The sequence below is a fragment of the Lactuca sativa genome, chromosome 5 (genome assembly GCF_002870075.4).
Source record: "Lactuca sativa cultivar Salinas chromosome 5, Lsat_Salinas_v11, whole genome shotgun sequence".
Classification (NCBI taxonomy): Eukaryota; Viridiplantae; Streptophyta; class Magnoliopsida; order Asterales; family Asteraceae; genus Lactuca; species Lactuca sativa.
Window position 1 is genome coordinate 262,906,646 of NC_056627.2, and position 72,089 is coordinate 262,978,734.

General features: G+C 37.7%; 1 protein-coding gene, 1 non-coding gene and 1 pseudogene across 2 annotated transcripts; 1 reads left to right on the forward strand and 2 right to left on the reverse strand.

The window, feature by feature from the left end:
- Positions 1–4,086: 4,086 nt before the first annotated feature.
- TRNAD-GUC (transfer RNA aspartic acid (anticodon GUC)) lies at positions 4,087–4,158 on the reverse strand. Its single transcript has one exon. It is a non-coding gene; the product is annotated as a tRNA-Asp (tRNA).
- A 655-nt stretch (positions 4,159–4,813) lies between these two features.
- LOC111878489 (wax ester synthase/diacylglycerol acyltransferase 11) lies at positions 4,814–11,269 on the reverse strand. Its single transcript, XM_023874997.2, has 6 exons — positions 10,405–11,269; positions 6,322–6,394; positions 6,170–6,237; positions 5,805–6,014; positions 5,420–5,557; positions 4,814–5,170 (listed from the first exon to the last, which is right to left on the reverse strand). The coding sequence occupies exons 1-6, from the start codon at positions 11,140–11,142 to the stop codon at positions 4,979–4,981; spliced, it is 1,419 nt and encodes a 472-aa protein (XP_023730765.2). The 5' UTR covers positions 11,143–11,269; the 3' UTR covers positions 4,814–4,978.
- Positions 11,270–18,189: 6,920 nt separating this feature from the next.
- On the forward strand, positions 18,190–55,524 carry LOC128126009 (uncharacterized; annotated as a pseudogene).
- The last annotated feature ends 16,565 nt before the right edge of the window (positions 55,525–72,089 follow it).

Here is a 72,089-nt window from a genome sequence, read left to right on the forward strand (position 1 = left end):
GGACCTCCCCTGGCCCCCTGCTTTTCAAGTTTCTAATACCTATTTATAAACATGTTCATATATTTAGATTGCCTAATTAGTAGAGAATCATTTTAAAGGAGCTAGGGCACAACGAAAATACAAAAGAACTTTTTACAAAACCTAAAATTTCTATTTTGAAGAAAAACTGATATTCCAATAAAAATTCTTAGTACCTAACGTTCCTAATTCGGAGGAAACTTTATCCACAAAGAATAAATGTTTAAATTTTTAACTATTTTTAATAACATGATGAAGAAGAAAAAGAACTAAAAAGCCTTCAACATGAATTTGAAAACATTGCCCTTAACCATCGTGCTTAACACCCTTTTTCTCGTTCTCTCCATCACTGGGTTTCTTCTGCGGTATAAACATCTTCTACATCCTTCTCAAGTATCACATCTTCTTGTTATTTATAAGTCCAAACTACCTATTTTTTGTATATTATAGTATCATAAAGAAGAGTACATGACAATGTGATATCATGAATCATGGTGGTCAGTGTGTTTATTGCTTTTTTTTTTATCAAAGATAGTACACTATGTTGCAGACTACAAACTAGCTTTTGACTTTTTTTTTTGCCTAAATAATAGTACCATATAAAAATAATTTCTTGTAAATTTGTTATTAGGAGACAATTTTTTTGCTAGTTATTTTAATGCGTCTTTGTGCTAGAACTTAAAGAGATGTCATATTCTTTTAAATTTTGTAATTCTACTTACCTTAGTTGTATAAAGGTTTTGAGAAGATAAATAGGTATGTTGTTAAAATTATGTTTGGAAAAGTATGACAAAAAATCATGCGTACCTTTAGATCACACATACTCGTTAATTGATAGTTAGTTTAGATTTTAGTAAATAAATGTAAAAAAAATGGACTCATAAACCAAAAGTATTAGAATTATTGATATGTTATAGCTACCAATCAAATTTTAGTTTCGGTTTCGGCCCCCCTAACATTAATGGCCGTGTTCCGCCCCTGACTATTAGTACTCCGTCGCTATACTCTTTATCGATGGAATTGTAACAGACCAAAATCAATCGGTATATTCTTGTCGCTAATTGTTTGTAACGGATTTCCGACGGCTATGACAAATTTTAGCGAAAGATTTTTCTGTCGGTAATTAGTAACAGATCACCAACTAGAATATTTTTTGCAACGGAATACAAATAGAATGTGTTTGCAACAGCTTACCACCGACATAATTATTCACTAACGGATTACCGACGGAATCTCGGAATAACTCACTAACGGATTTACCAACATATTTTTTGTGATAGATTTTCGACAAATTTTGGCAGTATAATAAAATTTATAAATTCATGAAAAAGTTCAAAATAATTATATACTCAACACAAGAAATTTTTAAAACATACATCAAATCCATATTTTAAAACCAACAAATATAAAATTAAAAAAGTTTCAATATTCAATATACACTAAATCCATAAATTTCAATCCATATTCCACATTTAAAAAGGCATCAAATTAAAAGTTTCATCTATAATTATCTATAATTCTCATGACCTCAAAAACCGATTGAGAGTGTCCTTCTTGATTAGCTCGTGGATTCCACACATGTCATTGAGAGTTGTTAGCTAGAGAGATATTTATATATTGTCAAATACCATAAATGTCCTTTAATGTTGACAATATATAAATATCTTTACGATCTGGCTCATCGAACTTTCTCATTAGAAAAGAGACGTGTTCGCCCCTTTGGATTTCTAACAAGTTGGTTACCATTTCTAATACATAAATACCTACCAATCATAAGATTGATCATACCTGATACCTTACAACTTTCTATGCCTAATCATATCTAAAAAAACCAATAATAATAATAATAATAATAATAATAATAATAATAATAATAATAATGGCCGATCAGCAATCTCTTTGGGACGTAAGACCTCCTCATCTCTTTTTTGAACTCCTGGAAGTTGAAGGTTCCTCATCTGCATCTAGGGGTGCAAACGAGCCAAGCTACTCGTGAGCTACTCGAGATCAGATCGTTAAAAGCTCGACTCGCAATCGATTTTAAACGAGCCCGAGCCGAGCTCGAGCTTAATATTAAGCTCATTTATTAAACGAGCTCGAGCTCAAGCCTATGTCATTAAGCTTGATTAGGCTCGCGAGCCTAAACGAGCCTTTATATAATATAATTTAATATTATTTAAATATATTACAATAAAAACATATTAGGGAAATTATGGATTTAGGATATTAGTAAACGAGCTTCTTAACGAGCTTGAGTCGAGCTTAAGCTTATTTAGACACGTAAGATAAAAACGAGTCGAGTCCAAGCCCGCGCCGAGCTTGTATAATTCTTTACGAGCTCGAGCCGAGCACAGTACAAGGAAGATCGAATCAAGCCGAGCTCGAGCTCGAGCCTTATATAACTTAAACGAGCCCGAGCCGAGCCTGGCCAAGCTCAAACTCGGCCCGGCTCGGCTCGGCTCGTTTGCACCCCTATCTGCATCTGCTGCTGCATATGATATGGTTAAGATGGAATGAAATAAGGTTAATAATCTCTGATGTTAATACTACTTTTATTGAAATATTTTGATAGCTTATTTTATTTCCTTAGTTTTATTAGTTTATTTTAGATTTTTAGATCTTTTTATCATTAATGCATCGTATTTTATTTATTTTTTCTTTAATATGGATCGTACCGGGTGCTTGTTATGTTGCATGAGATATTTTGTAGGTTTTTCGGTGCTTGTTGCGGTTGCGGGTTGATTGGAGACGGGCTTAGTGGGCTCCCGAGGCATTATTGGGCTTGGTGGAATCAAAGAAGACGAATTGGGCTTTGAAAGTTATTGGCTTGGATTATTTGGGCTTGTGAAGATTGATCATAAATTTCTAATTTTGGGCTTGGAGCATCCATTTGGTGGCTAAATGATGATTGGTGCATTTCAAATTACATGGACAATGGGGGACCAAAGGAATCTTTGGTAGTGGAATGGTGGAGTGGTGGAAGGAAGGACCAATAGCATTACAGCAACATTTGCGCGGGTGGAATTTTCGTCGCGCGGGTACCCGTGCAACTGCCCAGTTTGGGCATTTTGGTCATTTGGCTTACAATAACCTAGGGGGATCAGATCTAGAAGTTCATTCACGATTTTCCACCATTGGAGACCTGCAAGAGGCGATTTTGGGAGCTAGAAACCATTTCCTTTCATCTTTCCAAATCTTAGGTAGTTTCTTTATGCAATTAGATTATTGTTCTTGTTACTTTGTTGCCATGAATGGCTAATACTCTTATTTGGTTGACTTTGGCTGAAAACCAATGAATGTTTGTGGGTTTTGAAGGATTTGTGTTGATTATCAATTTATTCCATGTTTATGATTCTAGTTTGCAGTTCTTATGCTTATTTGATGCTTTGATCATGAGCTTAGTATTTGATTGAGCAATGGTTGATTTATTTCATTGATTTTGCATTGGATCATTGAATTTATCTAAAACAAAGGCTTTATGATGGTAGAAATCATCTCTAGCTTATAAATCATAACTCCTTTATGGATGTGTAAGCATTTGACATCCTCTAGGAATTGGGGATTCCTTCATTCTTAAGGCTAATTGATTTCTTGAGATTAATTGCTTCAATTGACCCTTGATCTTAATTAAGAATGTGTGTTGTGGGCTTCCCCAACCTCCATACTACCTATGAGGAATCTTGGCATATCATGCTTCATGATTGCTATAACCAATTTGGGATGAAGGATAAGCTTTGTATTAGATCCTAATGATAAACACACAAATGTTCATTGTGTTGAATTGCCTTAGTTAACCAATTATTCCAATTCTTTGAGCATCTCATCAACTTGCTTAATTGCAAGGTTTTTAGTTATTCAAGTATTTTAGTTTTCAAGTAATTAAACACCCCCCTTTTAGTTTAATTGTAGTTAATTAGTTTAATTTCACTAGTTCTATTGAATTGCATTAGTGATTGAATACAACCATTTCCCCGAGGTTCGATACCCGTTTTTACCATTATATTACGTTTATTTAGCAATCAAATTGTGTAATTTGCTTGGTGGGCTTGACATTCCACCAAGTTTTGGCGCCGTTGCCGGGGATCGAACCCGGGTCACCCGCATGACAGGCGGGAATACTTACCACTATACTACAACGACCATATTTTATCACCGTTCTTCATTAGGTTAGAATAGATTGAATTGCGAAGTCTAACAACGGTAAACGATTTGGAAGCCTAATTATATTTTATCTTCCTAATCTACCGTCGTTTATGAGAAAAACATATGTTTTTTCTTAACTAATCTTCATTTAATCTCAACAATGCCACCAGTTCTTTTTTTTCTAATCAGATCAGTCGATGTAATTGATTGCACAACTACTAGTCAATTTTCTAGTTCCCTACATTTTGTGAAGGAACTTGAATGTATCGTAGACATAGCATTTTGTCATTTGATAAGCTAAAGTGATGATTTTTTTTTTACAGAATTCCACCTTAAGGTTGAAGTTTGTGTAATGTGAATATATAAACACTCCCTTTTTGGAGTGTTTATCCCTAAATGATCACCACTAGCTAGCCAACCTTGGTGATTGTTTAAACGATGTTGGTGATTAGTTGATTTACCTCCCATTCTAGATCTAAGGCATACTAGACTTAAGATTTGCAATTAATATGTAATAACCAGATATTATCATTACAGTGTATGAAATTCATCCTATTTGTATGATCACCAAATAGCTTTATGATCATACCGCGTAACCCATATAATTAAACAAACTAAGGACAACAACAAATCACCAATTTATATGGAACAATAGAGGAAAACTTCGAGATAGTTCATATAAAACTTCACATATAAGTTGAATCAGAACATTGCCCCTCCACAAATAACTTCACACAAAATCAAACCAAAGAAAAAGAAGTTTAAAATGACAAATGAATAATTCCAAACTCAAAATGGCTTTTGTGATTATTATCTTTTATATTTTATCAGTTTGTTCCTCTTTACTTGGTTTCTTATTTTTAATCGTGGCCACCGCAGCATCTTTCATTTCAAGCAATGCATCTTCCAAGCATTTGGCTAATACTTGAGGGTCATGTACAAGATCTTTTGCCACTAGAAGCTGCATGTAAGCCGTTCCTGCATAGCTCACCATGTGCATTGTAATCCCCTGTCAACATAATATTAATGAAGAAAACGGGTCAAACTTTCAGGCTTATGAATACATGTAGTGTAGTTAACTGGGGTCTATCGTGTAGGACAAAGCATACATTTTTTATAAAAGAATTTCTTTTTTACTAGAATATCGGGTAGGGTCCATTTCTAAATGGGGTTCATACATGATACATGCACCCCACTTTTAACATAGTAAATCCGCCATGGAAGCACATATGGATAAGGTAGAGTTGAAGAAGTATACATGTGGTAAACTTGTTGAAGTCGTTTTCATGTAGTCCACCGGATGGTCGGCAAACATAACTTTCTCTTTTGGACCAACCATGTTCGAAATTGTGAACGTCGTGTTACATAGAATTTTGTAATTTAGTAGACTTGCATACTGAAAAAATAAAGTACAAACACAAATATGTTATAAGAAAAATGTTAAGCAAAATAGTTTGGCATAGGTACATGTCTTAAAGCAAATATATTACTACATATTCTATATAAAAGAATATTTGATTTATATCTATCATATTACGGTATTACCTGATCCAAAAGTGAATAAGTGTCTATCTTTTATATATAAGTTAAATTTAAGATAACAAATTTTTGTAATATTAATACAAAATCTGAAAAGAAATCACCTTTGCACCCATGATGGACATGATCAAGTACCCAAATTTGTAGGAAAAGAAACTCTCTAAAGAAGACTTTTTCTGGTCAATCATGGTTTTTGCCCTCCTCAAATACTCCAATGGATCCGATCTACTACTATAGTAGTATGCGGGTAACAACAACATTCCGAATTTGTTCCCCCATCCCATCGATTTATCTTGCATCATTTTAATTAGATCCTATAGAAAAATGTTTTACTCATGTTAATTTAAAGTAATGTACATATATCCATATATATTATATTTCATTCATTATGGATCTAACAAGTAAATTAAAGTTTAAAAATAGTAAGCTGAAATGAAATAATCCAAAAAACAAGGTTAAGAGGATTAACCTGATGTCCTGCTTGAGGTCGTAAATTGACCATGGCTAATCCGGTCATTCGCAAACCTTCATGCAAAGCTATAATATATATGGTTTAAATTATGATCATCTTTACGTCTTCTTTAAAGCATGATTAAACATATGCAAGTCAAAGATACTTACGTTTTGGTGATCGCGTGTCCAGGTATTTTGATAGCCCAAATGATATTACCCCGAACAAAACGTCGTTTATTGTCTGCGTGATTGTATTATGTGTATAAAAACATTATAAAAATTATTAACATGTTTAGAATTGATATGCTAAAGATATGTTTTAGACTATGTTTATCATAAAAAAATTACATAATTTGTTCTAATGGTTCAAAAAAATACAAGATATAGTCCTTATGACTTATGAGTTTTTTTTACACAAATACTCATTGTGGTTTTAAAAAACATGCACAGTTGGTCCCTTTTAGTTTTGATGAACACCAATATAAATAGGGGTTAAGTTTTTCTGAATTGGCCAAACTACCCTTCTTTTAGTTTATTTTATTTATTGATTTTGTTTTTAACCGACAAACTTAATCTACTTCTAATTACACCTATGTACAGACCTTCAGCCTTGAATAGGAAAGGCAATATCTTCCTTGTTAATACATATTTCCAGGTCCAATTAAATATGCTCCTCTTATGCTATCTATACATTATTTATATAGTCTTTTAACTCTAATAATAATTAACACAAACATATTAACTATCATATAATCACTCACACATAGACCTGACAATTCGTGTATTAATATTCGTGTCATAAAAACGTGTCAGCCACGAATTTGACATGATACGATTACACGATGAGAAATAAGCTTTATCTCAATTTTTAAGATGTATTCGTGTCGTGTCGTGTCTCTCACAGATTCGTGTCTTCGTATCTGAAATTGTGAGGTCTACTCACACATACAACACACTGATGAACCTTGAAACATCCATGGCCACCCTTAGAACTCCATGTATTGTGACCCTTCCTCTCCAACCCACTTTACCTCATCGGAAAACCCAACTAACTCCTCTACAATTCTTATTGACTTGTAATGCGAAACAAACATAAAGAAATTAATATATAGTTCATTGGGAGTGTTTTACATTGTTTACTAGATGGATTCGATGGATGTGGTCTGACCCAACACTGAACATCCATACTTCAAGTGCGTATCAACCCACTGTCACTATGATGAAGACTTATGCAGCATCATCGTAAGTTATATCCAGAGCCTCACAAAACAACACTCCTCCAATTTTCTTCAACAATGGAAGCATAACATTAGATCCATATAAAGACCATCTAATATCCTCACCAAACTAAGGGTGTGATGATGACATGGTAGGCACGAAAGATTTCAACATCGGGCGTAGAAGGTGTTTGACACGGTGTGTCCTAGGTAGAGCTACGACTAACCAGACCTCTCTTTTCTTTTGTTTCTCATTGTCTCTCTCCTTCTATTGCTCATTGTTTCTCTCCCCCCAAGACACCGCCTTTCCAAGGTCATGGTGGAGTTGACCTGTTTATATAACGTCTCTACATTGTCGCCAACATACTGTATAGTCTAACGATCATCAATGTCTATTTCATGTCAAATGTTGGAAAAATGAAGACAAATATATGCTTTCAAAAATTAGAGATCGATTTCAAACTCTTTGAACTACATTCTAACTAGATCATAATTCAAGATCGTTTTCAAACTATTTAATATGCTTTGCCTCCCCTACCATCTTTTTATTTACTTATCTCATACCTCACTATCTCATGTATCTTGATTTCGCCTCTAAAATTAGGTGTAAGTTCAAGACATAGAGTTCAACTGTTGACCTCACCAGACATAGAGTTGAACACTGGTGACCTTACCAAAACCTTTCCATGGGAAATATTAAAATATCTTATAATTGTAGAATATTTTAATTAGTTTATAAATGCGAGTATCATCCTCGTTGGGTAGAGTAACCGAAAAAAGGAAGTTGCGGGGGCTAAAGTTGTTTACTATTTGGATAAAATCAAATTGAACAATCGGACATTTTGGTCCAAATATTTGGATTAGTTTTAAAAAAACAAACTATTATTTTGGATTAAGAATTAATTTTGGTTTATAAATTAAAAATCAAATAGTTCAAAAACCGAAAAATAATTAATTATTTGTTTGTTTATATTATTTTTTTGATATATTAATGAGTTCCAATAAATTCAATACATCAATATATACTTCTTATCAAAAGTTTTTTTTTTATCTACGAAATATTGAACTATAATATATTTTAGTAGTTGTCTAAAAAATTTAATTCACAACTAAACAATTTTTTTAAATTCTTTTATAAATTTAACTAATATAATAATAATCAAGTTACCAAAAAGCCTTTAGCCTAACGGTATCAAGAATTGACGGATAAATGTCTATCAACTAAAAGTTGAGGGCTTTAGTCATGTCTTTGACAAAAGTTGTAGACTTAGGAGTAGCGTAGTGTGTAAGCCTTTCTAAAAAATAATAATAAAGTTATATATTTTTTTAAAATGTCTTTCCTTTTGAAAACCGAGTTGTAAAAACCATTACAACCTATTTGGAATTTAGTTAGATCGCATTTGAATTTAGTTTAGACTAGTTCGATTCATGTATTAAAAAACTAAAATCAATTTAAATTCAAGAACTGGATCAAAAAATCTATTGCTTTTTGAAACCGATTCATTTGATTTGTAATTTTGTTGAATCAAATCTGAATTTAGTTTAGACTATATCGATTCATGTATTAAAAAATAATAATCAATTTAAATTTTATTGGTTGGATCGTATCGAACCATTCTGGCTAAACATTTTTGGTTATCACGGTATAACTATGTTTGATGCCTATTTGGGGATGGGCTAGTTACCCTTGGATTAAATAAATAACAACTTAAAAATTACAAGAAATATATAAAATAAAAGTATCAAAATAGATAAAACAAAATATTTTTGTTTAATTTTCTAATAAAGTTAGTCCTAACGAGAAATCGAAACTATAAAGGTTGTTTGTATCAAAAATAGTATAATTGAGGACCTTTCATTGTACTTTTTGAAAATGACAATTTATCTAATTTTGTCTTTGTTATATTTATCGTTTTGTATTTCTAAAACTACACAAGTACATGAAGAGCAAAGTTTTTGAATAATAAAAGGGAAACCAAAAATCGATTAAACATGTTATACATTTGCAAATTGTCAAACTTTTGTCAACCTTAAACTACTGCCTTGCCTTCTTATGTATATAAAAAAAAGTTCTACTGATATATAATTTAACAGCATTTTTTATATATATTAGTAGTTAAGTATTTTTAAATACTATTAATGGGATAGAATTTAAACTTTTCACAGACTTCGACTATTTACCTTATAGTTTGTAATCCTCATGACAAATCCTATATATATATATATATATATATATATATATATATATATATATATATATATATATATATATATATATATATATATATATATATATATATATATATATATATATATATATATATATATATATATATATATATATATATATATATATATATATATATATATATATATATATATATATATATATATATAAAAGTAAATATATGACTGTTATGTATGTAATATTATGTATAAAAACATCAAAATTAACTTCATTTTGATTAAAGAACACAATTTTTTCTCATTGTTAGCTTCTTTCTATTGATTTTAAGCTTATATTATTTCTGATTTCATAATTTATCCCCAACATCTATGTATTTTGAATCTGTTGTTTATATTAGACCTCTATATGCTTTATAACTTTCTTTGACACCTAATATATATATATATATATATATATATATATATATATATATATATATATATATATATATATTCATGGTTCTTTTTGATATGTTATGAGAATACATTTATTGGGTTTTTAATGAATAATTTTAATTTTTTACTATAGTTTTCTATATTAAATTTGAATATGAAGATTTATAGTTAGTTGATAATGTATTCTTATATATGGTTTGTGGTGTGAAATTAAATATTTAAAATTCCATAAAAATATGTACAAAACCTATCATCTAGTCAAATTAAGGATACAAGAAAAATGGTAGAGAGATTTGATTGTATTTTGTTAAAGCTATATAGTTTTTGATGGTTTTATACATAATATTAGGTACATAACAGTCATATATAAACAATGAAGAAACACACTAAAAACTTCATGTAGCCAACTTACTGTTTTAGGTATGGATTTCTTGACGACTTTCATATCATCAATCAAAAATTTTGCAGTCACCAATTTCCTTGGCCATAGCTCTACCCCAGCTCCGCCATTGATCACCGTTGTCTCATCTCGAACCCACAAAACTCTTGCTATGAAATCAAAAACAAACACCAACGTGAACCATACCACCTTCATCAACCTCCACAATATCCATCCAATGGCTTCTTCCCCGCTACGCTTGTTTCTTGGGTCAACAACAGAATTCATATCGGGCATTGTCTCTGGATCATCTGCTTTCCGACACATTGCCATAAAAAACGATAACATGGAGATCCCATCTCCGAGCGCGTGATGAGCACGAACCACAGCGCATTTATGAGAAGTCAATAGATGGACTTCCCATAAAGGCTTGTCAGTGGCAAGTGGGGTTGACACTGCAAGATCAGCCATGTAGAGATTTGCTGCATCCTCGTCGTCAGTGGCTTCTTCAATGGGGTCATGACGGACTACGACGTGACGATCCAAGTCGATCTCTGTTTTTCTCCAGTATTCTCGGCCATTTTTGTCGATGATCAAGACACTAGATAACCTTGGGTGTTTCACTAACATTGAATCTGCTATCACCGATTTTATGGCCTCTATTCGAAGTGGTTGTTTAGTTCCTAAGCAGCACAGGACGACTATGTTCGTTTCCGGCTGGATAAACAACCGGCCGGCCGGCGTCAATGGCTCGTCTATCTCCATGATCATTTTAGTAGCTTGACTTTCTTTATTGCTTCAAACTTTGTATCCTTTATAAAGATTTTAAATGTGAATGAGCATATTAGTTACAACCACCCACCTTCTTGTTTGAATTAATTGCAGTCAATACCTTCAAGTTCAGATATTTCATCTTTTTGATACCTGTTCATCGTTTATAGTTATTCACTTAACTATTAATATTTCAAAGAAAAAAAGAACATACGTACGATCAATCATCAATGCACACACCAACTTTGTATCTTTTAAAGTATAGACTAAATTATATTTTTAGTATACTTGATTGTGTAATATATTTTGAAAACTTAACTTTGTCATTTAGGTTAACAATCTAAGTGTTTTGTAAAATAACCCTTTATACATTGACCGAAACTATAAAGCTTTTTTTGTATAAATTAAATATTATACTGAGGACCTTTCATTGTACTTTTTGAAAATGACAATTTATCTAATTTTGTCTTTATTATATTTATCGTTTGTATTTCTAAAATTACATAAGCTTATTAAGAGCAAATATTTCGAATATTGATATGAAAGGATTTTCTAATATGTGCTTAAGGGCACATATAAGAAGTATTAATTAATCATAATTGTTATCATAATTAAATTTGAAATGCATTAATTATGGAGATTATTAATGAATTTTATATTTAATTATGGTAATATTTCTTATAATTAATGTGTTTCACATTTAATTATCATAATAATTATGATTAATTAATACTTCTTATATGAGCTCTTAGGACATATATTAGAAAATCCTTAATATGAAAACCAAAAATGGATTCAACATATCATACATTTGAAAAGTGACAAACTTTTGACAACCTTAAACAACTGCCTTGCCTTCTTATGTATCAAAAAATAAAGTTTTGCTGATACAATTAAATTTTTTTTATTAAGTGTTAATAGTTAAGTTTTTCAAATACTATTTAATGAGATACACTTTAAAATTTTCATACACTTCAACTATTTACCTTATAGTTTGTAATGCTCACTATCTCATAAATATATAACTTAGTAACTATTATTTTCCAATAAATATTTAAGATAAGATATATAATGTACTTTTATGAGATTATGTTAAAATTTTTGGTAAATTATCAATATATATATATATATATATATATATATATATATATATATATATATATATATATATATATAGGTGTGAGATCCATGTATTACATGAGTTTATTTAAAAAAAACTAAATACAAAATTCTAAACATTTGAAAAGTAAGAAATATATTGAATTTTAAAAATTACATTTTTTTCTCTTTTAAATTTAAACAAATAAATTAGATAAATACATAAAGAAAATTAATGAATCTTTAATTTGATAATTTTGAAATTAAAAGGAAAGTTTATTAATGAAATTGATATACATTTGTTATTGAATATAAATATTATCTACAACTTAATAAAATGAAAAAAATCATAAAATATAGAATAAAAATTAATTTAAAATAACCACCAAAGTTACATATGGCAAAATAAGTGAGAATGTGACATGTGCCAAAAGGATCTTTATTTATTAGGGAGGATATATATATATATATATATATATATATATATATATATATATATATATATAAATATATATATATATATATATATATATATATATATATATATATATATATATATATATATGTGGTTCAGACAATTATCATCTTCCCAAATCTCTTGGAACAAGCTTTCCTAATGAAGATGATGTCCCGTGGTTGGCTCATGGAAATCATTCTTCTCTTCCTCCACCTCCAATTATTCTCCCTATCCCACAAGTTCTTGAATAAGCTCAAGGTCACTCAAGCCCTATTGGCAAGCAAGGTTTATGTGTGTGCTCACATCTTGGAGATGAAGTCACATATTGACAGGCCGGGAGAGTTGGGTGTCCAAGTCTTGAGAAAGTTGGTTGTTCAATCACTTTCTAAGTCACATATGGAGTTTCCTTTGGGACTGCTATGAAATAGACTATGACATGACCCTTAATGATCTTATCTATTTGTTTGGTGCTGCTGAATCAACAACGATTTGGAGCTCTGGTAAAGCAAATTTGATTAGTAGATCAACTTCCCAAACTACTATGGACATTGACAATGGTAACATTGGATATCTAGAAAATATTTTTCATCCCAATGGAAAGGGATTTGTCATAGTCAACTCAATTGACCAAATGGTAAAGAGAAAGGCTAAGTCTGAGATAGTCCTGTGTGCCATTCCCAAAGGGTCCATATGTTTATGTTGCCAAAGGAAGGGGCATTGGTTGCGAAGCTGCCCTAACTACCTGAAAGACCTGAGAGAAGGTCAAGTCAAAAAGTTTGACTCTGCTTCAGGTAAGTCCACTATCTAACTCACTTAAGTTCCTATTTGAAGATTCTTAATACATTTTTAATGTATGGTAGGATTAAGCAAAGGGAAGGGAACTTAAAGAAAGAGTATGATGAATCTGATCGCGAAAATGGATTTCAATCACATGGTTCGATGATCGGATTCTTGAGCTACTACTTAGAGAGTTATGATAGATTGCTAGGAAATATGTAATAGCATAGTTTCCATTTAAAGTTTCATTGTAAGGAAAAAGATTTTTTCTGCATCTTATAAATAAATAAAATTTTTGTTTTATTTTATTTTATCTCCTTGCAATGGCATTTATGGAAAATTGATGTTTATATGTTTCTAGCAATAATGGAAATATGAATTTGATTCTTTCATTTGTTGTAGTGTCTAAATTTACCAAATAAGGAAAGATTCTCATCACCCAAATTTCAATTGGACCGAAACTTGGAATCATGCAAGTTGTATAGTATGATGAATGAAAATCTTCATCTTTGGAAAATTAAGACTAATTTCTTGTTCACATGTATATGTGAGTCAAGTGAAGGACTAAGGGATCGAGTACACATTCTTGTGCACTGGTCAAGTCCACCACAAAAGATTGATAAGACTATTCGTCATGATTTACTAAAGTTTAGTAAATATGGTTATACTTACAAGTTTAAGTATAGTTCGGAAACATTGGAAAAGTTTCGATGTCTGGCAGAATGAATGAGAAGAATCAAATTAGGCAGAAAGATAAAAGTTTCTCAAATCTGAAAAGATGGGTGAGTACTTTAGTATCATGTTTTATGATCATCTTAATGATTTGGACACCATATCACAAGGACATCTTAGTGCATTCTAATGGATAAGAAGAGGAGTCATGAATTGTTGAAATGGTTAAATCAAGAAGATGAGTCATACTTCGTTCCAAAACAAAGTCTTAGAGTCATACTCCAAGATTGTAATTTGAGTGACCATCTTGAAGAAGGATTATTAACACTAGTCAAATGTAAGAGTAAAATGTGTCCTATTATTGTACATTTGAAATGGGTAAGTTGTGATGTTTTGGATAAAACAGAGACCAACTTAGGCAAATTGTGTGAAGTGTTTGTCTTGATAAGAATCCGCACTATCTCTTAAATATTTGTTTGTCAAAGAATGGGTCTTGGCAAGAGAGTCTTATATGTTAAGAGGACAATGGGAGTCTTAAAGATCCTGAAAGAATTTCAAGATTTAATCAAGAATGAAACATGTAGTTATCACGAGCACACGACGTGAGGTTTATAACCTATCGTGTTGACATATTCCTATTTTTGTGCCCATTCCAGTTAAATTTGGCTTTGCATATAAGTTCTGAGAGTTCTTAATTGGTTGCATAACAACTTGGAAGCAATGGCAGGCCCTTGTGCTGCCAGGTGGCAAGAAGTTAAGATTGCACAAGTTTAATCCATATGAGTTTGGATTTGTCACTAACCTTTTCTTGTGATTATGGTTTTGACAAATTCACATGGATAGGAACACATAAACCATAAAATCTAAGTGTCATAAGGTTTCTCTTCGATTCATGAAAATGATGGTGAAGAAACGCTTTCACTAAGTAGATTTTAGGTAGATAGCAAGTGTGATATTTGCATTCTCAAAGTCGTTAGTGGAGCATGTGTGGTTAACCAGCACACTAACATGGACTTGTGAGGAATGGCAAAGGTCTAAAACAATTGAGACTATGATTACAACAACCCTTTTCATAGTTCTGAAATTTATTAGACACACATGTGTGCTATCTAAGGAAAGGTGTATGATTTTGATAAGGTTTTTATCAAAGCATCTCGTATCAGAAGTCTGAACTTTGGTAAGAAAGTCAATAAAGTATTGATTTCTAGAAGACCAGCTGATTTTTGAGTACCTGTCAAAGCTAGTGAGAGCATAAGTGTTATGCTAATAATAATCATGTTAATGGGAGCATGATAATTATGATAAGTGTTGCAAGTTAGGAATGTTAATTATAGAAAACAAACGGTTTCACTTGGGAAAAAGTTGTTTTTCTGTAATTAAGGGAGAGGAAATTATACTTCATTTCAAATCTAAAAGCTTAGATCGTGAGATTTTAATCAAATTTAGTCAACTATATATATGAATGTTATGTTGGAATGATTTAACATAAGGAAATTCTATATATGTGGGAACATTAGTTGCTTTCTAAAATTAGATCGTGATTACGGCATCCTTTTTCATAATCTGAATTATGAGAACATGGCAAATAGAAATAGAAATATTATAGCAAAAGACTGGTCTAGAATCATGTCTTTATGTGAGACATCATGAATTGTGTCCTATATGCTTCGAATATAGGATCGATTGCATGTGCTATAATATTCATATGTTCTAAATTTTTCCAAATTCCTAGTGCATTAAGAGGGAAAAAAGTACTAGAACTAGATATGACTAATTTGATTAAGCAATTATCGAGGACAATCTAAGGTTTATCACAGATTGGTTGCTCAGGGACAGTTGGAAGTATAGCGTTAATTTTGCAAGGACCATATTCACATATTCTGAAAAGAGGCAACTCCTGTTCAGGAGTGATAGTCAAAATGGGAATACGGAAATGTTCCCATAGGTGGAAGTTATTGATTAAATCTGTGTAAGATTAGGAAACTTACTACAAGAAGGATGTTCAAAGCAATGTACTTCGAATTTGAGACTTCGTTTCCATGGAATGATCTCCATTGGAATACTTTGTAATGTCTGTTGGCAAGTCTTTGTGGCTTTGTGCATAATCATTACAAGAGGATCAATGCATATAAGTTTAGTATCTAACAAATTTAGGTAAATGGCAGGAATTTGGAATTCTTGCATTTGCGGTAAGGATTTAGGATTGTGAAATGAGAATCATTGGAATTATGTTCAATCGATCTATTTCATAAAGTAAAGATCATAGACAAACTTAGTGTACATACTTGGTGTATGTCATAACTAATGTTTGGAAAAACATAGTATGCATAGTTAGTGTATGGCATGACTAGTGTTTAGAAAACATAGTTTACATGCTTGGAGCATGGGACAACTATTATTTTAATTCAAGTATAAAGCTGATAATATGAAACAGTATGCAATGAATAATGTGTAATCAATATGGTGATAAATAAAAGGTGTTCGATTTATATTCATAAGTTCTGAGACCATATTGGATTCGATTATTCTTTTATTTCACTTTGCATGTTTTGACTTCCAGAATAACTAGGTCGTTCTTCCTGAATGACTAAGTTATTCAAACCATCCACAGTCGGTCATATGTTGGAAGTAGATATGAATTAAGACTGTCATGAAGCTAGTTTGTAGATGTCCAAGGTAATGGACATAGCAAGAGTTGTTGCAACATTCATGAGTGCTCATAAGTTCTGAGTATTGGATTAAACCCACGCTCATTTGACTCACTTCATGGATTTTATCACGAGTGATCATGAGACAATAGTATCTTATATTCTTCAAAACTAGAGATATGAGTTTTTGCCTATGAGTTGGTTATACATTGATTGTACGAAAACGTATTGGTAACTCAATGCTATAAAACGTGCCTTTGTGTATGATTCAACAAGTAGTAGAAAAAGCATGTGAGTCGAAGTTTATCCATTCTTTTTACCCTTAAAGGGATAAAAGCGATATATGTGGGCCCCTCGATGATTTAGTGATGACACCCCAAAGTGCTTGGCCAAGCCTGGACTTATTTGATTTGTTCATTTAGTCGGTCGTCCTAAATTGGAAATTGAGAAACAACAAATGGACAGAGAGATTGATTATAATCTATGTCTCAGTCCATATGATATCTTGAATGGAGGAATATATGATCGCTTATCTAATGGACGCGTCATTGATTTGTTTAGAGTTCGACAGTAGCCTTTAAGAGCTACGATTGCTAGTCGAGTTTTGAAGTCATACACAATAATAGTTTTAGACTTATCCAAGTGGGATACTGTTGGATTAGTGTCTAAGTCCATAACTATAATTGGTATGTACTTGACCCGATTGGCATGGTCCATTTGGGTTGCATGGCATCGGAACAATTTGGATAGACTTTTGTGAGAAAATGATATTTATGATTTGTTAATATATTATAAGTTCTAATATATTAATATGAAATCATATTATTTATTAGTATTGATCAAAAATTAATTTGGAATTAATATTGTGATCAAAAGGAGACTAATTAAATATATGGGGATTGATTGTGTAAATCATTCATTCTTATATATGTAGGCTTATGATCCATAGTTCTTCATGTTGGGATAAACCCATGGATACTCCATGGAGCTTTTAACCCATGGAGCATGAAGAATATGGAAACACATGAGTTACATGGTGTAACCCTAATAGCCACCATATATAAGGACCCCATGGCTCCAGAAATTGGCACTAGTGTGTGTACACATGAGGGCTAGCCGATTTGAGCAGAGGAACCTTTTCTCTCAAGTTATTCCAAGTTGTTGGTGATGTTGTGTGAACCATTTGAGGTGTCACACTTGAGGCACTAGGCTCTTAAGCTCCATGGAATCAAGGTACATGAAAAGGTATGTTTTCTAACTTTTTTATATTACCCAAGTATCAACGAATGTATGCTAGTTAGGGTAATACCTTGGAAAGTTCAAGTTTGCATGTATAATAGAGAAAACATAGATCCAAGGTACTTAGGGTTGCATGTACACCATAGGAGTGTTAGAATGCTGAAAACCCTTCAGGAGATTGATCTGGATATGGAGAGGAAGAGGAAGTCGAATGAGGTTCAGACATCCAGCAGTTCGGGCAAGAGGCCCAAGGTATCAGATTCTAGATAAGTAGGTCATTAGGGCCGAAGCCGTTGTGGCAAGTGCGGCAGGATGCACGAGGGACCATACAGGGATGGTGGTTCTGTTTGCTTCAAGTTCGGCCAGACTTTTCATTATAGTAGGGATTGTACTGCTACCACCACCCAAGGATCAGATCTAATTTGCTTCTATTTAAATCAGAGGGGCTACAAGAAACCTCATTATCCGATTTTGGCAGCAGCAGGACCGATGTCAGCACCCGCTCCTGCCACTCTTCAGATTATTGACGGCCGCTAGGGCCGGGCAGACGCGCCTGTGGCGAAGAGCTGATCCTTCCAACTGACTACAGAGGAGGCACATGCAGCTCCCAGTGTTGTGACAAGTATGTATCTTTTCCTTATCACTTCGTTTATACTGAATTGTTTGCTTGTGTTCATATGTTTTGTTTTAGGATCGTTCCTTGTGAACGATATTTCTGCATTGGTACTTTTTGATTCAGGTGCTACCTGTAACGCCCGCAGATCCAAGCTAGTCAATTTAGAGGCAATAAGTGTCGAAAACGACTTTTCGGCAAAATATTATTTATAATAAATAGTCTTAACCTAGTTGTAGAATATGTCTCAAGGTTTCCGTACATATAAAGAATGCCGAAATCTAAGTTATAACGAAGAAGTTATGGTCCGTCGAAGTTTTACGGCAAAACCGACACGACACCGGGAAGCGTAAATAGTAAATTTACGATGGAGTGACTTTTAGACTTAGCAATCTAAATGAAGTTGTAGTATATTTTAAACCGAGAACATACAAAAAAAGAAAGCCCAAATCTGACTTTGTATGAGGAAGTTATGAATTTTCTAAGATTTGGCTTAGCAGTGTACAGTCCGAAACTCGAATTTTAGTTCAAGCGGTTTTTGGCTTACGTGACTAAATGAGAGTTGAAGATGTCATTAATAGGAACTCAACGGTAAAAAGATAGACGAAAACGGATTCCGTATGAAGGAGTTACGAATTCTTCGCAGTCATTTAACAGTCTAAACGCCTCCTACTGTTAAATTTGAGATCGTTTAAGAATTAGCCAACGGAGTCTAAATGAAAGTTGTAGATCTTGATTTTAGCTATGTGTTGAATAAAGGAACATCGAAAACGGAGCTCGTATGCAAGATTTATGATTCTTCTAAGTCAGGAGGCTGATACACGATATTGGGTGACGTGGCGCGATCACAACCATTGCTTTCTCTCCAAAGAAAGCAATCAGATGATGAAACGTGGCACCAAATCGACGAGTAGGTCCTCCTACTCGGCGATTCCATCAAGATTTCACACTATAAATAGAAGTGTCGGGTTCCATTCATTCTCAAACCTTTCCTCTTCCACTTTCTCTCTCTAAACTCTCTCTCTAGCCCCCCCCCCCCCCTTAAACCCCCTAGCACCCGAAGGAAGCCCCAAGGCTCCCGGATTTCCGAGAAAAGAGCCTTTTGGCTCGGGAACACTGCTCCAGCGAAGCCCGGTTTTGCGAAAAAACCCACTGTAAGTGAGCTACGCCTACGCTATTTTTAATATAGCTTCTAATTAATTATAGTAACATTATTAGGACCTTAAAATAATTATTTAGGCTATTATTATGAGTTATATTGAGTGTTATTTAACGCTTATATAATAATAATAATAATAATAATAATAATAATAATAATAATAATAATAATAATAATAATAATAATAGTCAGACTATTAATTTGTCGCGATTATCGTTAGACTAAACCCTAGTGGTATTGATACTAGGTTTTATCAAAGGAAATTGTTTTGAGAGTATCGAAGCGTTGTCCGAGTGTTGAGTCACCACCTTTCAAGTGAGTGCATGGTCCCTTTCATTTTACACATAGATATGAAGTATTTTACATAAATTACGTGCTATGTGTGCATATTATCTGAATACTTGTTGTCTATGTTGGATGAATAATTTTATACATGTTTTAAATGATTTAAATTGTATATTTATTTTATATCTACAAATATGTTGGGATAAAACATGGGTAGATGAAATAGTTGGTGTGTGATGAAATAAAATAATGAGAGATAGGTGATGATAATTAGGTGAGGATAGATAGGTGATGATGAATCGGTGATGTAGGATACTACAACCTTGTCCGACAATTTAGAGATGTCACTACTAGAAAAAAGGCCTTTAATGACACGCAATTTATGACGTGCACGAATTTACGATACGCAAAACTGTGTGAGGTCAAAATAATGTCATCTCTCCAAAATTTTGAAGGAATGAGGGCGCGCATTTTTACGTGCCGTGTAAGTATGTCAGTTTATAATTCTTGAACGCGCCTCCGGACTATTTATAAAAACACGGAGGGCACCCATCATAAAAGGCGTGTCTTGTAAGTATGTCAGTTTATAATTCTTGAACGTGCCTCCGGACTATTTATTTTATTAAAAAAATCGAAGGGGTCATTCTAGGGTTCTTTTCAAGATGGGAGTGCTCTCTGCAACGTTCGCTACCTTGGCTCACCTCATCTATCAACAATCTCGACTCATCACTTTTTGCCGACGAGCTTGGGATAACCTTACCTCGACGGAGACCGCCACAGATGCTCAATTTTACAAGCCCTAGGTCTGGTTTAATGACCATCAAATCTTCTTTGTGATCTGTCTCGCACAACAAGCCTCCCTCTCAATAACGTTATCTTCCTTGTGTTGATCAGAAGTCGCAGGGCTTGATTCCCAGAGTTCAAAGACCATTAGATCTTATTTCACCCCTCTCTCTGCGCATTCTGTAAATTCCTCTCTGAATCCTCTCTTTGATGTCGATATCTCTGTCTAGCCAAGAGAACAAAGGAGAAACATAACTGACTTTTTTTGTTGCGCCTTCTGTAATTTCACCCCTCTCTCTGCGCCTTCTGTAAATTCCTCTCTGAATCCTTTCTTTGATGTCGATATCTCTATCTAGCCGAGAGAACAAAGGAGAAACATAACTGATTTTTTTGTTGCTCTTCACTGCAGGCAATCAGGTTAATTGTCAAAGCTGACACAGACCCTCTCAAAAGACCGTTTACTCGTCCGTCCATCCTGTTTGATGCCAAAGAAGTAGGTGATATTGACCTTGATACTCTCTTTAACCTTGCCCTTTCAGGTACTGATATGAATAAATGGGTATTCAGTGCATACCAACTGTTTGATCTTTTGCCTCTTAGAACAAATATACTGAAATTGTTCAGCTTGGTGTTTCCATTATTGAAGGTTGCAATCAGGTGCTTCAACCAGTGGTTTGTCGTTTTCTCAACTATTGCTAGTGAGAAGATCATGTGGCCAAGAACATAAGAGGAACCGAAACGTCATAAACTGTGGTTTTGTGGCTTTTATGAATCGTGCAGATGGACAAGCTGCAAAAGATGAAATGCAAGGTTAAACAAAGTAAACCCTTTTAACTCTTCGTTTGTTTATATTTATACTTATATTAAGAAAATTAATGATGTTATTTATTGTTGCAGGGGTGATTGTTTATGATTATGAATTGAATATTGGGTGGGGAAAATTGGTTTCCCTCCCTTCTCAATCACTCCATGCTTCTCCTCCAGGACAAATGGCCATCAGGAGTAAAGAGGTATGCAATGTTTTTATATTTTATAAATTTAGTATTAGTGTAAAATGTAAATACATGTTTTAATGGTTGAAAACAGTATCTGATTAGAATATTCTTTTTGTTTTTGGTTTTGTTTTGCAGGGTGCCACTGTAATCTTGTCTGCTCCATCTGGTCCTCTTGTTACTTCTGTCCCAAGTCAAAATTCTGAGTTGGTAGGTTGACTTTTATATGTTTTTGTCATTTTTTCATCCTGTGTTTATGTATTGACATTTTTAACCTTGGTGCTTAGGTTCTTACTCCCAATGTACAAGATGATAAAGGTCTTACTGGAAGTAGCTCAGATTTGGGATACTGTAACGCCTATGTTTCTGGGCTTGCCATTTTTAGCAATGTAATAGTCTAGGTTAACCTTTGTAACCCGTTTTGAAATAATAAGAGTGTATTATTTGAGTATTATGTGTTTTGTGCTTAATTGCTTAATTATGTGGTTTGATTAATTAAGAATAAAAATAAGCATCAAAATTAAAGTGTGAGATAAGTCCGATATCTTTTCATAAAGTTGTAGTGGTCTAAACAAGGATTCCGGAGATACAAGGAATGCCGAAATCCGAGTTATAACGAAGAAGTTATGACATGTCGAAGTTTCGCGACACAACCGACCCGACCCAGCGCGACCCAGCGTGACGTAAATAGTGAATTTAAGGTAGATAGATATCTATCCTTAGTGATCTAAATGAGAATTGAAGATCTCATCGATAGTAGTGCAACGACGGAAAGACGGACGGAATCGGAGTTCAGATGAAGGAGTTATGAATTTCGAACGGAGTTTTCCTGTCCCGGCCTACTAAAGATAATATATAAGTAATATACTTATAATATATTAAAAATAAATTCAAAATTAGCCAATGGAGTCTAAACGAGAGTTGTAGAGCATAATCTCACCTTCGCGGCGATATAAAGAACGTCGAAAACAGAGTTCGTATGCGAAAGTTATGAATTTCTGAAGTTCGGGGCGCGAAACCCCAAAACTGTCAGAGACCACGACGTGGCAAGTGTCCTGACACCTCTCGGAGGCCCCCAGATGCAACTTGGGATAACGCATGCAGTGACGACCAAGCCCACGACGTGCAAAAAGGTTGCCACGACGTGGCAAGGGCCAAATTTGCCCTATAAATAGATTTGAAGGGCCAACCGTTTAGGGTTGCTATTTTCTCTCTTCTCTCTCCCGTTTTGCATCGATTTGTATGCCATAAGTACCCCGAAGCCCCGGTAACATTCCCGAGTCCCGAAGCAAGTCCCGAGATCCCAAAGATCTCGAGAAGTGCGGTTCCCGAGCCGAAGCTCTGCCCGCGAGAAGTTCGATTTTTGTAGAGATCTTCCAGATCTGCTGAGGATTACTACTTCTACAAGTCGTAGTGCTGTCCGATCATCTTCTGATCATGTTAGTGTATACTACCTTTCATAAACACGATAATAATACAAGTATGGTTTGAGTGTATTAAGTATATTGTTGTTTATATGTGTGAATGTGTATTCACTTTCTTCTAACTCATAGATATGATTTATTCTCTATGAGATACGTGTTATGTGTGTGTGTGCCTCATCTGTTATGTGAAATATGTGTTGATTAAAGCATGCTATACAGGTTTTTAAACTATGTATAAAATGTATATTTTTATCTACTAATATGTTAGGTAGAACATGGGTAGATAGTTGGTGTGTAATAAACAGATGAGAGGCCTCGTTGTTGTTTGATTTAGTCATCTAGCGGAGTTTAGATGACGACCACATATTTTTCTAGATAGTCTTGTGGAACATTAGTAGGTTCGCCACCTGTAGGTGTTAATGAACTTGGGTGTTCATTCGCTGTACTCCATCCCCCTCATGGTTGCCTTATTTGACTTATATTGCTGAGGTACCCCCGAAGCATGTGTTGTCGCCCCGATGAAATATTCTTAGACGAGGTCCCTTATGTTAGTTGTCTTAGGGACATAAAGTGAGAATAACGGGAATGGGTAATTGGGTTATTGTTGGTTGGTGGAAATTAAATATAAGTATTGTGGGTTGAAAACCCTATATGCTCACCAGGCTCCCAAGCCTGACCCACTCAGTTTTATTTGTATTAGAGGAAGTGGCGCAAGGGCATAAGATGGATGAACCATCAAGTTGTTTTGTTTACAAGTCTGTATATGTATATATTTGTTGAATGACTTGTAATGTTATCGTTTATGCTTATTGGTCTTGTAACAACGCAAATTTTCAAACAAAATTTTCATTTTAAAAATAAAGCACTTTCATTCAAAACAAGGCGTAAATAATTTAAGTGTCATGTCAAATACAAATTGTCTAAATCCCAAGATCATAAAAACATCCTTCAGTGTGTACAGATCACGCCGGCGCCTTCCCACGGTCCTCGCTAGTACCTGAAACACATACATAACAACTGTAAGCATAAATGCTTAGTGAGTTCCCCATTATACAACTTACGCACATACGCCTTTCCAGGCCCTGACCTTCCGGTCCATGTGTCTCAGGGGACTTCCGTCCCTGCTGGGTAAACCTTTCGGCCCTACCCACGCCGACCTTCCGGTCCATCACACAACATATTGCCTTCCGGCCCATAATATAATCGCCTTCCGGTCCATGACATACATAGCACATATAACAAATAACTTACCATATATAGCATACATATCACATATCATATCTGACCTTCCGGTCACACAGTCAACCCTTCCGGGTACAATATAATGAAAAGACTCACCTCGTAAATGTCGAAAGCTAACAAATCCCGAAGTCACTCGTGCTCGATCCGCCGAGCTACAACCTCCCTATAACATCATATATCTCTTATTAACACTTTTATCTTCTAAGTTTAACTGCCCCTAAGAAGTCACACATAGGTCAACTCTGGTCAACGGTCAACTTGACCGGACTCGGCGAGTGCCATGGCGACTCGGTGAGTCTAGACGTCCTCCAATTCTCTAAGATTCCCCTTCTACTCGTCGAGTATCCTCCTTGACCCGACGAGTTACTCCTGGAAGAATCGCGGGGCCACCCCGACTCAACTCACCGAGTCTGAAGAACAACTCGACGAGTTCCAGTTAATCTTCAAGCTACTCGCCGAGTCTGTTCATCGGACTCGGCGAGTCCATGCCATGCAACCGCTCAAACTACTTTCTAAGGTCAGAACTGCTCCGACCATTCATAGGTCTGGCCTTCCTAGACTGATCCATCACGTAAGGTCCTCATTTCGGTGCTCATGATACAGCCCAAGACTTATAAAATACATATTGACCTAAGGTATAAGGATTCCAATCCAAAACCTTCATCAATTCCCGAAATGCATAGGCATGGGACATTCTGGACCTCCAAAGGTCCCAATACAGGGGTACAATCGTTTGGGGGACTAGGGTAACATTCAATCTAGTCACAAAAGGGTTCCATAAACCCTAATTCCATAAACACATCAACATAGCAGAGTATACTCGAATTCTTACCTGGATGATGTACTCTCTGTGTCCCCAATCCTCTGAACGTGACTCCCTTGCTGTTCCTTTAGCCAAGCCCTTCTCTTCCTTGCACAACAACTCCTTCAAAATCACCAATGGCCTTTAACCTTGCTCCAGATGCACACAATCGATTTAGGGTTTCTCTCAGAAGGCTAAAATGAACAATGACGGCCAATAAGTCCCTTTTATACGTCCCAAACCTAAACGGTTAGGGTTTTCTCTAAACAGCGCAGACTCGCCGAGTCCATATCCGGACTCGTCGAGTCCAGTCGCGAACCCGCGACCAGGTCTGCGATCCTACTCGGCGAGTCTAGGCTCCAACTCGCCGAGTCCCCTCTTAAAACACCCCAAAAACATAATTTTAACCATACCTGAGATTCCGGGCTGTTACAATTCTCCCCCACTAGGATTAGACTTCGCCCTCGAAGTCTCACTCTGAAAATAGTTCCGAATGCTGCTCCCGCATCTCACGTTCCGGCTCCCAAGTCATTTCCGATCCCATCCGGTGTTGCCACTGAACCAACAACAGAGGTACCTCCTTGTTCCTCAGAACCTTGATCTTCCGATCCCTAATGGCCACTGGTCTCTCAGCATAATTCAGGCTCGCATCCACCTGAATATCCTCTAATGGAACCACTGCCGACTCATCGGCTTTGCACTTCCTCAATTGCGACACATGAAAAGTGTCGTGGATTTGCCCCAACTCCGCTGGCAACTCCAAACGATAGGCTACCCGGCCTATCCTTGCAATCACACGAAATGGCCCAATATACCGGGGCCCCAACTTGCCCGTCTTCCTGAATCGAATCACCTCTTTCCTAGGAGAGACCTTCAGGAGAACGAAGTCGCCGACTTGAAACTCAAGCTTGGATCGGCGCCTGTCTGCATAACTCTTCTGTCGGCTCTGGGCGGTCAATAACCTCTGTCTAACTTGCTGAATCTGCTCTGTCGTCTGGAGCACGATCTCCGTGCTGCCCATCACTTTCTGTCCCACTTCTCCCCAGCAAATGGGGGTCCGACACCTCCTACCATACAACAGCTCAAAAGGTGGCATACCAATGCTCGAATGATAGCTGTTGTTGTAGGAAAACTCTGCCAAGGGTAAATACGCATCCCAGCTACCCCCGAAGTCTAACACACACGCTCGAAGCATGTCCTCCAGCGTCTGAATCGTCTGCTCGCTCTGACCGTCTGTCTGGGGATGGTATGCGGTACTAAAATGCAATCTAGTACCCAGCTCCTCATGGAATTTCTTCCAGAATCTGGAAGTGAAGCGCACATCACGGTCCGAAACAATCGAGATTGGCACCCCATGCCGAGATACCACTTCTCTCACATATATCTCCGCCAACTTCTCCGCTGAAGAACTCTCACTGATGGCAAGGAAGTGTGCACTCTTCGTCAACCTATCCACAATCACCCAAATGGCATCGACTCCTCTGGCAGTCCTCGGTAATTTGGTGATGAAATCCATAGTGATCTGTTCCCACTTCCACTCGGGAACCTCCAATGGCTGCAACTTACCATGCGGTCTCTGGTGCTCGGCCTTAACTCTACGGTAGGTCAAACACCTTTCAACGAACCATGCGACGTCCCTCTTCATACAGGGCCACCAATACTCTTTCCTCAAATCCAAATACATCTTCGTAGCCCCAGGATGGATCGAGAATTTCGATCGATGAGCCTCTTCCATTAAAGTAATATGCGTACCACCCACGAACGGTACCCAAATCCGACCCTAAAACGTCAGAAGCCCTCGTCCATCCTTAACGAACTCTGAAATTAGCCCAACGACCCGCTCTTTCTTCTGCATCTTTGGTCGCACAGCCTCGACCTGTGCCCCACGAATAGCATCCAATACTGGAGTCATCATAGTCAATCTCAAACATACATCTCGCAATGGAGTGCTTTCCGCCCTGCGGCTCAATGCATCGGCTACCACATTAGCCTTGCCTGGGTGGTACAGGATCTCACAATCATAATCCTTGACCACATCCAACCAACTCCTCTGACGCATATTTAGGTTGGGCTGATCCATCAAGTACTTCAAGCTCTTATGGTCCGTGTATATCGTACATCGAACCCCATACAAGTAGTGACGCCAAATCTTGAGAGCGAACACTACTGCCCCCAACTCTAAATCATGCGTGGGATATCTCGCCTCATGAGGCTTCAGCTGCCTCGACGCATAAGCTATCACATGACCCCTCTGCATCAACACTGCACCCAGTCCCGATATCGATGCATCGCAATATACAACAAAATCTTCCATCCCTTCCGGGAGAGCTAATACCGGGGCTTCGCACAGTCTCTGGTGAAGTGTCTCAAAGGAAGTCTGCTGCTCGGGTCCCCATGAGAGTGCAACACCCTTCCGGGTCAATCTGGTGAGCGGCACTGCGATCTTGGAGAAATCCTTAATGAATCTCCGATAATACCCTGCCAACCCAAGGAAGCTCCTGATCTCAGAGGGTGACTTCGGCACCTCCCAACTCATCACCGCCTCAACCTTGGCCGGATCGACCAATATCCCCTCCTGATTAACAACATGTCCTAGAAATTGGACCTCCCGCAACCAGAAGTCACATTTGGAGAACTTTGCATAAAGCTTCTCCAATCTCAAAACCCCAAAGACCTCCCTCAAATGTTCTTCATGCTGCTCGCTAGATCTCGAATATACTAGAATATCGTCGATAAGTACAATCACTGACCGATCCAACATCGGCCTGCAAACCCTGTTCATGAGATCCATGAACACAGCCGGGGCATTGGTGAGCCCGAAAGGCATCACCACAAACTCATAATGCCCATATCGCGTCCTAAACGTTGTCTTCTGGACGTCCTCATCCCGCACTCTCACCTGATGGTACCCTGACCTCAGATCGATCTTGGAAAACCAAGATGCTCCCTGCAACTGATCGAATAAATCATCGATCCTCGGTAACGGGTAACGGTTCTTGACCGTCAACTTGTTCAACTCCCGGTAATCAATGCACATTCGGTGTGAACCATCCTTCTTCTTGACGAACAGAATAGGTGCTCCCCATGGCGAGCTGCTCGGCCGAATGAATCCCTTCCCCAGCAACTCCTGGAGCTGCGAGGACAACTCTTGCATCTCTGGAGGTGCAAGACGATAAGGCACCTTAGCAATAGGCGCGGCCCCCGGAACCAGGTCGATACCAAACTCTACTTGCCTCACAGGAGGTACTCTCGGCAGCTCCTCGGGGAAAACATATGGAAACTCCCGCACCACTGGGACCTCCTCAACTGACCTCGGTCTCTCGGAAACCTCCCGCGTATCCATCACATACGCCACAAAACCCTTACAGCCCTGCTGTAGACACTGCCTCGCTCTAGCGGCCGAACAAAAAGCTGATCCCGAACGGGTACCCTCGCCGTACACCGAAAGGACTCCCCCACTATGGTCTCGAATAGTCACCAGCTGATGCTCACAGTCGATGACAGCGCCGAATCGGCTCAACCAGTCCATGCCCACGATGACACAGACGTCACCCATCGCAATAGGAATCAGGTCAATCGGGAACTCAACCCCGAAAATCCCTAGCACGCATCCCCGAAGAACCTCCGTGGCACAAATCACTCTCTCGTCAGCTATAGAAACTCTCAAAGGTCGGCTCAACGACTCACGACTAACGCTGATATGCTGACTAAAGGCTAAAGATACGAAGGACCTACTCGCACCCGAGTCAAATAACACTAAGGCAGGCACAGATTTCACAAGGAAAGTACCTACACGTATAATAACATAAGCATAACATCTCGACATTAAAATAATTACATGAATTACAGCATACCTGCCACAACATCGGGCGCAGCGCGGACCTCCTCCGCAGTCAGCTGAAAGGCTCTTCCCCGAGCCCTCGGGGCCTCGGCCTTCACCGGTCGAGTCGCAGTAGGTCTGGCAGCAGGTGCAGATCCCTGAAGAAGCTGAGGGCACTCGGCCTTCCGATGTCCTGTCTGGTTGCAATGAAAGCAAACCGTAAACCCCTTGGGGCACTCCCTAGCAATGTGCCCCTCCTTGCCACACTTGTAGCAAGCACCAGATCGACATGCCCCATCATGACCCTTGCCGCACTTTCCGCAAGTGCGGCCCTTCGAACCTCCTGTCCTCGAATCGGCGGACTTTATCCGCTTGGCTGCCGGCTGGGACTGAGCCGGTCGCCGGTCCACCCGCTGAGACTCGGCCTCCTCCCTGGCCTGGGTCTCCAACTCGATCTCGCGCTTCCTGGCATTCGCCTGAAGCTCAACAAAAGTATGGTAGGTGGAGTTTGACACAAACTCCCGGATATCCCTCCTCAACACACCCAAGTACCGGCTCATCCGAGCCTAATCAGTGGACACCATCTCGGGGCAGAACATCGCCCTCTTATGAAACTTTCGCGTGATCACCGCAACAGAATCAGTACCCTGCTTGAGGGTTAAGAACTCCTGAACCAATCGTTCCCTCTCTACCAGGGGAACGTACTCGTCCCTGAACATAGCAGTAAACCCTGCCCAAGTCACTGCTGTAATCTCTGCCAAAGTGAAGTTCGCCGTCACGAACTTCCACCAATCCTTCGCTCCCAGACGGAGCTGGTTCAAAGCGAACCGTACCCTCAGGTGCTCCGGGCATGAACAAGTGTAGAAGCACCCCTCTATATCCGCGATCCACCTCATCGCAGCAATCGGATCCTGCGTCTCATCGAACTCAGGTGGCTTCGTGTTGCTGAACTCCCGGAACAGCAACGAGTCACCCCCCTGTGGCCTGGCAGCGGCTGCAGCTTCAGTCAATGCGGCGTACCGCTCCTCAAACGTCTCCATCAGGGTGGTCTTAATAGACCCAAACATCTCCGGGATCTCAGCCCGGATCGCTGCAGCTACCTCCTCGTGAATCATCTGACGAATCTCCTCGTCACTCACACCGCTCGAACTCGCTCCGTGGCGTGGTCAAACCATGATGTCTCTGAAATACAACATAGAACTATCAGAGACTCCATCGAGTATAATCGCACTCGATAACGCAACCCTACTCAGTCTCCGATATTCAGGGATTCTTACTTGGGTCTCCCACTGACCCGGTGTCTTCGGTAGTACGGGCCCAATACTACCGACCACACCGCATCAGCATTCATCCCAAGTCTTCCTCCCCAAACCCCGGATAGTGAGTACTCTACTTCTGTTATGCACTATCTACTCGTACACTAGCAAAGCATCTCATATCGGCAAACTTCCCTAGACTAAGGTATCACAATTCAGGCCACTCTAGTCCTATCATGAATACCTAGTCTTCTAGCATGCATAACAATTCATATCATATAATATTGTAAGGTATTTTGGGGATCTTTACCGTTCGGGCGCTGACTGATCGTACACACTGCTTCTTTCTTGTTTACCACAAAATCATTCATAAAAGTTTATGCCTTTATTTGTAAAAGTTTTCCTCAAATCCTCGGTTTGAGTTCAGTTACGCCCGAAGGTGCACCCGAATCCCTCAAACCAAGGCTCTGATACCAATTGTAACAACGCAAATTTTCAAACAAAATTTTCATTTTAAAAATAAAGCACTTTCATTCAAAACAAGGCGTAAATAATTTAAGTGTCATGTCAAATACAAATTGTCTAAATCCCAAGATCATAAAAACATCCTTCAGTGTGTACAGATCACGCCGGCGCCTTCCCACGGTCCTCGCTAGTACCTGAAACACATACATAACAACTGTAAGCATAAATGCTTAGTGAGTTCCCCATTATACAACTTACGCACATACGCCTTTCCAGGCCCTGACCTTCCGGTCCATGTGTCTCAGGGGACTTCCGTCCCTGCTGGGTAAACCTTTCGGCCCTACCCACGCCGACCTTCCGGTCCATCACACAACATATTGCCTTCCGGCCCATAACATATTGCCTTCCGGCCCATAATATAATCGCCTTCCGGCCCATGACATACATAGCACATATAACAAATAACTTACCATATATAGCATACATATCACATATCATATCTGACCTTCCGGTCACACAGTCAACCCTTCCGGGTACAATATAATGAGAAGACTCACCTCGTAAATGTCGAAAGCTAACAAATCCCGAAGTCACTCGTGCTCGATCCGCCGAGCTACAACCTCCCTATAACATCATATATCTCTTATTAACACTTTTATCTTCTAAGTTTAACTGCCCCTAAGAAGTCACACATAGGTCAACTCTGGTCAACGGTCAACGGTCAACGGTCAACTTGACCGGACTCGGCGAGTGCCATGGCGACTCGGCGAGTCTAGACGTCCTCCAATTCTCTAAGATTCCCCTTCTACTCGTCGAGTATCCTCCTTGACCCGACGAGTTACTCCTGGAAGAATCGCGGGGCCACCCCGACTCAACTCGCCGAGTCTGAAGAACAACTCGACGAGTTCCAGTTAATCTTCAAGCTACTCGCCGAGTCTGTTCATCGGACTCGGCGAGTCCATGCCATGCAACCGCTCAAACTGCTTTCTAAGGTCAGAACTGCTCCAACCATTCATAGGTCTGGCCTTCCTAGACTGATCCATCACGTAAGGTCCTCATTTCGGTGCTCATGATACACCCCAAGACTTATAATATACATATTGACCTAAGGCATAAGGATTCCAATCCAAAACCTTCATCAATTCCCGAAATGCACAGGCATGGGACATTCTGGACCTCCAAAGGTCCCAATACAGGGTTACAATCGTTTGGGGGACTAGGGTAACATTCAATCTAGTCACAAAAGGGTTCCATAAACCCTAATTCCATAAACACATCAACATAGCAGAGTATACTCGAATTCTTACCTGGATGATGTACTCTCTGTGTCCCCAATCCTCAGAACGTGACTCCCTTGCTGTTCCTTTAGCCAAGCCCTTCTCTTCCTTGCACAACAACTCCTTCAAAATCACCAATGGCCTTTAACCTTGCTCCAGATGCACACAATCGATTTAGGGTTTCTCTCAGAAGGCTAAAATGAACAATGACGGCCAATAAGTCCCTTTTATACGTCCCAAACCTGAACGGTTAGGGTTTTCGCTAAACAGCGTAGACTCGCCGAGTCCATATCCGGACTCGTCGAGTCCAGTCGCGAACCCGCGACCAGGTCTGCGATCCTACTCGGCGAGTCTAGGCTCCAACTCGCCGAGTCCCCTCTTAAAACACCCCAAAAACATAATTTTAACCATACCTGAGATTCCGGGCTGTTACAGGTCTGTATCGGAACATGACACCTCGAGTTTTGATTATATAATGAAAATACATTTCTTTTTTTGAAATGCTTTGGTAAACATTGTTTTATCATGTTTTGTTTTTGGGAACAAATTCCGCAACTCTTTCAAATCAAAAGGATTTACTCTGAAATTATTTTAAAAGCATAAATGAAAATCGGTCTTTTCTGGCCGAGATTTTGGGGATGTCACAGTTGGTATCAGAGCATTAGTTTAAGCGAACTAGGAATTTATAAGATTTCTAGACTTAAACTTAGAGTGCTAAGTGAAATTTTGAGATGTGTGTCTGTTATGTTTTAGACACGAGCACTAGTTTATTTTAGGAAAGTTGCCTAAAATGCTTTTATGTGCTAAATGTTATATGTTGCCATATATGATATTATTTGTTCGGATCTATGGTCTGTTGCCGACCGGATCTAGAAACCTTATGTGTGTAGGATTCTAAGCGTACGTCTACGATATTAGAACTAGCATGTAAACGTTTCGGAGTGATAAGGATGATTTGAATATCTATCGTGATTGAGGATCTAATTTCACCTTATTTGGTGTGTAGATCAAAAATGGTGAGAACAAGAAGTGGAGTTGGAAATGCTGGTGAAAACAGGAATCAACCACCAGTGATTGAACAAATACCTGTCGTAGCAGCAGCACCTGAGCCAATAACCATGGCTGGTGTGCAAATGATGATTCAAACGATGTTGGATCGTCAGATGGATGAAACTAGCCGGTTGCTTCAACAAAATCGTGAAGAACTGTCAATTCGTGTGGAAGAGCCTGAATTAAATGAAGGGCACTCGGAAGGTGGAAACTTCAGTGGGTCTGTTGGTCAAGCCAACCCACCGATAGTTAGGCAAGATAACCATGATGGAAGGAATGATGGAATGGGATGCAAGTACAAGGACTCTCTAACTTGCAAAGCATCGACCTTCAATGGAAAGGAGGATCCGATTGGGGTTATGGATTGGATCTCTGAAATGGAGTTAGCCTTCATGACTTGTGGCTGCAGAGGTAAGTTGCAGACTATCTATGCAGTGCGTTAGTTCCGAGGTGGAGCCGTTCATTGGTGGAACACTCTAGGGAAGACTTTAAGCCCTAATGAGCCACTGCAATTGTCATGGGAAGAATTCTTGGTGCAGTTCAAGCGCAAGTTCTGCTCGGCTCAAAATCTGTTGGAGTTAGAGAATAAGTTTTTGACATTGACGAAGGGCAGCATGTCAGTTGATGAATACACCAATAACTTCACCGATAAGATGGATTTTGCCTTGCGTATCGTCCTAGACGAGTTGACAAAGGTGGACCGGTATGCGAAGGGACTCCCATGGGAGTACGAGGTGCCAGTACGTCAGGCACATACTCTAGAGGCAGCAATCTGGGCTGCCAAGTCTGTTGAGAACATGATTAAAGGAAGAACCACCGACAAGGTTGAGGTTGGTGAGAAAAGAAAGTTTGAGGGAACATCTGGTTCCGATAAGAAAGGCCAATTTTTGAAATCTGATTCGAAAAAGTTTGGAGGGAAAGGAGGCGAAGCGAAGTGGTGTGATAAGTGTAAGAAAAAGCACTTTGGGAAATGTAGCGAGGATGTAACCTGCTACAAGTGTGGAAAGGTTGGACATTTTGCTAATGAATGTCCGAACAACAAAAGGATGTGTTTTGGTTGCAATGAAGAGGGGCACATTTTGAAAGACTGTCCGAAGAAGAAGGAGGCAGCTAGGCCCAACATTCCACCAAAGCCGAAGGCGAGAGCCTTCCAGATGACATTTGAGGCTGATAAATATGAAGCTGATGTCGCTTCAGGTACCTTTCTCATAAACGAATTACCTGCTCAAATTTTGTTTGATTCTGGAGCCAACTACTCCTTTATTTCGCATGAGTTTGGTAGAAAGCTAGCTTTGCCTATTGATAGACTAGATGATGCTTTATTAGTCGAAGTAGCTAGTGGCAAGTTTGTACCTGTTAGCCATCGTATGAAAAACATCTTAATCGACCTTAATGGGAATAAATTTCGCGAGGAATTATTGCCTATCGAACTTAATGGTTTCGACATCGTGTTGGGAATGGATTGGCTTAGCGCCAATGATGCCGAAATTTCATGCAAGAAGAAGATAGTTAAAGTAAACCCGCCTGGGAAAGATTCGTTTATGGTTTATGGGGACAAACGCAGAGTGAATTCTGGAATCATTTCCCTAATGAAAGCTAGAAAGTGTTTGTCCAAGGGATTTACATCATATTTAGCATTCGTGATTGATGCTAAGAAGGAAAAGAAGGTGATGCAGAGTATTCCAGTGGTGTGTGATTATCCGGAAGTATTTCCCGAAGATCTTCCTAGATTACCACCTGATAGACAAGTGGAGTTCAGAATTGACTTGTTGCTAGGGACCACGCCAATAGCAAAATCACCTTATCGATTAGCACCGACGGAGATGAAGGAGCTGATGATGCAACTTCAGGAGTTATTGGACAAATGTTTCATTAGACCTAGTTCATCACCCTGGGGAGCTCCAGTGTTATTTGTGAAGAAGAAAGATGGAAGTATGAGAATGTGCATCGATTACAGAGAGCTGAACAAGGCAACAATAAAGAATAGATATCCATTGACGAGGATTGATGACCTGTTTGATCAATTGCAAGGTTTGAGCTATTTTTCGAAGATCGATCTAAGGTCAGGATATCATCAGCTAAAAGTAAGAGAGCAAGATATCGAGAAGACTGCATTCAGAACTAGATATGGACACTACGAGTTCTTGGTTATGTCGTTTGGACTAACTAATGCTCCCGCATCATTCATGGATTTAATGAATAGGGTTTGTAATCCTTTCCTTGATAAATCCGTGATATTGTTCATAGACGACATTATGATTTACTCGAAAAGCCAGGAGGAGCATGGCAGGCACTTGCGAGAAGTGTTAGAAGTTTTGAAGAAGGAGAAGCTGTATGCAAAGTTCTCCAAATGTGATTTTTGGATTCGTGAAGTCCAATTCTTGGGTCATGTGGTCAACCAAGAAGGGATAAAGGTTGATCCAGCAAAGATTGAAGCTGTGATGAAGTGGGAACAACCGAAAAGTCCCACGGAGATTCGAAGCTTTTTAGGATTAGCCAGATATTACCGAAGGTTTATCCAAGGCTTTTCTTCGATCGCTACTCCGTTGACAGCTTTGACCCACAAAGGAGCTACTTATGCTTGGAGAGATAAGCATAAAGAAGCATTCGAGAAGCTAAAGAAGAAGCTATTGAGGCACCGATACTTTCTCTACCCAATGGAGTTGAAGACTTCGCTATTTATAGTGATGCGTCTGGTGTTGGATTGGGTTGTGTTTTGACCCAAAGAGAAAAGGTGATAGCATATGCGTCTCGACAGCTGAAGGAGCATGAAAAGAATTACCCGACTCATGATTTGGAGTTGGCAGCGGTAGTTTTCGCTCTGAAAATATGGAGGCATTACCTCTATGGCATGAAGTGCAAACTTTTTACTGATCATAAGAGTCTCCAATATCTCTTTAATCAGAAAGAATTGAATATGAGGCAACGACGCTGGCTAGAATTACTTAAAGACTACGACTGCGAGATACTTTACCATCCCGGTAAAGCTAATGTTGTTGCTGATACTCTCAGTCGGAAAGTCAATATTGAAAGGAAAATGCCAAGAGCGTTGAGAATTGAAGTTGTCTCGACCATTGTGGAAAGTATAAAGAAAGCTCAAGAGGAAGCTTCTGAAAAGAATGACCGAAAGGAGGAACATTTGGGCAAAACGTTGGTGTTCGGTGTAAACAGTCATGGACTGAAGGTGTTCCAAGATCGGATTTGGATACCTAAGACATGGGGAAATCAGAGATCTTCTGATGGAAGAAGCTCACAAGACCATGTACTCGATTCATCCCGGTAGCACTAAAATGTATAGGGACCTGAAACCCTACTACTGGTGGCCGACGATGAAGCTTGATGTTGCAAAGTATGTGGCTGAGTGTGTGACTTGTGCGAGAGTAAAGACACAACATCAGAAACCGCACGGGAGTTTAGAACCATTGCCTGTGCCTACGGGTAAGTGGGAAGAAATTGCTATGGATTTTGTCACTAAACTGCCCAGAACAAAGAATGGTCACGACATGATTTGGGTGGTCGTTGATCGATTCACTAAGAGTGCGCATTTCATAGCAGCCAAGGAGAAATGGTCTATGGAAAAGCTTGCGGATTCTTATGTGAAGGAAATTGTGAGGCTTCACGGTGTTCTGTTAACGATCGTATCGGATCGTGATAGCCGTTTCACCTCAAGGTTTTGGAAAAGTCTACAAGAGGAAATGGGTACCAAGTTATGTTTAAGTACAGCTTACCGTCCGCAGACTGATGGTCAGAGTGAAAGAACGATACAAACACTTGAAGATATGCTGAGAGCATGTACCTTGGAATTCCTAGGTAATTGGGATGAACATTTACCATTGGTAGAATTTTCCTATAATAATAGTTTTCACTCGAGCATTAAGATGGCACCTTATCAAGCTTTGTACGGACAGAAGTGTCGTACGCCGTCTTGTTGGCTTGAGGTTGGGGAAAAGCAGTTTATGGGACCGGAGATGGTTCATCAAACTGCTGAAAAGTTGAAAATAATTAGGGAAAGAATGTTAGCAGCTCAAGATCGTCAAAAGAGCTATGCTGACAAAAAGCAAAGACCGATGACTTTTGAGGTTGGAGATTCGGTTTTGCTTAAAGTCTCACCGTGGAAGGGACTTATAAGATTTGGTAAAAGGGGAAAGTTGAGTCCAAGGTTTATTGGACCGTTTAAAGTTCTTCAGAGGATTGGGAACCAAGCTTACAAGCTCGAATTACCCGAAGAACTGAATGGAATTCACAACACTTTTCATGTGTGATATTTGAGGAAGTTCACGGGAGAAGTTCCCGATATAATTCCAATTTCTGAATTGAGAATTGATGAGAACAATAGGTTGATTGAAGAACCAGAGGCAATTGTTGACCGAAAGACTACGAAGTTGCGACGCAAAATGGTTGGGTTAGTGCTTGTCCGATGGAAACACACGAATGGGCTGAATCTCACCTGGGAGACGGAGAGTGACATGTTGAGTCGCTATCTGCATTTGTTTGTTGATGTGTGATTCCGGGGACGGAATCATTCTAAGGTGGAGAGAATTGTAACGCCTATGTTTCCGGGCTTGCCATTTTTAGCAATGTAATAGTCTAGGTTAACCTTTGTAACCCGTTTTGAAATAATAAGAGTGTATTATTTGAGTATTATGTGTTTTGTGCTTAATTGATTAATTATGTGATTTGATTAATTAAAAATAAAAATAAGCGTCAAAATTAAAGTGTGAGATAAGCCCGATATCTTTTCATAAAGTTGTAGTGGTCTAAACAAGGATTTCGGAGATACAAGGAATGCCGAAATCCGAGTTATAACGAAGAAGTTATGACATGTCGAAATTTCGCGACAAAACCGGCATGACCCAGCACGACCCAGCGCGACGTAAATTGTGAATTTAAGGTAGATAGATATCTATCCTTAGTGATCTAAATGATAATTGAAGATCTCATCGATAGTAGTGCAACGACGGAAAGACGGACGGAATCGGAGTTCAGATGAAGGAGTTATGAATTTCGAACGGAGTTTTCCTGTCCCGGCCTACTAAAGATAATATATAAGTAATATACTTATAATATATTAAAAATAAATTCAAAATTAGCCAATGGAGTCTAAACGAGAGTTGTAGAGCATAATCTCACCTTCGCGGCGATATAAAGAACGTCGAAAACGGAGTTCGTATGCGAAAGTTATGAATTTCTGAAGTTCGGGGCGCGAAACCCCAAAACTGTCAGAGACCACGACGTGGCAAGCAGTGCCACGATGTGGCAAGTGTCCTGACACCTCCGGGAGGCCCCCAGATGCAACTTGGGATGACGCATGCAGTGACGACCAAGCCCACGACGTGGAAAAAGGTTGCCACGACGTGGCAAGGGCCAAATTTGCCCTATAAATAGATTTGAAGGGCCAGCCGTTTAGGGTTGCTATTTTCTCTCTTCTCTTTCCCGTTTTGCATCGATTTGTGTGCCAGAAGTACCCCGAAGCCCCGGTAATATTCCCGAGTCCCGAAGCAAGTCCCGAGATCCCGAAGATCCCGAGAAGTGCGGTTCCCGAGCCGAAGCTCTGCCCGCGAGAAGTTCAATTTTTGTAGAGATCTTCCAGATCTGCTGAGGATTACTACTTCTACAAGTCGTAGTGCTGTCCGATCATCTTCTGATCATGTGAGTGTATACTACCTTTCATAAACACGATAATAATACAAGTATGGTTTGAGTGTATTAAGTATATTGTTGTATGTGTGAATGTGTATTCACTTTCTTCTAACTCATAGATATGATTTATTCTCTATGAGATACGTGTTATGTGTGTGTGTGCCTCATCTGTTATGTGAAATATGTGTTGATTAAAGCATGCTATACAGGTTTTTAAACTATGTATAAAATGTATATTTTTATCTACTAATATGTTAGGTAGAACATGGGTAGATAGTTGGTGTGTAATAAACAGATGAGAGGCCTCGTTGTTGTTTGATTTAGTCATCTAGCGGAGTTTAGATGACGACCACATATTTTTCTAGATAGTCTTGTGGAACATTAGTAGGTTCGCCACCTGTAGGTGTTAATAAACTTGGGTGTTCATTCGCTGTACTCCATCCCCCTCATGGTTGCCTTATTTGACTTATATTGCTGAGGTACCCCCGAAGCATGTGTTGTCGCCCCGATGAAATATTCTTAGACGAGGTCCCTTATGTTAGTTGTCTTAGGGACATAAAGTGAGAATAACGGGAATGGGTAATTGGGTTATTGTTGGTTGGTGGAAATTAAATATAAGTATTGTGGGTTGAAAACCCTATATGCTCACCAGGCTCCCAAGCCTGACCCACTCAGTTTTATTTGTATTACAAGAAGTGGCGCAAGGGCATAAGATGGATGAACCATCAAGTTGTTTTGTTTACAAGTCTGTATATGTATATATTTGTTGAATGACTTGCAATGTTATTGTTTATGCTTATTGGTCTGTATCGGAACATGACACCCCGAGTTTTGATTATATAATGAAAATACATTTCTTTTTTTGAAATGCTTTGGTAAACATTGTTTTATCATGTTTTGTTTTTGGGAACAAATTCCACAACTCTTTCAAATCAAAAGGATTTACTCTGAAATTATTTTAAAATCATAAATGAAAATTGGTCTTTTTTGGCCAAGATTTTGGGGATGTCACAGATACGATTATGGAAAGTTCTATGCATTGGATGGAGCTACCCATGTGACATGTGGAGTATTGGTTGCATACTTGTTGAATAATTTACGGGTTGTTTTCTTTACCAGAGCATATGGTTCAGAGAGCCAAGTAAGATCAGACCTATTTTGGTAAAAAAAAAAAAGTTCAATATAATTATTGAAATATGATTTTGTTCTTTCTACACAATCTTAATTTAAAAATAGCTACAGCGAATTAATTAACTCATGCACTTACACGCAAATAAAGACGACAACTCACTGGGAAGTCGACGTCGATGCTGATCTTTTTCACGCAAGTTCTAGTGCTAATAGGCTCGTCGGTGGACTTTACAAGCAAATATGATTTTGTTCTATCTATTTAGATCTTAAACATGTTGTTTTAAGAATCTCGCCAAAATATACATCCGAAGAAGTAGATAGTGCGATTTTGGTTTTTTCCCACATAGACACTGTCTTCTCAGCGTAAGTTTCTTCCATTTATGATTTACCTCTTATTCTTTTAATCAACTTCAAAATGAAAATGGAGTCTTATGTTTCAAGAACTCTGTTATTTTCTTGTTTAACACCGGGGAAGAAGAAGGCTTAAATGGAGCCCATAGCTTTATTACTCAGGTATTTCTCTCTTACCATTATTTTTAATCATGTGTTTAAGTTATAACTTAACTTATAAAATCTGTACAGCATCCATGGAGTAGAAGTATACATTTGGCTATAGACTTGGAAGCCATGGGCGATGGTGGAGCATCTGCTATTTTTCAGGTCGTGTTTAATGAGATTCCTTTTTAAAAAAAATTAATTTTCTTAATTAATTTGTCAATTGTCACTTAATTTTGATAGGCGGGTCCAAACCCATGGGCGATTGAGAGCTATGCATTGGTAGCAAAATACCCCTCTGGTCAAATTCTTGATCAGGTGATATTCCTTTTTTAAACTATATAAAATGTTAGTTTTCTTTTTATTTATTTTATCTCAAATTCATGGTTTTTTTGTTCGATTTTTATTTAGTGGTGCAGGATCTTTTTACATTAGGTGATACGTGTATGGGCTTGATTTGGTGAGTAGGGTAGTGTTTAGGTAAATTAAGAGAGAATAGCAACCACAAATGATATATGAATGGAAAGAAATGAATAGATTAGTAACAACTCAAGACCTATTAAGTTGTATACCGGTGAAAACAATCCAAGACCTATTGGATTGAGTTCATATCAAGTCAAGAACACGTCCCAACAAGATAATTTGTGAATTATAATAATAATTCAAAGTGAACAAAAGGGTTCTTTGATTAAAAATTCGTCTATTATCTTTCTCATGCATAAACTTGGCTTTATATGAAGCCTTTATTACAAATTTGGTGGTTACAAGCCAACCAACCAATTATTCATTAAAACTAGTAAATGAAAATTAAGGAAACTCTTGAAATAACACAAAAAAAACGTCCAAGACACTTGAGGATGAAGAAAAAACGTCTATGCTTCATTAAGGAGCCATAAGAAGCATTAATGAGCCATCAGAAGCATTAAAGTGTAACCCTAATCCACCAAAGAGTGTCAAAAACGGCTAGGAGGCTTTATGAAGCAAATAGTAACGTTTTTAGCACTTATGAAGCCTTAAAAATGTTGCCCTAGTCTTCATGCAACCCTAATTCAATTTGTGGGTTACCATGCACAACCCAACCATTGAGCCCAAACCACCTTCTAGCCCACTAGTAATCACTAATCCATCACATTTTGGGCTTTCATGATCCATGCATGGATCATCCCCTCCCCCTTTGAAAGGAATTGACCTCAATTCATCAAGTCCATCATCATCCAGATAAGGTGAAAGATCTCCCACATTAAAGGTAGCATGCACTCCATGGTCTCCTCCCAAATCTACCTTATAAACATTATCATTGACACGTGACACCACTCTGTAAGGACCTTCAGCTCTTGGCATCAACTTGTTTTTCCTTTTGTTAGGAAAACGTTCTTTCCTCATATACACCCACACCAAGTCACCATCTTGAAAGACACGTGGTTTCCTATGCTTGTTGGACTTCTGTTTGTACAACTCATTCACGGCTTCAATCTTCTCACGAACTTGTTGGTGTAGTTTCATCATAGCCTTCAACTTGTCATTAGCATCCTTGTGAACCAATTCATCCTTTGGCAATGGAATCAAATCCAAAGGCATGTAAGGATTCACACCATACACCACCTCAAAAGGAGAGTGACCTGTAGCATAAGTAGGAGAACGATTATAGGCAAATTCAGCATGTGCAAGTTTGATGTCCCAATCTTTTTGAGTTTTGCTAACCAACCCTCTCAACAAAGTACCCAAAGTTCTATTAGTCACCTCCGTTTGCCCATCCGTTTGTGGATGATGGGATGTACTAAAAAGTAACTTAGTACCGACTTTCCTCCACAAAGTGTTCCAAAAGTAACTTAGAAACTTGGAATCCCTATCAGAAACAATTGTTTTAGGAATACCATGCAAACGAACCACCTCTTTAAAGTACAAATCAGCCACGTTAGATGCATCATTTGTTTTATGACATGGCACAAAGTGAGCCATTTTTGAAAACCTATCCACCACCACCATAATGGAATCCTTCCCCCTTTGAGTTCTAGGCAAAGCCATAATGAAATCCATGGACACATCTTCCCAAGGACGAATAGGAACCGGCAAAGGAGTGTAAACACCATGCTTGAAAGTTGTTTTTGCCATATGACATGTAACACACTTGCCCACTATGTTGGTTACATCCCCCAACATCTTCGGCCAAAAGAAATGTTCTTTAAGCACCTGCAAAGTTTTGGTAATGCCAAAATGACCAGCCAAACCACCGCCATGAGCTTCACGAATCAACAACTCCCGTATTGCATGTTTTGGGACACAAAGGCGATTGCCTTTGAATAGAAAGCCATCTTGAATCACAAATTCACCATTAGGACCACCTGCACATTTCAAAAACATATCTCCAAAGTCCATATCAGATTGATAATGGTCCTTTAGAGTTTCAAATCCCAAGAAACGAACATCCAAAGTCACCAACAATGAGTAACGCCTCGAGAGTGCATCAGCCACCACATTGCTTTTACCATCCTTGTATTTGCATGAGAAATGAAAGGATTGCAAGAACTCCACCCACTTTGCATGTCTTGTGCTCAACTTTTGTTGCCCATTGATGTACTTTAAGGATTCATGATCAGAATGCAAAATAAAATGATTTGCACGCAAATAATGACTCCAATGATCTAAAGCACGGACAATAGCATAAAACTCCTTATCATAAGTGCAATAATTCAAACGAGCACCACCCAACTTTTCAGAAAAATAAGCAATAGGACGTTTGGATTGGATCAAAACAGCCCCAATACCAACTCCACTTGCATCACACTCCACTTCAAATGGTTGAGAAAAATCAGGAAGAGCCAAAATAGGAGCATCACACAACAATGCCTTGAGTTTCTCAAATGCCTTTTGAGCTTCTTCTCCCCATGCAAAGACTCCTTTCTTCAAACAACCTGTTATGGGACTTGCAATGGTGCTAAAATCACGAACAAATCTTCTATAGAAAGAAGCAAGACCATGAAATGATCTAACTTCAGAAATATTAGTAGGAATAGGCCATGACTTGATTGCTTCAGTCTTGGATGGGTCCACGGACACGCCATTTCTTGACACCACAAAACCCAAAAATGCCACTTCTTCCACCAAAAACGAACATTTTTCTTGCTTCCCATAGAGTTTTTGAGCTCTAAGCGTCTCGAAAACCTGTTTTAAGTGCACCAAATGATCCTCCAAGCTCTTGCTATATACCAAGATATCATCAAGGTACACAACCACAAACCTGCCCAAAAAAGATTTTAGCACTTCATTCATTAGTCGCATGAAAGTGCTAGGTGCATTAGTTAGACCGAAAGGCATCACGGTCCATTCATACAAGCCATGTTTAGTTTTAAAGGCTGTTTTCCATTCATCCCCTTCACGCATACGAATTTGATGGTAACCACTTCTCAAATCAATTTTTGAGAACACAATAGAACCATGCAACTCGTCCAACAAATCATCAATTCTAGGAATAGGAAATCGGTATTTTATGGTGATGTTATTAACGGCCCTACTATCAACACACATCCTCCAAGAACCATCTTTTTTTGGAACCAACAAAACTGGAACAGCACAAGGACTTAGGCTTTCACGAACATAACCCATTTTCATGAGTTCATCAATTTGTTTTTGCAACTCTTTTGTCACCTCCGGATTACATCTATAGGCAGCTTTATTGGGCAAAGGAGCACCCAGAATAAGGTCAATTTGGTGTTCGATACCACGGATTGGAGGCAAACCCGGTGGTAATTCGCTTGGAAACACATCTTGAAACTCCAAAAGCAAATCAGCAATAGCGTTTTCTCCATGCACCATCTTCTCCACCCTTGCATGCTCTTTGGCCACAAGCATGTAGATAACATCACCTTTGTCAAGAACTTGCTCCACCTCCCTTTCACTAGCAAACATAGAAAGATTAGGTTTTTTTACTTGTTTAGAATTCATGGACCTTATGGCCGTTGGGGACATGGGTTTTAACACAATTTTTTTATTATTGTGTTTCAACTCATATTCATTGCTCCCCCCTCTATGTAACACGTCCCTATCAAATTGCCAATGACGCCCCAACAAAATATGACATGCATCCATAGGAATAACATCACACAACACTTCATCTTCATAAGACCCCATAGTTAGACCAACTCTAACCTGTTTTTGTTGGATAAGGTGTCTAAGTCCATAACTATTTCGGGCTTGTACTTGACCCGACCCGGCATGGTCCATTTGGGTTGCATGGCACCATGCAATTGGATAGACTAAATGAGAGAAATAACACTTGGAGATTATTAATATATTATAAGTTCTAATATATTAATAATATTATTTGATTAGTTGATCAAAGAATTAATTTGGAATTAATTAAGTGATCAAAGGATAACTAATTAAATATATGGGTTGATTGTGTAAATCATCCATATCTTGTATAGTGGGCTAAGAGGCTCCATGGATTATCAAGTTGGGTTCTACCCATAGGATGCTCCATGGATGCTCCATGGGAGTTACAAACCCATGGGTCATGGAAATGAAGAGTCATGACACATTAGGGTTTACATGGTGTAACCCTAGATGTGTCAACACTATATAAGAAGCATATTCTCCACCAAAATCGGACTACTACTAAGGAACTAGAGGGCTTGGCCGATTTTGAGAAGTGTGTGTTATCTCAAGAGTCTTTCCAAGAGCATTTGGTGTTGTGTGAAGCATTTGAGGCATCACACTTGGGGTGCTAAGCTCACAAGGTTTCAAGGAACACAAGCAACAACAAGGTAAGTTATTCTATCTATGATTCAAGTTAAAATTGTTCCCCATGTATGCTAGATAGGAATATAACCTTGGAATTCAACTTTGCATGGTAATTAGACAAACATAGATCCAAGGTTATTAGGGTTGCATGTACACTTAGGAAGTGTTAGAATGCTCAAAACCCATCAGTGGTATCAGAGCCTAGGCTTGTTTGTTTGTTATTTGTGCTTAAAAGTTGAAGAAAGTCGAAAATCTTGCTGTCTGACTGATGGACTCGGCGAGTCCATGGGGAGGACTCGACGAGTTCATGTGTATCTTCAACCTACTCGGCGAGTAGGTTTATGCACTCGGCGAGTAGGGCCGACAGAGTGCAGAATTTCGACTTGTGTTGCTGGAAATGGATTAGAATCATTACCCTAAAATGTTTTGGTACTTGAAAACTTATTTTAGAAGGTGTAATGTCTTTTCTAACTCATTTACAACAACTAGTCATCAAAATTACAAAGATTAAATGTGATTTTGATTCTTGAAAGTGTTCATGTTCATGTTCTTGTTCTTATGATGTTTAGATGATCATAGGAATTATTTGTAACCTATGTGGTAGATTAATTCATGATCATAATGTGTTTTAATGGAGTCCATAACTTGTCCTCAAGTTATGGAAAACCAAAAGTCTCTTGGATTAAAAAACCATTAAAAGAACACAAGAGTTAGAAAAATGAAAAGTTCTCATTTTATTACTCTATTAAACTCATAAGTTACAAGAAATGAAAAGTTTTGAAAGATTACAAAACTTGCCCTCAAGTTTTGGAACAAGTAAAGTTAAGTTAAAACTTTAGTTCCAACCCCTAGAATTTTAAAAGTTAAAATTCAACCCTTATACTTATATTATTATGATTTAATAATTATATATATATGTATAAGAACAAAGTCGTCTTACCGCTAGTACGCCTCATTCACGAAGCCGGTCTATAAGGTGGGTATAAGGTTGTTGCCTATAAAATGGTGACTTAATGGGTGTCCACTCTCACCCACCGCTTGCTTGATCGGTGGAGGGTCGTTAGCCGAACGGGTAAGACAAGGACTTATTAATTCTCATTCAAAGTATGATGAATATTATAAAGTAACTAAATGTTTTATTAAATTCCCAATCTTAGTTACTTTAGGAAAAATGTGAATAAGGTGCTATTCCATGAAATTACACTTTACACTTTGATTAAGTCGTTGGTGGAGCGTGTGTGGTTAACCGGCACACTAACTTGGACTTAACAAGGTAGGTAAAGGGTGACTTAAGGTTTATTATAGTATCGATGGAGCGTGTGTGGTTAACCGGCACATCGATTGAGTGATAAACTTTAAGGGTACCAAGTGATTTGCATGGTTACTTCACACCTCGTTTTGTGATCCTCGGTATCCCAGTCACAAAACTTGGAGGGCACACTCGAGATTGAAACATGCCTTTGAAAAGTTCATTGAATCTCAAAGAATCTAGGAATTTCTAAGAACCATTCAAAAACCTAATACTAAAATATTGCGGTTTTCGTGGTGGAAATTGGTGAATCGTCATTCACCTACCTTTCAAATATGATATAGCTTAGATTACGGCATACCTCTTCTAAGTTATATTATATTGTGATTGGATCCTAGCCTTAATATTACATTTGGGTGTTTTATTAAGGACTCTCTTATATCTAAACTAATCTTGTCCTCCTTCCTTCAGATGTCTTTCAACAATGCTTCTGGCTCTAATCCTAATGGCTCCTTTACCCTTATGAACTTGTGTGGGAAAGTCACCTTTGATGGATCCAACTTCAATGAGTGGATCAGAAACATCAGGATGATTACCCGCTACGAGGACAAAGAATATGTCCTTGACAAGGAGCTTAAGGAGATTAATGAGTCCACTGCAACTCCTCAGGAGATCGCTGAGTTTCGGGCACATGAAAGGGATGCTACGAAAGTGGCTTGCATCATGACGGCCACGATGACAGCGGAACTCCAAAAGTCTTATGAAGATTTCTACCCTTATGACATGCACCAAGATTTGATGGAAAGATACCATCAAAGTGCAAGACAAGAGAGGTATGAGATCATCTGCTCCATGATAACAACCATGATGAAGGACGGGGAATCCGTCACGAGCCACATGCAGAAAATGCAAAGGTATGTGGATCGTTTGCTGAAGCTTAATGTGAACTTCCCGGAGGATCTTGCAATAGATATTATTTTGCATTCCTTACCATCGTGCTATGATCAATTCCGCATGACATATCACATGAACAAGGAAGAAGTCACCCTCAGCAAACTTCAGGGACTTCTCAAGACCGCAGAAACAGGTCTTAAGGGGAAGTCGGTTGCTATCACTCCTACTCAAAACTCTACTCCGGTTTTGGCAATCGGGAAGAATCGAGGGAGGAAGAGAAAGAGCTCTTCTAAGGGTACCAAGGCTCGGACCCTTGATGGCTCTTCTTCAAGTGGAACCAAGAAAGGTTTCGTTACTCCTTCTTCTGACCCAAAAGAGGCTGAATGCTTCTATTGCCATGAAAAAGCTCATTGGAAGCGGAACTGCCCAAAATACCAGCAAGATGTGAAGGATGGGAAAGTTAAACCCAACCATGCAGGTATTTACACTATCATTTCTAATAACTCACCCCATTCTAAATCTTGGGTCCTTGATACCGGTTGTGGTATTCACATTTGTTGTGACTTGCAGGGACTAAGAAGAAGTGAGGATGTGGAGCAAGGAAGGATAAACTTGATCATGGGGAATAGGAAAGCTATACCTGTTACCAAGATTGGAGTTTATACTTTATCGCTAAGTAGTGGGTTTAGTTTAGATTTGAATAAGTGTTGTTATTCGCCAGGAATGGCAAGAAATATTATTTCCTTTCATGCTTTGTACAAACAAGGGTTTACCTTTTCATTTAATAATGAAGTTGGTTCTATAGAAGTTTTCTATAATAATGTCTTTTATTTTAAAGCATTACCTTGTGATGGTGTGTATGAAGCTGTATCTGTTGTAGATAACTTGGGAAATAATGTTTTGTGTATTGATTCTACTAATAATAACTTGGATAAAGCATCATTATGGCATTGTCGTCTTGGACATATAAGCAAGAAACGCATAGGCCAACTCCAAAAAGATGGAGTCTTGGAGTCGTTTGACCTAAAGTCAGATGATAGTTGCGAATCATGCTTACTTGGAAAAATGACAAAGTCACCCTTCACAGGTTCATGTGAGAGGGGTGAAGGTTTGTTGGACCTTATACACACGGATGTGTGTGGACCATTCAAACATGCCACAAGGGATGCTAATCGTTATTATTTGACTTTTACTGATGATTATAGTAGATATGGATATGTCTACTTGATCAAGCATAAGTCAGAGACTTTCGAGAGGTTTAAGGAATTTAAACAGGAAGTCGAGAATCAATTGGGCAGGAACATTAAGATGCTTCGATCCGATCGTGGTGGTGAGTATCTTAGTTCAGAGTTCCTCGACTATCTAAGGGAATGTGGGATAGTCTCACAATTGACACCTCCCAGGACACCACAGTTGAATGGTGTGGCTGAGAGGCGTAATCGAACCTTGTTAGATATGGTTCGTTCCATGATGAGTCGAGCTACGCTACCAATCTCATTCTGGGGGTATGCCTTAGAGACTGCCGCCCATATCCTCAATCTAGTCCCTACAAAGAAAGTTGCCAAAACTCCTCACGAGATGTGGACTGGTAAAGTACCTAAACTAGACCACATCAAGATTTGGGGTTGCGAGGCTTTCGTGAGACGCGAGACTCATGATAAGCTCGAACCTCGAAGCGAGAGGTGTATTTTCATCGGCTACCCACAGCATTCCTTTGGTTACCTCTTCTACAGACCTAGTGACAATGTGGTCTTTGTAGCAAGAAGAGGAGTCTTTCGAGAAAGAGAGTTTATAAGCCAAGGAGACAGTGGGAGGCAAATTGATCTTGAAGAAATTCAAGAGTCAAGCGATGAAGGAACTTCAAACTCTAGCCCTCAACTTGAGGAGGAAACTCCTGTTGAGCAAATTGACAAATCTGTACCTCTGAGACGTTCCACGAGAGTTAGGAGTGCACCTGAGCATTACTATGGATTCCATATTACTGCAGAAGGTGAGACACTTATTAGTGATGAAACACTAGTAAGTCAAGATGACCCTAACAGCTACGAGGAAGCCATGGCAGGCCCCGAGTCTGCTAAATGGAAAGAGGCTATGGATAGCGAGATACAATCCATGTATGACAATCAAGTTTGGAACTTGGTTGAAAATGTACCAGGTCGTAAGACAGTAGGGTGCAAATGGGTCTTCAAGAAGAAGACTGACATGGATGGTAAAGTACACACTTATAAGGCTAGACTGGTTGCAAAGGGCTTCTCTCAAATTCCTGGAGTGGACTATGATGAGACCTTTTCTCCAGTAGCCAAGATTAAGTCTATTCGGGTTCTGTTAGCCATAGCTGCGTTTCATGATTATGAAATATGGCAGATGGATGTCAAAACCGCTTTCCTTAATGGGAAGCTGGCTGAAGATGTTTACATGAGTCAGCCAGAGGGTTTTGTCAGCAACGAGTACCCTAATAGAGTGTGTAAGCTTGAGAAATCCATTTATGGATTGAAGCAAGCTCCTCGCAGATGGAATCTTTGCTTTGATGAAAAGGTCAAGGAATTTGGCTTTTCTAGGAGTGAAGATGAATCTTGTGTGTATGTCAAGGCTAGTGGGAGTATAGTTAGCTTTTTGGTATTGTATGTGGATGACATACTACTCATAGGAAACGACATTCCAACCCTGCAGGAAGTAAAGTCCTGGCTTGGGAAGTGTTTCGCTATGAAGGACCTTGGTGAAGCTGCCTATATTCTAGGGATAAGAATCTTGAGAGATCGGAGTAAAAGACTAATTGGACTTAGTCAGAGTACCTACTTGGATAAAGTGCTGAAGCGATTCAGCATGCAGGATTCCAAGAAAGGAGAGTTACCCATCCAGAGTAACACCAGATTGAGTAAGACACAAAGCCCTAGCACTGAGGCTGAGATAGCAGAAATGAGTCGAACACCTTATGCTTCGGCTGTAGGATCGATCATGTATGCTATGACGTGTACTCGACCCGATGTAGCTTTTGCCTTGAGCATGGTTAGCAGGTATCAGGCGAACCCTGGCAAGGCACACTGGACTGCGGTAAAGAATATCCTCAAGTACCTACGGAGGACTAAGGACTGGGTCCTTACCCTCGGTGGGAGTGATGACTTGAGAGTTGTAGGGTATAGTGATGCTAGCTTCCAGACTGATAGGGATAATTTCCGCTCTCAGTCGGGCTGGGTCTTTACCCTAAACGGAGGAGCAATTTCTTGGAAGAGTTCCAAGCAAGAGACAGTGGCAGATTCTACTTGTGAATCAGAGTATATTGCAGCTAGCGAAGCAGCAAAGGAAGCGATATGGCTGAAGAACTTCATTGGAGACCTTGGAGTTGTACCAGCTATTAAAGAGCCAATGGAAATTTTCTGTGATAGTGAAAGTGCTGTTGCCTTAGCCAAGGAACCAAGGGATCATGGGAGATCCAGGCACATCGACAGAAAATACCATTTCATTAGACATCGGATCGAAGAAGGACTCCTCGTGGCAAAGAGGGTATCATCAGATGAGAACCCAGCAGATCCCCTCACGAAGGGACTGAGTAGGGTTAAGCATCTCCAGCATGCTCGGAGCATAGGGCTGAAGGATGATATAAGTTTTAGTAGTTAGATAACCCAGAAATTTGTAAAGTGTAATTGACATTAGATGATGAATAAAAGGAATTTTATTTATGAGTAAAGTGTTGCTATCTCTTGTCGATCGTTTACCATATTTCTTTTGCATGTTTTGACTTCCAGAATAATTTTGTTTGGTATAACATATTATTCAAACCTCCACAGTCGGTCATATGTCGGAAGTAGGTATGAATCAAGACTGTCATGATGGGTTGTAGAGGTCCAAGGTGTTGGACAAGGCTACAACAATCATGAGTGCTCATAAGTTCTGAGCATTGGACTCAACCCACGCTCACTGGAATCACTTCATGGAATTCTATCTCGAGTGATCGTGAGACGGTAATATCATATAAGTTTTCAAACCTAGAGATATGATTTGTTACTTACAAGTTGGTTATGCATTGACTGTACGAAACCGCATTGGTAACTCGATGTTATAAAACGTACTTTTGTGTGTAGTTCAATGAGTGGTAGAACAAACATATGAGTCGAAGTTTATCTGTTCCTTCTTGGATTAGAAGCTGATATCTGGGCCCCTCGATGATTTTGTTTTGACCCATGTACCGGGCCCGGTCAGAACTAAGTTGATGTGTTCAATTAAGTTCTATGTCAAACAAATCGGAAATCGAGAAACAAATGCTGGACAAGAAGTAAGACAATGTTCCATGTATTTGTCCGGCTGATATCTAGAACGGAGGATTATATGATCACTTATCTTAAATGGCGTACTATCATCTTCTCAGTTTCGAGAGACCTTGAAAGAGCTACGATTGCCGATCGGTTCCTGAAGTACTAGAGATATAGTTATTAGACTTATCCAAGTGGGAGACTGTTGGATAAGGTGTCTAAGTCCATAACTATTTCGGGCTTGTACTTGACCCGACCCGGCATGGTCCATTTGGGTTGCATGGCACCATGCAATTGGATAGACTAAATGAGAGAAATAACACTTGGAGATTATTAATATATTATAAGTTCTAATATATTAATAATATTATTTGATTAGTTGATCAAAGAATTAATTTGGAATTAATTAAGTGATCAAAGGATAACTAATTAAATATATGGGTTGATTGTGTAAATCATCCATATCTTGTATAGTGGGCTAAGAGGCTCCATGGATTATCAAGTTGGGTTCTACCCATAGGATGCTCCATGGATGCTCCATGGGAGTTACAAACCCATGGGTCATGGAAATGAAGAGTCATGACACATTAGGGTTTACATGGTGTAACCCTAGATGTGTCAACACTATATAAGAAGCATATTCTCCACCAAAATCGGACTACTACTAAGGAACTAGAGGGCTTGGCCGATTTTGAGAAGTGTGTGTTATCTCAAGAGTCTTTCCAAGAGCATTTGGTGTTGTGTGAAGCATTTGAGGCATCACACTTGGGGTGCTAAGCTCACAAGGTTTCAAGGAACACAAGCAACAACAAGGTAAGTTATTCTATCTATGATTCAAGTTAAAATTGTTCCCCATGTATGCTAGATAGGAATATAACCTTGGAATTCAACTTTGCATGGTAATTAGACAAACATAGATCCAAGGTTATTAGGGTTGCATGTACACTTAGGAAGTGTTAGAATGCTCAAAACCCATCAGTTTTGTCACCTTTATTTTGCTTCCATCATCCAACCAATGAAGAACATATGGTTTTGGGTGGTTTGTAGTAGACAAACCCAATTTGGTCACCATTTCATTAGAAGCAACATTAGTACAACTTCCACCATCAATAATCAAACTACACCACTTGTCACTAACCAAACATTTGGTGTGAAACAATTGGTCTCGTTGATCCATATCAGCCCCGGTTTGAACCCCTTGAGTTTTAAGGGTTCTAAGCACCAAAACTGTATCATACACCGGTGCTTCTTACTCTACCTCCTCCTCTTCTTCCTCTTGTTGTTGTGTATCATAAAAAATACCCGCCAACCTCTCTTCTTCCTCCAACTCTTCACGACATTCAATGGCCTCCCTTAAAGTCACCACCCTTTTGTTTAGACAAGCATTTTGGTAATGACCAAAACCTTGACACTTGAAACATCTAATTTTCGCCAAACTAGTTTCTTTGGTACCACTAGTAAGTTTGGGAGCAACGGGAACACTACTAGAACCAGAAGGAGTAGAAACAGAATTTTGTCTATTGCTAGACTCGGGCTTGGACCACGACTTTGACTTGAGATTTTCGAGACTTGAACTTGAACTCCCACCATAACGTGCTTTGGCTTGCCCCTCCAACTTCAAACACAAACCACAAAGAGTTCCAAAATCAGCATAAGGATACAACTCCACAACATTGGCAATGTTGTAGTTCAACCCTTTTAGAAAACGAGTCATTTTTTGTTCTTCAATTTCTTCAATATCCCCCATCAAGGTCAACTTCTCAAATTCATCAATGTATTCTCCAACACTCATTTTTCCTTGCCTCAAATCAGCAATCTTCTTGTAAGTGGCAATTCTATGAGTAGAAGGAACATATCTCTTTCTTAGCTTTCGTTTTAGAGAAAGCCAAGAACAAATTTTTTCTTTGCCTTCACGGGTTCTCTTGGCCTTAAGCCCTTCAAACCACAATGAAGCACCACCACTTAGCTTGAGAATGGCATACTTGCAGCTTTTTTCATCATCCACTTCTTTGAACTCGAACATTCTTTCAATCTTCCTTTCCCACTCCAAGTAGCGTTCAGGATCAGTTCCACCAACAAATTCAGGCAATTCAGACACCTTGAATTCTTCCACAACCCTATGTTCACCACGGCGGGGTTGCCTTCGATTTCCACCTTCTTGGATGTTTCTTAATGCTTCACGAAGATTTTGTAGGAACTCCGGATCATCAAAATCCATTATGCTCTCTGATACCACTTATGATACGTGTATGGGCTTGATTTGGTGAGTAGGGTAGTGTTTAGGTAAATTAAGAGAGAATAGAAACCACAAATGATATATGAATGGAAAGAAATGAATAGATTAGTAAGAACTCAAGACCTATTAAGTTGTATACCGGTGAAAACAATCCAAGACCTATTGGATTGAGTTCGTATCAAGTCAAGAACACGTCCCAACAAGATAATTTGTGAATTATAACAATAATTCAAAGTGAACAAAAGGGTTCTTTGATTAAAAATTCGTCTATTATCTTTCTCATGCATAAACTTGGCTTTATATGAAGCCTTTATTACAAATTTGGTGGTTACAAGCCAACCAACCAATTATTCATTAAAACTAGTAAATGAAAATTAAGGAAACTCTTGAAATAACACAAAAAAACGTCCAAGACACTTGAGGATGAAGAAAAAACGTCTATGCTTCATTAAGGAGCCATAAGAAGCATTAATGAGCCATCAGAAGCATTAAAGTGTCACCCTAATCCACCAAAGAGTGTCAAAAACGGCTAGGAGGCTTTATGAAGCAAATAGTAACGTTTTTAGCACTTATGAAGCCTTAAAAATGTTGCCCTAGTCTTCATGCAACCCTAATTCAATTTGTGGGTTACCATGCACAACCCAACCATTGAGCCCAAATCACCTTCTAGCCCACTAGTAATCACTAATCCATCACATTTTGGGCTTTCATGATCCATGCATGGATCATTAGGTGTCATAAATATCTGCTACTGATTTTCAAGTTTACAAAAAGGTTGCTGGTCTTTCAGTTCTTGACTTTGCTTATGCAGACAATACAACTCTATATCACATAAAGGTATTCTTGAATTTCAAATCATTATTATTATAAATAACTTCTTAAATATTATATCAAATTAAAAGTAATAAACTTTTGCAAAATGACAAGTTGAAACTTTTAAAACTGGGTTCCCTTGAACACCTTGGAGAAAACGTGCTTACTTTTCTTCTTCCCTCTGCTTCATCTTCTCAACTCACTAAAATGGCATTCAATAACAAAAATCAACATGATCCCGCCATATATTTTGACATTTTGGTACATTTAATTTAACTTTAATCAGTATTCAATAGTAAATGATTAAATCTTTATATATTAATTTTGATGTGATGATTAAGGGAACATACATGGTTGTATTTAAACAAAGTTTAGCCAACATGTTATACAACTAAGTGATAATGCAATCCATGGTGATATGGGGTACATCCGTTATGATGGGTGGCTCAACATCTGGAATCTCATTATCCTTATCATTTTTTAGCATCCTGCTTATGTGGATATTCTCTTTAAGTTTCTCAATTGGTGTTGCCTTCATTCTACCCTTCATATCATCATCTCCAGTTCCCTTCAATTCAAATCCATGGCTAGTTGGAGGTTTATTAATTTCCCCTGCTTTCCTCAGGGCTTTGACTGGTCAACATATTGGTTATCTTATATTACAAAAATATATATCCAAAAAAATGGAGAATCTTTCTCTTTCTCATATGGTGAAACAAGATTGGGCCAAATTAGAAGCTAAAAGGTGGTTATATAAAAGTGGTTTATTGCAATGGCTTATTATTCTTATTATGGGGCATTATTTTGAAGTTGGATCTTCCTATTTTGCCCTTGTATGGCTTGTGTCCCCAACTTTTGCTTGCAAGTGCATGAGTTAATTAATTAGCTGTAGCTATTTTTAAGTTAAGGTTGTTGCAGCCAAGGTGCAGAAAAATACTTCAGAAGATCAAAATTAAAGTGGCCAAATGGTGCGGTTTCTTGGGAGAGTATTAGAGCAGTGCGGTCTCTTTGATGTCGATATCTTCAAGTCGTCTTCACCATCAAACCACATTAGTTCTCCCCTTGTTAAGCGTGTGGCTCGAAATGCTTCTCCCCCATGGCGCCAAGATCATAAAGATGGTCATTATGTGTTTGCACATGGAGATAATCTAACTTTCCTTCACCACCATCAAAGAAACTTCATTTTCTTGATTGCATAGTTGCTACTAATAGAATACAAATCAATAGGAAACAGTGGTTTTTTACTCTTTATTTATAGACACTCATAATACTTATGTTTGTTGACTTGTATTTTTGGATATATATATGTTTGATACTGACTAATTATTTTCTTCCTTTGTTTGATTGCGTGACTTGCAGATAAGATTTGGTTGGATTAGCAATTTCCTAGAGCATTCTCTGGATATACCCTAGAGGTGCCGTTTCTTTTTACATATTTATCCTCTTTTATTTTCCCAAACATACCTTTAATTTCTTAAATAATTTTTTAAACATCATTTTTGTTTTTGAAACCAAACAGATGTTGGAATCTCATCAATCAACAAAGCTAGACACATCTGGAACAGCAAAAGCCGTCATCTCATGTTTCTAGAAACTTGGAGTTTCCTTTGACATAAATGAGGTATGAAGAGGGCATTTACGTCTTTTGCACATATGAGAGATAAAAATTGCAAATTTATTCTCATCAACATCTATCCCAGTCACAGTCCACCAAACGCAAGACAACATGCTATGTTCTGTCATGTCATCTCTAGTAACCAGAACTACAAATTAATATATTCATATTCATATTATTATTATTATTATTATTATTTTGAATTATCTTTCAACATGAAATCAGGTACAATTGATACGAGATCCAAAACAATAGATTGAATTGGTTTGTGTTTCAGTGGAGCATCTTAATGTATCATCTCACATCTCCTGATAGAACGTAAGCTTTTTATTTTTGATTCATATTATAATCAACTAATTGATTTTGAATATTTCTCTATGAAAAATCTTAATTTATTGTTATTATTATTTGTAGAGTTTCATTTGAGTTTCAGCACAGTTTTTGTGGGAGATCAATTTATGCAGAGGGTGCTATTGATGCTACACTTTTTCTCGCTAAGAAGGTGCTAATTTTTATTTTTATTTTATTTTTCTAAATAATCTTCATACATTTAACTAATGTTAATTGCTAAAAAAAAGAATTACAAAAAGTTTGTAACAAAATAATGGTAATTGATAACAATGTAATATTTGTTACATAAATCATGTAATAATATATTGAAATAAATGTAGATACAATCAAAAGAATATAAGAAGATATATGACATGATTGATGTGTTGCGTGAGGGTAGCATGATTTGAGAGATGATAATAAGATTATGAGTTTATTAAATGAGGTTTTAGGCATAAATGATCTCCAGCAAGGGTTAGGTACTCTAGAACATTGTGCTCTTCAAATAGCCACAAATATTCCATCACTGCATCAACAATCCCCTGTAACAAGTTGAACATAAATAGTTTCATGACATTTTTACCCTTTTTGAAATCACAGATACATCTATTAACCAACAAGGACTTCAACAAACCCTTCGTTCTTGTGCTACCCATGTTGCTTGCATAAGCACATGACAGGTGGCGATTGAGTGACGCAGAGTTGAACTGTGTAAGAACATAAATCTTTTTATATTTTTCTTTTTGTTCTGATACTGTTTTTCAATTTGGCAGAAGTTTGACTCGGTCAAACCTGAGATTGCATCATTGGGTCTTGGAGGAAGAGAGGTGACAATTAAAGATCCGGTAACTAGTATTCATGCTTTGTAAGTTATAATCTATCTGAATTTTTTTAAAAGTATTTGATAAAATGTAATAATATTTTGTCACCTAATAATTTCTCCAGCCTTTGCTAATCCAATGTCGCTTGTTTAATGAGGAATCTGCTGTAAAAGGCACTCTTCTTGTCAATAAGAGGGTAAAATTTGTGATATTTCTTGCAACACTTATGCCATGATGACTCCTTGTCCAAAGTTGGTATTTATTCTAATTACAACAATTTGCTTTTTGAGATGCTTAATAATGAATATTGAAATATACCATTTGATTAATTTAGGTGAAAGTATGTTGCATGTGATGTCTTGTTACATGTTAGTTTACATTGAATCCTTTGTTTGAACTTGAGGAACTGTTTTATTGGTAATTCATTGCAGAATTACATTTAGGGGGGATTCTCATTAATTTAATCATACATGAAAGAAGGTCATACATACATACATAGATGGTTTTAGAAAAAAGGTCATACATACATGCATAGAATAGAATAGAAAGTGTTGATTTTTTTGTATTAGAAAGAAGGTCATAGATACATACATAGAATTGTTTTGTTTTATCTTATTCTTAATGTATAAATGGTTTTAGAAAGAAGGTTATACATACATACATACATACATAGAATAGAAAGTGTTGCTTTTTTGGGGGGGAAAGTAGCACTATTTCACTCTTTCATATTAACTTTTATAATCTACATGTGTATTAAATTTTAATATTTTATACAGGTATGGGTTGTATTGAAACTTGGATTCTTGGAAAAAAGTATGTTACTACGTGTGTATTAAATTTTAATATTTTATAACATAAAATTGATGATGCTTGAAGCCTTTTTGAGTACTAATGTGTTGATGATGAAAACAGGTATTATGTGGAAATAGAAGCGTAACAATAAGAAGTAGAAACAAGAAGGTGTTCCTTAATAGCAATGTAGTATTAGGTTATATAGTTAGGGAAAACCTATTAATAACAATGTACAATCTGATCCCCTTAATACCAATGTAGTACAATTTTTTGACATGATGTTATGGATGAAATTGATTGTTTTGGTATATATTTGTTTTAATATTTTTGTATTATGCGTAAATGAGTATCGTAAAGACGTGTCGTAAATGTATATCGTAAATGGTTGTTGAAGTTTATGACACGCAAATGCGTGTCATATTCATTTATGACAGGGCCTTTAATGATACGCATTGCATGTCCTAAACGTGCGTCGTAAGTTACGACACGCAAATGCGTGTCGTCTTCCTTTATGACAGGGGCTTCCTCGATACGCATTGCGTGTCATAAATGCGCGTCGTAAATGCGTGTCATAAATGCGCGTCGTAAATGCGCGTCGTAAATGCGCGTCGTAAATGCGCGTCGTCTATAAACGACGCGCAAAAGCGTGTCATCTCTCGTTATGACATGGCCTTCCTTGACACGCATTTGCGCGTCGTCTGAGCGTTTTACGACACGCATTGCGCGTCACAAAAGGCTGTTTTTCTAGTAGTGTGTAGTCATCTACCAGAGTATAGATGGCGACCACGGACTATTATAGACAACCTCGTTGAAACACCAGTAGGCTCATAACCTGTAGGTGATGAATTACGAGTTCAAGCGATGTTGTAACTACGTATTCATGCGATTATACTCTAACCCCCTTACTATGAATTACGAGTTCAGGTGATGTTGTAACTACGTATTCATGCGATGATACTCTAACCCCCTTACTATGAATTACGAGTTCAGGCGATGTTGTAACTACGTATTCATGCGATGATACCCTAACCCTTGGTGGGCACGTATTGAGGGAGTAATCCCTAAATCAATACTGTCTAGGCGATGTAGGTGATGATCCTTAGGGAAAGTCCTTAGGAACAAACATAAAAGGGGATGCGATGTAAGGAGATGAGAGGTAAAATATGATGTAGGAGATGACCCTTAGGATAAATCCTTAGGGAGGATACTTAGGAATAAAGAAGATAATGGGGATGGGTAATTGGGTTAATTGTTGATGATTGAACATAATAATTATATTATTGTGGGTTGAAAACCCTATGTACTCACTAGGTTTCCCAACCTGACCCACTCAATTTATTTATATCACAGGTGTTGTTATGAAGTCACATTATACTGAGAGATTAAAGAGATGTAGATCACTAGTGTAAATAAATGTAAGTTCTGAATAAGGTAACAGTGAAGAATCATTATCCCCTCCCGAGAACTGATGATCTTTTCAACCAACTTTAGGGTGCATCTTGGTTCTCCAAGATTGATTTGCAATCGAGTTATCATCAGATGCGGGTCAGGGATGAGGATGTGCAGAAGACAACCTTCCGAACTTGATATGGTCATTATCAATTCGTGGTGATGCCTTTTAGGATCACCAATGTGCCAGCCGCGTTCATGGATCTCATGAACCGCGTGTGCAGACTGATGTTGGATCGGTCTGTGATAGTATTCATTGATGATATCTTGGTTTATTCCAAGACTCATGAGCAGCACAAGGAGCACTTGAGGGAAGTGCTGGAGACATTGAGGAGGGAGAAACTTTTTGGAAATTTCTCTAAGTGCGAGTTTTGGTTGCGCGAGGTGTAGTTTCTGGGGCACCTTGTCAACCAGAAGGGTATAATGGACGATCCGGTTAAAGTTGAGGTCGTGATGAAGTGGGAGGTTCCGAGGTCTCCATCTGAGATTTATAGTTTTCTTGGTTAGGCTATTTACTATCGGAGATTCATCTAGGATTTCTCAAAGATAGTTGTTCCTATGACCCGATTGACGAAGAAGTCGGTGACATTTTGTTGGGGGCTTGAGCAGCAGGCAGCTTTTGAGACACTTAGACAGCAGTTGTGTGAGACGCTGATTCTAACCCTGCTAAAGGGTGTTTATGATTTTGTGGTTTATTGTGATGCTTCGATCTCCGATCTGGGGGGCAGTGATGATCCAGAGGGTTCGCGTGATCGCGTACACTTTGAGGCAGGTGAAGCCTCATGAAGCGAATTATCCAAAGCATGATTTAGAGTTGGGGGCTATGGTTTTCGACCTCAAGATTTGGCGGCATTACCTCTATGGGGTTCGTTGCACTATTTACATGGATCACAAGAGCTTGATGTACTTGATGGATCAGTCGAATCTGAACATGAGAGAACATCGATGGTTGGATGTGGTGAAGGATTATGATTGTGAGATACTTTATCACCCAGGGATGCCCAATATGGTGGCTGATGCTCTTAGCCACAAGGCGGTCACAGCTCCGATTAGAGACGTATATTTGAGGATGACCATGATTACTCCATTATTGGAGCAGATTCATGAGGCATAAGCCGAGGCTATGAAGGAAGAGCACTGGAAGAGTGAGCGCATTGTCGGTCAGGTGGATTCCTTCGATTATGATAGCCATGGATTGATGACTCAGCATTGGCGAGTTTGGGTTCCTTACTGGGGTGGTGTACGCCAGATTCTGATGGAGGAGGCTCACAAGTCGAGGTTCTCCATTCGTCTTAGGGTGACGAAGATGTATATGGATCTTCGTCATGATTATTGGTGGCCCTACATGAAGCGAGATGTGGCCTGGTATGTGGAACGGTGCTTGACTTTCCAGAAAGTCATGGTTGGACATCAACATCCTCACGAAAAGATACAGCCGTTGGAGATTCCCATATGGAAACAGGAAGACATCACTATGGATTTTATCACAGAGCTTCCCAGGACTACTCGTAGAGTGGATTTGATTTGGGTCATCATGGATCATTTGACCAAGAGCGCGCATTTCATTCCGGTTCTGGAGAGTATTTATGCAGAGAAATTGGCTGAGGTTTACATCAGAGAGGTGGTAGCACGCCATGGAGTGCCGGTAAAAGTGGTTTCGGATAGAGATGTTCGGTTCACTTCCATGTTCTGGAAGAGATTCCATGATGATTTGGGAACTCGTCTTGATTTCAGTACAACATTTCATCCTCAAACCAATGGTTAGAGTGATCGGACTATCCATAGCCTTGAGGATATGCTGGGTGCGTGCATGTTGGATTTTGGTGGGAGTTGGGATACATATCTTCCGTTAGCATAATTTTCGTATAACAACAGTGTGGAAGTGTTTAGTGGATGATTTCGCAGTGGTACCATTGGAGGATATTCAGGTGGGTGACCGTCTGAACTATATTGAGAAATCGATGGCGATCTTGGATCGGCAGACGAAGACCTTGAGGAACAAGGTTATCGAGCTAGTGAAGGTGCAGTGTCAGCACCGCAAGGGATCGAAGTGGACCTGAGAGCCCAAGGATGACATGAGAGAGCACTATCTGGAGTTGTTCGGGGCGGTGGACTTCGAGGATGAAGTCTGATTCAAGTGGGTGAGAATTATAACACTTGAATCCAAGTAAGTTTCTCTTTTGTCGTTGTATTATTTATTTAGTCCATTTTAGTCCTTGTGTTTTACGCGGGGAGTACCACATGGTACGCTTGGCGTACAAGCTGTAATGCGAGTACGCAGGGCGTACCACATGGTACACTTAGTGTACTCATGCGAGGCGGGCTCGAGACTCCGGACACGTACGTTGGGCGTACATGGGTTATTTAAAAACCCTAATTCTACGTGTTGGACATTATATAATCATCCTTATGGGTTTTGAAACCCTCATTTCTCAACCTCCTCATACCTTTAGCCCCATATTCAAAACCCTAACCCCCCCCCCCTTTGTGTTTTGAGATTATTATGTTCACTTTTGGTGGTTTTGGTTCATATTCAAGAAGAACAAGCTTGGTGCAAAGTGGTAAATCAAGGAAGAGCTTGTGGATCTCGACCTTTTGTTTCATTTCCAGCTTATTTGAAAAGCTACGAACTTGATCAATGGTGGCTAAGATTTATTATGTTTGTGCTTTTGTCCCCTTTTGGTCCATGAATAAGATCTAGTGGTGTGTTACCACTCCAAGAGCTTTGAGTAAATACTCTTGGTGTTTCTGAGGTTCTAGATGCATAAAGTTGTCACCTTTGAAGTTTAGATCCATCCATGTATTAGTTATGGCCATTTTTATGAAAGCAAAATGTTATAATTCGAAGTTGTGTTCTTTTGGGGAATACAAAGTCACTAAGTTAGTGACTTTATGGTTCTAGACATTAATTATGACTTGGATATGTGATTTGAGCTTTTGGTCTTAAGCATTACGTGCTTATTGTGAATATGGGCTTATTAGGTGAGTACGTTAGGTGTAGAGGTTTGTACACATGACGTACAAGCCGTTTAGCCTGTACGCTTAGCGTACAACTGAGTACGCCCCACATACTCAGTGTATTGGGCTTCATAGCTTTTGGGCCTCGATTGGATCACTTCTTTGGACTTGTTTCTTTAGACCTTAGTGAGCCATCTGAAATCAAGCTTTGGGCTAAGAGTTTGGACTAGGGAAAATTATTAGTCCTTAGGGTAAGGTCCATATAGGGTTTGGGCCCAATTTGGAAAATTGGTCCATAAGTGGGCCTTGGAGGAACTTTTGGTTTATGGAATTGGGCCTCATTTTACCCCAAGTATTGATTATTGGTTATAGATTGGAACCCAAGTGTTAATTGGGTGCTATTTTGTATTTATAGCTTAGGGGTTCGTTAGGACAGCAGCTAGGGATTTCTTTTAGTGAGATTCAACATTCGAGGTGAGTTTCCTCACTGGGTTTAGCGGGTCTAAGGCGCCAATGTTAGCCCTTATTGATTATGCTAGGATGCTAGGATTCTGTGTGACCCTTGCATGTGCTATGTGCTGCTATGTATACCAGGCAGGGCACGATGTCGAGTGAGGCCCGATGACTGGAACATATGTTATTGTTTATGATCATTATATGTGTTAGCATGATTATGTGATATATATTGTATGTGTATAGCAGGTAATGCCCAATGACAGGCGAGGCTTGAGAATAACAGATATGTAAACTGAGCGGGGCTCGTTACCGGGCAAGGCCCGATGTATGGCGGGAGCCTAGTATGTGATTTGTTATGTATGGTATGGGGTAGTTTGGGGAACTCATTAATTTATGTTCTTACGGTTTCCAGTTTATGTTTCAGGTACTTCCGGTTCCACGGGGAAGAGCTCGGGATGACTGCATCGCACACACCATATGAATTCTGCTTTTAAGATATTACTCTGATTGTTATGACGTTTGATATACTTATTTTCATTTGGGCTGTATATATAATGTTCTTGGAATATTGTTTTACTTAAATTAAAAATGAAAATTTTGGATTATATTTTTGGGACGTTTCAAAATAGGGGAAGGAGAAACCACATAAACTGTCTATGAGGTAGAGAGTAAAATGTGCATGGAGGAGGGAGATAGACGTTTTATTTTAGGTGGGGTAGGCTACTTGTTTTTTTCTAGATTATAAATAACTAGAAAACAATAAAATGAACAAGAAAATTAAATAAGTGTTTTGTCCATTTATTAAATTAAATATTAAGGACACTAAATATTAAAGACATTATAGTCATTTCCTATCTTGACATACGAGAGATCAATGATTTGCACAATTTAAATCTATGCGCTAGGCTAGAGGGAGTGGTGCCACTGGAACCGCACTCTCTCTTATGCCACGTAAACGTCAACTCATATATTTTCTCATTTCATCAATTTGATACCACAGCAAGGGAGTAAGAAAATGGTTAGGAGAAAGAAAAGAAAAAAGAAAAGATAGAAGATGATTGGTTGAGAGAGAAAAGAAAGCAAATAAAAGAGGAAAGAGAGGATAGGGAGTGCGGCACAATTTGGATGATGAGAGAGACAGTGCGGTAGAAACCGCAGTAAGAGGGTGGTGTTTTGGGTGATGATGTGACGGAACCGCGGTTGAAACCGTGCCCACTCCCCTTAGTCTTATAAGTCGGTTGAGGAATGTACTCTAATTTGGTTTATGAGAGATACGAAATGAGATTGAAAGTGGATCATAAAGAATGACTAATTTTATACGTATTTTTAATTGTTTCGTGTATCAATAGGTGAGTGAATTTGTACTCTATGGTTTAATAATTTCTATAATTGAGAGGTACATATAATAACACTCTTAAAAAAAACAGTTGAGAAATTTCATTTATTTTGAATTGTAAATCTACTATAATAAATGAAGGTTTTTTGTCACATGTCATTTTCTCATTCAAATGGACACATGGCATTTTTTAGAATTTTTAAATTTTTTATTTTCCACTTGCCATTTTATTGTATGTTTCATTTTATTAAATTAAAATTTCATATTTAATATTTAAGGTAATATATATGTAAATTATTTATTAAAAAGAGTTTATATATGTAATGTATTCAATACATTAAAATCTCATTAATTGTATTAATTCAAAAATTTTCTCATTTTTCTTATAAATTTAAACTTTTCAAATTATTAAAATTTCATATTTATTTTTTTTTAATTAAACATATGTAATACATGGGTCTCACACCTAGTATTGTAATAAATATTAAAAAATAAAAGAAACACACTAAAAGGGCAAAATTTTTTGTAAGATTTTGACAACTAAATCCACATTATTAAAAAAAATAAAAAAAAAAATCCTATTTTGAACCAAATTTAGAGTTTACCTCTTATAAAGCATTAACAGTTAACTGTTTTCAAATAAATATCAAATAGAAAACTTTTTTTTCCCAAAAATACAAACATTAACTTTAATTAGGGATCTACATGCAATTTATTCAAAACAAAATAATTGTAGAAAATATCTTTATTTGTTTTTACCTTTTATGGTTCAAAATCATTTTTTTTTTCAATGGCTTATAGTAGACTTCTAAGCATGTTACCTTTGTCTCAAATGAATTTGTTGGTACCGAACTACCAACATAATATGATTCATTTGCATAGTATTTATTGTTCACTCTTTAAAACAAATGCTAAACGATAAAAGTAGAAAACAGTTAAAAGATACAAATAAGTTTGAATGGTGAAGAAGAAAATAATAATCAAAATTAATTTAAAATGGACAAAACACTTATTTATGCAATGGAAACTAAGTTTGAATGGTGAAGATTGAAGAAGAAAATAATATTCTTTTATCAATTATACAGTTAAGTTTTGTTTTTCTTTTGTTTCTTTAACAATTGAATTACAGAAAAAAAAATAGTAAGAATTTGAAAAATAAACAATTATATATTTTGGATTTTTAACCAAACAACTCAATTAGTTTTATGTTTAAAATTTATAGGCAGTAACTAACAATAAGAATGAAACATAATGCTATCAAACAAAATATATTTTCCTTGCTTCTCATCCCTAAAAACCTCTTCATTTCTGAAATTCTGTATCACCCAAATAGTAATCAAAACTATAATTTCCAATCAAGATTTTTGAACTGAGGACAACTTCATCGTATCAATTCAACTATTCAAGTAAGCCATTATGTCAGTGTAGAAATAGTAGAACCTGAAAGCCCCACCAAAGTCTGAATCGAAATCAAAATTTTAAAGAAAAATGTAACATTAATACATAGAAATTTCAAACCAAAAGTGAATTGGACTGTTTGTGTACAAAAACCCAATCGTGCATATGATAAAAATATTGCAAAAAACCTAAAATATGGCTTAAAAAATTGATAAAAATGATTTTGTTGCATCCATTTTTGAAAAAAAAAAAATGTAACATTAGTGCATTACTGAATGATTAGCCGAAAAACAAATAGCCATTATATATAAGCAATTGAACATAGAACATTAGTGCATTAAGATTTCAAATGTTTTAGTTTAGTCGTAACTTTTTGACTGTCTTACAGTCCTACTCCTACTTCAGTCCTTACATTTTAAAATGTTATCTGTCACACCTAGTTATAGGGGTGAGCAAAAACCGCACCGCAACAAAAATTAACCGCAAAAACCACATAAACCGCAACCGATAAACTGCAACCATAGTAAAAACCGATGGTGAGGTTTTTTGTTTTTCAAAAACCGCAAATTTGCGGTGTGGTACGTTTATTATTTTTCAAAAATCGTAAAAAAACCGTACCGCACCACATATATTATATTTATATTTTTTCATTAATTATTAATATATTAAATATTAAAAATAAGACAAGTTTCATAAATAAAAGATAAATAAAATACTAGAAGACAAAAATATTGGTTTTTGTTATGTTTAATTTTGAACAATGATGAAATTAGACAATTTTATGAAATTTATTGTTAATTCCTATTGATTTGACGTTTTAAGATATTAATTTTTTGTGATTTAAGTTAATTGTCTTATACATTATGGTTTTTTTTTTGTTATTACAAGTAATATGTTTGAACTCTTAAAACCGTTTGAGCTCTAAACTGTGATTAAAAACCACACAAAATAACCGCACCAAATCTATGCGGTTAATAACCGCAACACAGAGAAAACAAAACCGCACCGCAAAAATAACCGCACCAAACGGTTTTGAAAATGGATTAACCACATTTGCGGTTAGTGGTGAGATTTTGGCTAATAACCGCACCGAACCGCACCGCGTTCACCCTTATTGCTCAAACACCTACTAATCCTATTTCTAAATCTATATTTTTTTTATCGTTAGACTTGAACTTTAGATCATTTGAGGGATATACACATTTTCAATAACACCTCACCTGATAAAATTTAGCTACAAGCCTTTTTGTGCGCTGGTTAACTATCCCTAATCCTTAATTGCTCGTCTCTTATTAGATTTTTCTACTTAAGTCTCAAATTGTTTATCGTAACCAAAATTTCAAAAAAAACAACTACATGGCAAACCATGTCCTCAATGATTCGTAACTTATACATTCACCCCCTAAATAATGAACACTAAAAAGGTTTCCTTTTAAACCTGTCGGTCGGGCTTTATCTTTATTTGTGTTTTAGTCCAACAGTAACTAAACAAAAATAAATTGTAATTTTTCTACTTGATTTTTTTTTGTCAGAGTGCGACATGTAATGTTGTTGGTTCTTCGTACCATTGATAGAAAATCCTTACCGACAACAATGAAGGAAAAGATTAGAAAGATGATGCAAAGACAGGACGATGGAACACCATTAATAAGAGGGAGATGGAGTGAAAGAGATAGAATGAGACTATGAGAGCTCCATTAATGTCGAAGCGCAAAAACTTATCCAGGATTATACACCTTAAATTATCAAAATATATATATATATATATATATATATATATATATATATATATATATATATATATATATATATATATATATATATATATATATATATATATATATATATATATATTATGATTACTTTGTATCGTTAACATTTAGTGATAACATTGAGAATTTATTTTAAAAGATTCTTGTTACATTTCAAATTTTTAGTGTCAAGAGAAAAAACGTGAGAAAAAAGAGAAAAAAGCAAAAAGAATATGGAAATTTGTTCACAAATTCTTCGGTTTCACTGTTTCAGGATAGGAGAAGAAAATGACAAGTTTGCTAGCGTATATTATTTATATTGTGTATTGTAGTATATCTCGGCTAATATTTGTTCCGTTTTGTATAGCTCTTTTATACAAATATAACATTAAATAAATTACACGAACGGTCCCCATGGTTTGTGGTAATTTATGTATTTGGTCCCCAGATTTATTTTTTTGTTACTTGGATCGTCCCTTTGGTTTGGTTTTGTTGTGTTGTTGGTCTCTGAACGACTTAGGGCTTGTTTGATATTAGGCTGACTGGTTCAGTCAGCAATTTTAGCTGACTCGGACCAGTCAACTCATTTGCTAAACCCAAAAATCGTCTGACTTCATCCATATATTAGATTCGATAAGTGAAATATCACTGATTCAGTCCTTGAAGAAAATAAAGTTGACTGAGAGAAATACCTCATTGACTTTTCTCTCTTTCTCACGTCGACAACCGTTCCTCTCATTCCTCCTTCCTGCTTCCACATAACTACTTCAAGATATTCATCTTGCCAGAAAAGTTCACCGCCTTCGCATCAAGCGCAACCGCCAACCTTCACCTAGCTGGCGCCAGTAAGTTCTGAAATCATTTTTCAAAAATCGGTGAAGATTGGATGATGTTTTTGGTGAAGATTGGATTATTGATGTTTTTAGTCGATTCATGGAATCTTCCTCTTTAATTGATTCATGAAATAGTTTCAGTTGTGCTAACGTTGATAAGAATATACTTGAGAATTACATTTGCTTTTACATCTCCTTTAATCACAAAGCTCATTAGTGGTTCATTGCAATGTTTCTGTTACAATTTCTATTCACCCTTGCCCCATTTAATATATATGATCTGGCTTCTCACGTTAGTGTTTCATAACTTTGAAATTGTTCCCGCAATTTGTTTAATGGTGTAGCTGGTGGTTTGTTCCTTCCAAATGTCTCCAATGTGTTTGCTTTCTTCTCCTAGTACCTTCAAATCTCGTGAGTTTTATTGGTCTTCTGAGTTATCTTGGGTTGTTGCATACTTGTTAGTGTTATCTTTATTTTTGATTATTGTGTAGTTGTGTTTGTAGTTACTTTTTCTTTATTTCCATGTTTTTCTTTAATCTACATTTTATCCAACAAAACTGGTTTTCTTTTAATAAAATTTCTTGTTTTTCAAAATAAAATTGTATACAAGTTGTACCTCACTTTTGTTGTATATATACAAGTTGTACCTCACGTTGAAAAGTGATCAAAGAAACAACAAGTATGTAAGAATTTAAACAACTGATACAATAAGCCTTAAAATTTGATACAATAAATCAACAACTAAAGAAAGAAACCATTCAATCAATATACAATCACCACGCACCAACTATGAGTAGATACAACCAATAACATTAAGTGATTAATCTAAAGAGGGAATTGTGATGCAAAAATGTTATTAAAGATGGAATTATGGAGCAAATGGTATGATGGTTTTATTATTTAGGTTGTTGCAAAGAAATTGGTGGAAAAAGCTATTAAAAATGCAATGTACCTTTTTTTCATACATGCATTACATAGCAATGTACTTTATTTTGTTGGTTAGTTTCTTTTTTAAATGGAAATCTCCTTTTTTTAGTTCTTTTGTCATACCATTAAAAAAAATAGATAGAAGGGTAAAATGATAATTTTTAACAGTCAGCGCAGCCTATCAGACGCATAATCAAACAACATGGTTTCAGATGTAGATTCAATCAGACTTCAGAACCAGTCAGGTCTAGTTAGATCTTACTCAGTCAGCAGCTATCAAACATCAAACAGACACTTAAAATGAATAATGTACTCTTATCTATTATTTTAATTGTTCTATTTATTATTAAAAAAATTCTAAAATAAATTGTTTAATAGATGTGGGTCCTTCCCACCTACCCACCTCTACCCCTTTGTCCTTTCCATCCCTCCCTGTTGACAAATGTGATGATTCCCCACCCTTTCACCTCCGACGACCACCACTGTTCGACTCCACATGACCACTAGAATCAAATGCAAATCCTTAAACTAAAACCAAACTACACAAAAAATAAACCTAAAAAACACCATTTTTATTTAGGCCTGACAATTGGGTTGGATTCGGGTTGATGGGTTGGCGGGTCAGAAAACATAAACTCAACCCAACTCATATAATATATGTGTTGACGGGTTGGCGGGTCACGGGTTGGTGGGTTGGAAACATCAACCCAACCCAACCCATTTAACCCGTTTAAGTATATAGGTTTGCGGGTTCACAAGTTAATGGGTTAAACCCAACTCATATAACCCGTTTAATAAATAAGTAACGTATTTTAAAAAACGAGGTTTTTTCAAAATAAATTCGTTAACATAAAAAAAGGTTTGCAACAAAATTCATAAAGTCAATAACATCCAAATAAAAGTGAAATATGAAAACATTCATACAAAGTGGATGTATTCTTCATTCGTGACTTGTGAGTATCTAAAAATAACGACATGTGTTTTTTTTATTAACAAACCGCAAACGCAGATTAGTCACATACAAATACAGAAGGAATACAATGATACGAAATATTACGAATATGGATGGAAATCAAATTTCATTAATAATTAAATATATCATTTTTTAAATGTAATATATATATATATATATATATATATATATATATATATATATATATATATATATATATATATATATATATGTAACGCCCATAGATCCGGGCTAGTCAATTTAGAGATAATAGGGGTCGAAAAAGACTTTTCGACAAAAGATTATTTAGAATAAATAATCTTAACCAAGTTGTAGTACATGTTACAAGGATTGCGTATATTTAAAGAACGTCGAAATCCGAGTTATAATGAAGAAGTTATGACCTGTCAAAGTTTCGAGACAGAAGCGACACAATACCGGGAAGCATAAATAGTGAATTTATGATAGAGCGACTTTTAGCCTTAGTGATCTAAACGAAAGTCGTAGAATTCGTTAAACCGAGAGCGTCCATAAAAAGAACGCCCAAATCTGACTTCGTATGAGGAAGTTATGATTTTTCGAAGTTTCGGCTTAGCAGTGTACAGCCCGAAGTTTGAATATTAGATCGAGCGGTTTTTAGCCGACACAACCTAAACGAGAACCGAAGATCTCGTTAATAGTAGCGTAACGATAAAAAGACAGACGAAAACGGACGTCAGATGAAGAGGTTACAAATTTTTAATGGACCAATCATTTCCCAGCCTGTTAATAATATAACTTTTAAAATAAAGTCAAAATTAGCCGAAGGAGTCTAAACGAAACTTGTAGAGTACGTTCCTGCCTACGCATGGATATAAAGAACGTCGAAAACGGAGCTCGTACGCGAAAGTTGCGAATTTTCAAAGTTGGAAGAGGAATTTGCGAAGCTGGGGATGGAAGTGATGACGTGGCAGCGCCACAGCCGTCCATCGCAGATCTGTCTCGCTTCGGATTCGCGCCATGTCGCCTCGCATTACTCCCAGCGTCCGAAGCTCGGTACACCCAGCGTACAGTTGTATCCCTCGGTCCACAAGCAGCCACGTAGCTCCGGTCCTTATCCAACATGTGGCTCGTACGAAGCTCGCTGGCACTCTTACCCGGACTATGCCCAGCGTACTTCGGAGTTACGCCTAGCGTAATCCAAGGTCGGGGCACTATAAATAGACGTGCGAGGCTGCCTTCTTTCTCACCCCAAAAACTCACTCTCTCTAACTTCTTTCTCGCTCTAGCTCTCCTAAACCCTCCTAAAGCCTAGGTGAACCCCTAGCACCCGAATGAAGCCCCAAGGCTCCCGGAGTCCCGAGAAAAAGGGTCTTTCGGTTTCGAAACGCTGCTCCAAGCGAAGCCCGGTTTTCTTTAAAACCCGCTGTAAGTGAGCTACGCCTACGCAATTTTTAATATAGCTTTCAAATAATTATAGTAATGTTATTAGGTCCTTAAAATAATTATTTGGGCTATTATTATAAGTTATATGGAGTGTTGTTTAACGCTTATATAATAATAATAATAGCTAGACTATTAATTAGTTGCAGTTAACGTTAGACTAAACCCTAGTGGTATTGATACTAGGTTTTGTCGAGGGAAATTGTTTTAAGAGTAACGAAGTGCTGTCCGAGTACCGATTCACCACCGTATCAAGTGAGTGCATAGTTACTTTCAACTTACATATAGATATGAAGTATTTTATATAAACTACGTGCTACATGTGCATATTATCTATATACTTGCTATCTATGTTGGATGAAGGATTTTATACATGTTTTAAATGATTTAAACTGTATATGTA

Bases quoted from the DNA above. Each gene is read 5' to 3' on its own strand.
- LOC111878489 (XM_023874997.2), bottom strand. From the start codon at position 11,142: ATGATCATGGAGATAGACGAGCCATTGACGCCGGCCGGCCGGTTGTTT. The intron at 6,238-6,321 runs GTAAGTATCTTT...TATATATTATAG, and splicing joins GGACACGCGATCACCAAAAC to CTTTGCATGAAGGTTTGCGA. The intron at 5,171-5,419 runs GTATACTTCTTC...TTATGTTGACAG, and splicing joins CTTCAACAAGTTTACCACAT to GGGATTACAATGCACATGGT.